Below are 72,089 nucleotides of genomic sequence, written 5' to 3'. Positions count from 1 at the left end.
AACCTGGGGATCAAAACCAGAGAATGATCAGGGCAATACATGAGTACAGAAATATGATACATCAAAATGACAGTTTGCTTTGGTCAAGGGTCAGCTGCAGGAGGCAATACAATATGGCACCAGCCTGCTCATTACATTCCCTACTCCAATAATGATGATGTAGCTTGGGCTTGGACACTTGAGTGTAGATTCTCAAAAATGGAGACAGAAACACTGTCAGATATTGTCAATTTATGAAGGCTGAAGCCAGTTTCTATCACTGCCTCATAGCTGTGGTAATCTGACTGGGTCTTCCCATGTTCCTTGGCCCTGAAACATTTCTTGCCCATTTATAAACACAGTCTGATGATGCCCTAGTCGAAGGACAATGTCTTCCACTCCCAGGCAAGGCAATGTTTCTTATAACTAGGTCTAAAGATATACATGAAATTCACATGGATGGAAAGGAAAGAAATTCCTACACTGCAATTGTGAAAAAAAAAATACCCAGTTGTAATGCACTGGGTATAAATGTCAGTCTGCCAAATGCATGATACCCATGCTTGTAATAACTTTCTGACACGTTAGAGTTGTCTAAGTATACTAAAGACAATCTGAACAGAAAGAAGAATTAGATAAAGAAATAGATCACAGGACTGGCAATGAGGCATAATATGGTGGTGATCAGCTAGGTCATTTTTTTTAAGAGTCAGCTAAGTAGCATGGTGTATAGAATGCCAGGCTTAGAGTCAAGAAGAGCTGGGTTCAAATTCAGTCTTAGATATTTAATAGCTGTGTGACTCCAGGAAAGTCACTTGACCTCTGTTTACCATGGTTTCTTCAACTATATTATAGGGATAATTATGGCACCTATCTCATAAGATTATTGTGAAGACCAAACGAGATAACATTTGTGAAAAGTGCTTAGCACAACGCTTGGCATATAGTAGGTGTTACATAGATGCATGTTTTCTTATTTCCTTTTAATGGTCACTAGGCATGATCACTTTTCCCCCAGCTAATGTTGAACTCCCTTTGTGATATAAAGGTCATCTGAGTCTTCTGAAGACCACTTATACAGAAAGAAGAGCTAGATCATGGATTCAGAAAATAAACTGGCATTGAGGCATAATATGGCAATGACCCGGGACTTCGATTATTCAGACCAAAGCTCTCTCTTTGCCAAAAGCAGAGCAGCTAATAACTTCACATCTTAAAAATAATTTCATCCTTCAAAAGGTTGAGAAATCAACAACTGGAAATTCTATTCTGGATCATATTTTTACTTACAGGGGAACTGGTAGCTAGAGTAGAAATAATGAGGAAATATGGGGAAATTGTGGGGAAATGACTATTTTTTTCCTGGGGTATGTGGTAGAAAGAGTAAAGTTGGTCTTGGTCTGACAAGCACCTTAGATTTTTGGAGAGAGGATTTCCAAAAGCTCAGAGGAAGGATAGAAAGGACCTCATGGGCTAAAAGTCTACAGAGTAAGGCAGACTGGGAGAGATGAGAAACTTTTAAAAGTTGAAGTCTGAAAATACTAAAGAAAACACTTTCAATGAGGAAGACAGAAAGGATTTGTTTGAAGAGGCCAATATGTATGCACAGGGAGCTTAGCATCCAACTTAGATTTTTAAAAAAGATATGACACAAGACGGATGCCAGGACAGGTAGCTACAATGCATTAAAAAAAAAGAGTAGCATAAAACTATAAGAATAATGTCAGAAGTGTCAAAACTTAGAGTAAGCTGAAACTGTTGAGAAAATCTAAGAATAGCAAAAAGGTTGTTGTTTTAAATCTACACTGTGGAAAAGAAAAGGCTTAAAAAAGATTTGGACAACTGCTTGGGATGGGGATGAGAATGGGATGATGGTAACCAACAAAAGAGAGAAGGCAAAGCTGTTAACTGTTTTTTTTTTGTTTGTTTGTTTGTTTGTTTGTTTGTTTGTTTTAGGTAATTGGGGTTAAGTGACTTGGCCGGGGTCACACAGCTAGTAAGTATCAAGTGTTTAGTCTGAAGCCATATTTGAACTCCTCCTGTCTTCAGGGCTGGTGCCCTATCCATTGCACCACCTAGATGCCCCCCCTCCCAAAGCTGTTAATTGTTACTTGGTTTCTCTACCAAGGAAAATAACCTTTAGACTGGACAGAACCAAAATGGTTAATAGGGAGTTGGTAGCCTTGATAAGAAAGGCGATAATAAGAGAGTACTTGGGTGCCCTTAATTAATTCCTGTCTCCTGGCACATGTGTACTGCATCTTTAGGTAGTGAAAGAACTGGCTGATTTGATTGTTGCATGCCCCTAGGTGAAGTTTGAAAGACTAGGCAGAAAGAGAGGGTAGAGAAAGGCAGATGTCCCCATTGTCAAAAAAAAGGGGGGGTATGGGTGACTTTGCAAACGCTAAGTCAATGAACTTCATTTTAATTCCTGGGGAAAATCTAGTATGGATTAGTAAAGAACTAAGCAATGAACATCTAGAAAAGAAAGCCATGATCACAAAAAGCCAGACTAAACTTATTTCCATTTTTGTCAGGGTTACTAAACTGATAGGGCAGCGAGGTGGCACACCAGATAGAGTGCTGGCCCTGGAGTCAGAAGGCAGTGAGTTCAAATCTGGTCTCAGACACTTGCTAGCTATGTGACTCTGGGAAAGTCACTTCACCCTGTTTGCCTTAGTTTCCTCATTTGTAAAATGAGCTAGAGAAGGAAATGGCAAATTGCTCCAGTGTCTTTGCCAGGAAAACCCCAAATGGGATCATGAAGAGGCAGACATGAGTAAAAACTACCGAACAACAACAACAACTAAATGTATCGATCAGGGGAAGCTATAGATGGGAGGAGTCAAACACACAGCCCATGGGAATCATGTTAAAATGGAGTTGGGAACTATCTAACAAAATGAATAAAAATGTAATAGAACATAGATAATGTTAAATGTGTAGTTTTCTAAATCAACATGTCACAGTCAGGGATCCTTATGTGTGGTTTTGTGGCCCCCTGTTTGCTAGTTTGATGCTCTTACACCCATATCCAATCTCTAGTCAAGGCCTATCTATTTCACCTTTGCAAAGTCTCCTAATCACGCCCTCTTCTCTCCTCTGACACTGCCTCTGCTCTGTTGCAGGCCCACATCACCTCCTGCCTAGATTACTACAATAGGCTGCTGGTGGGTCTGCCTTCCTTAAGTCTCTCCCCATTCCAATCCATCCTCTAGCCAGCCACCAAAGCAATTTTCCTAAGGTGCAGGTCTGATCACATCACCTTCCCCACCGCCACTCAATAAGCTACAGTGGCTTCCTTATTGTCTCCAGGATCAAATACAAAATCCTTTGCTTGGCATTCAAAGCCCTTCATAACCTAGCCCCTCCTACCTTTCCAGTCTTCTTACACCTTACTCAACATGTACGCTTTGTCCAATGACACTCCAGACTGTCCCACAAACAAGGTGCTCCATTTCTTGGCTCTGGGCATTTCCTCTGGCTGTCCCCCCATGCCTGGAATGCTCTCCCTCATCATCTCTGCCTCCTTGCTTCCCTGACCTTCTCTAAGTCTCAGGTGAAGAACCAGGAGAACATTGTACACCGTAACAGCAATATTGTATGAGGATCAACTACGAACAACTTAGCTATTCTCTGTAATACAATGATCCAAGACAATTTCAAAAGATCATGATGATAAATGCTATCCACCTCCAGAGAAGGAACCGATGGAGTCTGAATGCAGATCATAGCACACTATTTTTCACTTTATTTTTGTGCTTTTTTTTCTTTTTTTGGTCTGTGTCTTCTTTTACAAAATATGGAAATATGCTTTGTGTGATTGCACATGTATAACCTATATCTTAAAGTCTCAGGGATGGAAAGATTTGAAACTCAAATTTCTTTTTTAAATGAATGTTAAGAATTGTCTTTACATGTAATTGGGGAAAAATAAAATAATATTTTTTAAAAGTTTCAACTAAAATCCCACTTCTACAGGAAGCCTTTTCTAACACTTCTTAATTCTAGTGCTTTCCTTTCGTTAATTATTTCCTATTTACCTTGTTAATAGCTTGTTTGTTATCTCTTCTGTTAGACTGTAAGTTCCTTGAGGGCAGAAACTATCTTTTGCCTCTTTTTTGTACACCCAGCACTTAGAATAGTGCCTGGCACATAGTAGGTGCTTAATAATTTTTTATTGAGTGATTGATTGACACCAATGCTAGATAATAGTTTGCCTAGATCTTAGCAAGGCATTTGACTTAGCCATTAGCAAGGCCATCTCCAGTGGCATGTCTCAAGGATCTCTTCTTGGCTCCCTGAAGTTAACTTTTTAAAAATCAATGACTTGGATAAAACAATAGCTTGCAGTCTCATCAAATTTGCAAATAACAGAAAGGTAGGAAAGATACCAAATGACTATCAGGGTACAAAAATATCTTCACACATCAGAACATTAGTTTAAATCTAATAAGATGAAATTTAATAGGCACAAATGTGACATTTTGCTGTTGTTGAGTTGTTTCAGTCATGCCCAACTCTCTGTGACTCCATTTGGTGTTTTCTTGCCAAAGATGTTGGAGAAGTTTGCCATTCCCTTCTCCAGCTCATTTTACAGATGAAGAACTGAGGCAAACAGGATTAAGTGACTTGCCCAGGGTCACATAGTTAGAAAGTATCTGAGGCTGAATTTGAATTCAGGTCCTCCTGACTGGCCAGTGCTTTATCCACTGTACCACCTAACTACCTAGGTGACATTTTATACTTAGGTTAAAAAAATGTATTTCACAAGTGCAAGATGGAGGACAGTGGTACATCTGAAGAAGATCTGCAAGTGACCTACAAGGTCAGTATGAGTCAACAGTGTAATATGGCAACTAAAAAAGCTAATGAGATCTGAACCCATACTCAGAGCCGCAAAGCTTCAGAGAGTGACATGATTTGACCCCCTGACCTCTGTCCCAGTCAGACCCCATCCCAAGTATAATGTTTAGTACTAGGAGCCACAGCTTGGAAATTATATTCAAAAAGCTGGGAATCATGCAGAAGAGACACCTGGGACAAAGAAGGGCCTCGTATGCCTTTAGGATCATTTGAAAGAACTGGGGATGATAAATCTGGGGAACAAAAGGGAGCTATGATGGCTGTATCCAAGTATTTGAAGGCTTGTCACAAAGAAGAGAGTTCAGATTTGTTTTGCTTGGTCCCAGAGAGTAAAACCAAGAACAGCATTATAATGTGTGAAAGTTGCTACAGGCAAATTTAGGTTTGAGGTCAGGAAAAAAGGGCACACTATCCATTCCTTTATTCAAAAATTAGAGGTATCCATGAGGGGAATGGTTTGTCTCAGGACACAGTGAGCTCTACCTCATCAGAGGCAAAGGGAGGAAAATAAGCATTTATTAAGTACCTACTATGTGCCAGGCACCGTGGTAAGCACTTTACAAATATTACCTCATTTGATCCTCAGATCGAATCTGGGAGGTAGGTATTATTATCATCCTCATTTTATAGATGAGAAAACTGAGGCAGAAGAAGGTAACTTGCCCAAGGATTAATTATCTGAGTTAGGAATTGAACTGAGGTCTTCCTGACCCTAGGCCCATTGCTTTATCCTCTGTGCCACCTCACTGTCACCAGGCTATGGTCTTCAAGCGTAGGCTAGACAACAACTTGTCAGGTATGTTATAGTAGGTATTTTTTTCATATATAGATTGTATTGTTCAGTCATTTCAGTCATGACTCCATTTGGGATTTTCTTGGTGAAGACATTGCAGTGGTTTGCTATTTGCTTCTCCAGCTCATTTTACAGAATAGGAAACTGAGGTAAACAGGGGGAAGTGATTTGCCCAGGGTCACACAGCTAATAAGTGTCTGAGGCTGGATTTGAAGTCAGGAAGATGAGTCTTCCTGACTCCAGATCCAATGCTCTATCTCTGTGAGTCACCTCACTGCCAGCTATTTAATACAACATCATTGTTGGATTAATGGCTGATGAGGTCCTTTTGCCTCTAGAATTCTGTGATTTGCAGTTCTACAGTCAGACATCCCCATCAGCAACAGATCACAAGAGGAGCATTTCCACTTCTGCTGGCTTTCATCCCCTGACTGGTAATTGGTTGCACAAGAGAAAACTAGTAAATGAAAACAGCCCATGGTGGGCTGCCTGCAGGCAGTCCTGAGGTGGCCTCTTCTGCCTCCTCCTCTCTCCTCCTTTTTCTGACAGCTCAGTCTTGATTATTCAGTGGAAGCTTGTTCCCTTTAGCTTCTGTTTCTCTTTCTCCAGGCAGAGTATCAATCTTGACCCCTGGTGAGGTTGGGGTGATATTTTGCTTAGGCCAATGTGATCTCTCAGGTACTTTGAAATATTTCTAAAATGTAATCTCCCAGAGCCTAAGGGGTTAATTAAGACCCTTCTCTGATATTTCTGAAGATATGCATTCCCTGTCAGAAAGCAAGCAAATCTAGGAATTATAGTAGAGTGGAAGGATTCTGAGTGAAGGGCCTGGGTTTGAATCTCAGCTCTCCTCCTGAATACCTAAATCACTCAACCTTTCTGGGCCTCACTTTCCTCATCTACAAAATAGGAGAGTTTGACTGGATGATTTTCCAGCTCTAAGTCCTTTGATCCTGGGATTTCTAGGAAGAAAACTAAAGAACTTGGGAGAGGGGTACTGGCAGTGTCTTCACCTCTGCTAAGTATTGAAGATGCAAGAGAGAAAAGTAGATTTAGGAAGTAAACAACTGGTTAAGGTCTGTTCCAGAGAAAATATGGTTTGGATTTCAGGTTGTTGTTGTTGTTCAGTCATGAACAGCACCTATTTTTTGAGGTTTCTTGGCAAAGATACTGGAGTGATTTGTCATTTCTTTCTCCTGTTCATTTTATAGATGAGGAAACTGAGGCAAACAGGGTTAAGTGACTTTCCCAGGGTCTCACAGCTAGTAAGTGTTTGATGTCAAATTTGAACTTAGGTCTTCCTGACTCCAGGTCTGGCACTCTATCCATTTCACTACCTAGAATTTCTGGACCAGAGGGTTTAAGATACAGGAATAGCAGTCTCTTAGCCTTGGTTAAACTACGGCTCCCAAGGGTAAAGAAGAAACGATCTGTTCAAGATGGTTATGAATTAAAGGGGATTGGCGGGAGGAGTGGAGAATAGGATGAAGAAAGCTATTTACAGAAAAGAAGCCTCGTAATTCACAGGAAACAATATCCGGGAAGAGGGGCGATGATACTGCTTATAACCTTAGATGTTTATATACAAATGTACAGAATTTGGATAATAAAGTGGACTAGAAATCTCAATGCAAGGGGGTAAACTCCATGTCATAGGGTCTACTTCAATTTATTGGGCTGTGACTCTTGATTGGAACATGTCCGTGAAAAGGAGAATAACTTATTAAACAGGAAAGGATTAGATCACATAAGTGGTAGAAGAGAGGTCCTTTCCTTGGTGACAGGGTCACCAAATACAGGAGGACTGGGAGGAGGCCTGGGGCACACTTAGGCATATGCCTGGGGCAAGGTAAGGGTTGCACCTTCATCCTGTTGGGAGCACAGTGTTTCGAGGAGGCAAAACAGTCCTTTAGATACTGACTTCCCTGGCTTAAAGCCTCCATTCTGGCCCTTAACATCCAGCTTCCATGTCAGGCCCTTCGACATTAGTATTTCTGAGAAATTCTGGTTTCCTCTCCTACCCTGGCCTACTTATTCTCTCTTGGGAATCCGGACTCAGAGCCTACCCAACTTTTCCCATCAAGGGAAATAGAGATGGGAGAAAGAAAGGGCCATCCTCAGGCACAGTTATTAGGCTAATTATCAATACAGGGTACTCCTGACCCTTCAGATTGAATTGCCAGGGCCTCATGTGTAAAAACAAAAAAGATCAGCACCTTTGGTGATCTCTGTAAACATTTTGGGTCCAATTCGTGACACAAAAATCTCAGGCCACCCCAGGAGCTGAAACAATAGACAAGTTTCCATTTTAGTCTAGACCCAGAAAGCCAAGCTTTTTACAGGTCCATTTGATACGGATCCTCATTTCAGAATATTTGGCCTGAATATAATCCACTCCCCTTCATTTTGTTTGGATAGCCTTCATTCCATAATCCATCCATTGTATAGAGCATGGAGAAGGCTTCCTTCTGCTTCCAGAGCTGTGAGAAACATTTCTTGAAATAGGTGTGTGCCCCATTCAAGAATAACAACCAGACACACCTTGACCTAGTCTAGAACTTCTTTCCTTGTATCATGTTTGCTGTTCAGTCATGAGTGACTCTTTTTGACCCTAATTGGGGTTTTCTTGGCTAGGAAACTGGAGTGGTTTGCCATTTCCTTCTCCAGCTCATTTTATAGATGAAGAAACTGAGGCAAACAGGGTTAAGTGACTTGCCAAGAATCCCACAGCTAGTAAGTGTCTGAAGCTGGATTTGAACTCAGGTCTTCCTGTCTTCAGTCTTGGTGCTCTATCCATGGTGCCATCTAGTTGCCTATATTATAAGTATCAGGATGGGGGGCGGAGTCAAGATGGCAGAGTGAAAGCAGTGACTTGCTTGAGCTCTCCCCCAAACCCCTCCAAATACCTGTAAAAAAATATCTCTAAACAAATTCTAAAGCAGCAGAACTCACAAAAAGACAGAGTGAAACAAATTTCCAGCCCAAGACTATCTGGATGGTTGATCAGAAAGGTATATTGTGCCAGGCAGGGAGAGGAGCACAGTTCTGTGTGGGCGTGCAGGCTGCAGCAACCCTGGAGCAGGCCTCAGAGGACTGAATCGCCAGCAGCTGTGGTGGTTTCCAGACTTCTCAACCCACGAACGCCGAAGACAACTTAGAAGGTCAGTGGGAAAAGTCTGTGACTGTGGTGGGACAAGGAGCTAGGACTCAGCCGCCCCAAGGGCAGTGGCTGCCTCCTGAGCTTCCGGCCCACAGACTGAGGGGGAATCCAGTGGCTGATCAGAGGGGGATTGCAGGGATCTCTTTGCCAGGGCTGAGGCAGGAATCTCTTGCTTAGATCTGGGTCACAGTTCTGAGGGGCGGTCCTGGGGCGAGGAGGAGTGCTGGCGTGGTGGAGCTTGTTGTGGTGGTGGAGAGGAAACACCTCGCCCCTTGTCATATCGCCTTGGAAGAACTGAAAATTTACAGGTCCCTAGAAATATCTCTGAAAACAGCTGTACAAACCCCTGACGCTTGGGACAGTACATTCTCCACATTGGAAACAGACTCTTACCTTAACAAAGAGATTAAAGCTCAAGTAATTGGCAGGGATCATGACTAAGCAGCGCAAAAAGAGTCAGACTATATTATCTTACTTTGGTGACAAAGAAGATCAAAACATACAACCAGAAGAAGACAATGAAGCCAAAGCTCCTAAATCCAAAGCCTCCAAGAAGAATATTAATCAGTTCCAGGCCTTGGAAGAGCTCAAAAGGGATTTTGAGAAACAAGTAAGAGAAGTAGAGGAAAAACTGAGAGTTTTGCAAGAAAATCATTAAAAACAAGTCAACAGCTTGCTAAAGGAGGCCCAAAAAAAATACTGAGCCCTTATTTCTTTTTGAAATGAGGGAGATAGGTCTTTTCCTCAAGATGTAGAATTTCTGAGGATTGGGTGGCCTGTGAGTTCCCCTCTAAGTCACAGAGGGCCTGTGAAGTTCCCTCCCCTTAGCACCAGGAAAGAGATCTCAGGACTTAATGGTTATGTCTCCCACATAGCAGTGGGGCTTATCTGAAAGCCATGATCAAAAAAAGAGCCTAGACATCATTTTTCAAGAAATTATCCAGGAAAACTGCCCTGATATTTTAGAACCAGAGGGCAAAATAGAAATTGAAAGAATCCACCGATATCCTCCTGAAAGAGATCCCCAAAGGAAAACTCCTAGGAATATTGTAGTCAAATTCCAGAGTTTCCAGGTCAAGGAAAAAAAATAGTACAAGCAGCCAGAAAGAAATAATTCAAGTATTGTGGAAACACAATCAGGTTAACACAAGATTTAGCTGCTTCTACATTAAGGGACCACAGGGCATGGAATATAATATTCAGGAGGGCAAAGGAGATAGGATTACAACCAAGAATTAACTACCCAGCAAAACTGAGTATAATCCTTCAGGGGGAAAAAATGGTCATTCAGTGAAATAGAGACTTTCTAACATTCTTGATTAAAAGACCAGAGCTGAATAGAAAATTTGATTTTCAAATACAAGACTCAAGTGGAACATGAACAGGAAAGAGAAAATCATAAGAGACTTACTATGGTTGAACTGTTTACATTCCTGCATGGAAAGATGATATTTGTAACTCATGAGACCTTTGTCAATATTAGGGTAGTTGGAGGGGAAAAAATTATATGCATATATATATATAGATAGATAGACAGATACATACATTACATACATACATACATACATACATACATACATAGAGGGCACAGAATGAGTTAAAAATGAAGGGGTCATATCTGGAGAATAAAATTAAGGGATGAGAGAGGATTATACTAGGAGAAAGAGAAAGGGAGAGGTAGAACAGGGTAAATTATCCCACCAAAAAAAAAACAAAACAGAAAAGAAAAGGCTCTTACAGTGGAGGGGAAACAGGGGAAGGCAAGAGGGAATGAGTGAAACTTATTCTCATAGAATTTGACTTAAGGAGGGAATAACATACACACTCAATTGGGTGTGGAAATCTGTCTTACCCTACAGGAAAATGGGGGGGAAAGGGACAAGGGAGTAGGGGGATGATAGAGAGGAGGGTAGATTGGGAAAGGGGGTAATCAGAAGCAAGTACTTCTGAGGAGGGTCAGAGTCAAAAGAAAGAATAGAATAAATGGGGGGGTGGTATAGGATTAAGGGAAATAGAGTTAGTTTTTCATAGCATGTCTACTATGGAAGTGTTTTGCATAACTGCACATATATAACCTATATTGAGTTGCTTGCCTTATCAATGAGGGTGGGTGGGGAGGGAGGAAGGGAGAAAATTTGGAACCCAAAGTTTTAAAAACACATGTTTAAAAAAATGTTTTCACATGCAACTGGGAAATAAGAAATACAGGAAATGGGGTACAGAAATCCATCCTGCCCTACAGGAAAATTGAAGGGGAAGGGGATAAGAGAAGGGGGGGAGAGATAGAAGGGAGGGTAGACTAGGGGAAGGGATATTCATAATGCATGCCATCTTGGGGTGGGGGGAGGGGCAAGATGGGGTGAAAATTTGGAACTCAAAATTTTGTGAAAGTAAATGTTAAAAACTAAAAATAAATAAATTTATTAATAAAAAAGTAAGTATCAGGATGTATGTAGAACAGAGAAGGCAGAGAACTGGTCTCCAAATAAATCATATGATTGTGAAATTAACCTAGACCCAGGTGCTCCAATTCTGGGCAGCCAGATTTTATTGTTGACCAGGCCTAAGACAATGGCTTACGGTGGTTTTTGAAAAACAATTAAAAGGAATTAATACCATTTACCATTTCCTTCGACTGGGTCCTGGTGCAATTTGTGTGTAAGTGGGGTAGAGACAGGGGGATCAGGAAATTATGGCTCTGTGATAGTTATAGCGCCTTGAACATCATCACCATCTGACTACTACCCTCTTCTGACGTGATAAACCAAATTCATAAGGAAGGTGATAGTCACCAAACTGGACCTCTAAAAGCCATATGAGGTAGTCCTGATACAGCAAGTTAATGAATAAAAGCTGACCTTCCAGGCCCCACATAGCTTCTCCTGGCTAAAAACTCACTTTCTAGAGGGACTCTTTCTTGGTCTCCCTGAGATCCCCTTGCATGCCTTCTGAGATTACCTTTCATCTGAACTGTATATATCTTGTATTTACCTAACTATTTACAAGTTCTCTCCCCCATTATAATGTGAACTCCTTCAGGGCGGAGACTACTTTTGCCTTTTTATACCCTCAGTCAGGCACAGTGGCTGGCACACAGTAGGTGCTTAATAAATGTTAAAAAACATAACTGACTGACTGTTCTGTGTGTGTTATCTCCTCCGATTATAATGTGAGTTTTTTGAGAACAAGGGCTGTCTTGCTTTTCTATTTGTATTTCCAGCACTTAGTAGGGTTTGGTACACAGTAAGTAAAACCCTTAATAAATACGTCTTCATTTCATATCATCCAATCATATCATCTAACATCATCAGTCCAATGGGCACACAGAACATGTGAACTGAGCCCTGGCATACCATCCCTGATGCTACGATTTCTGCCATCAGAATGACTTGGTCACTCCACTGCCTATTGTGCAATCTTATTATAATTATTTGGTCCTCTCACCTACCCAGAGAAAACCTTTTATGCAAACTACTGCTTCTTAACTCGGTTTTTATTCCCATAGTTTTAACCCTGCCCCACAAACTAGAGATTCCAAAGTCAATGACTATCCAAGGGGAAGGGGAAGGATTGGAGTGTACCCCGACTGATTTGGAACATACCCTACAAGCAACCAAAACAATATATAAATGGAAGGCTGACCAGCATTACCCCCTCCTCCCCCCTCCCTCTGCCCAAAAACTTAAGGAAGAAGAGACCAGTTCTAGTTAGCTTCCTGGAATCCCCAGACCAACAGCCTTATTGTTCTAGAATCTCCTGAATGAGATATTATTCTTCCCTATCTACCAGTAGATAGATGAGTTATTCTATGGGCACAGTTCAAGATGGAGCTGAGCTGTCAGAGCAAGGAAAATGGGGCAGATCCATAGATGGTGGACCCCAGAACTTACCACTTAACTGATGGAGATCCGAACTAGGTTTGCTGCCGATGCTTAGCGGTCTGGTAGAGAACAGGCCTGGGGAGAGGATATTACATTTATTAGTCACCTGCTATATGCCATTAACTATGCTAGGCCCTAGGGAGACAAAGGAAAAAACTAACGTCTTTGCCCTAAAGGAATTAATATTCTGTTAGCGGAGAATCAACATAAACACAGATAAGTAAATATGAAAAAATTCCAGGGAGAGACAACTAATAACAGGGGAATCAGAAAACACTTCATGTAGGAGATGAGTGATCTAAGGTGGCACAGTGGATAGAGGACTAGGCCTGAAGTTAGGAAGATCTGAATTCACATACAATCTTGGACACTTACTAGCTATGGACAAATCCCTTCACTTCTGCCTGCCTCAGTTTCCTTAACCATAAAATGGGACCAATAATAGCACCTACCTCCCAGGATTGTTGTGAGGATCTAAGGAGATATTTGTAAAGTGCTTAGCACAATGCCTGGCATGTAGTAGTTCCTTAATAAATGCTTATTTCCTTTGGAAATACAGGTGATAACACCTGAGTCAAGCCTTAAAGGGAGCTAGGAGGTCCAGGTGAGGAAGGAGCGTGGCAGTTTTGCAGAGGCACAGTTTTCTAAATGTTCACAAGCAGTGCTTTGAAGAATTTTGCCAGAAACTGAAGCCAAGGTCACTGGCCTGGGGTCTGAGAGATCTGTCTTCTTCCCTTTTTGAGAATAGAGGCCCAATTTGCCTTTTTTCCAAGTCTGAAGAATCTCTCCCATTCTCCCCAGGATTTCAGAGATCATGAGTAATTGCTTGACCATTAAGCCTCAGCTCAAATCTTACCTTCTGCAGGAGGTTTTCCCAATTTCTCAGCTGCTAGTGCCTTCCCTTATGAAATACTTCCCATCTCCTCTGTATCTATCTTGTGTATACCTAGTTATTTACATTCTATCTTCCCAATTAAAATATAATTTCCATAAGAGTAGAGGCTGATTTTTTTTTACCCTTTTTTTGTATCCCCAATGCTTAGCAACATTCCTGGCACATTTATTATTGTTCAGTCATGTCTGACTCTCTGTGGCTCCATTTGGGGTGGATTGGTTTACCATTTCCTACTCTAGTTCATTTTGCAGATGAGAGAACTGAGGCAAACGGGGTTAAATGACTTGCCCAGGGTCACACAGTTAGTAAATATCTGAGACCAGATTTGGACTAAGGAAGATGAGTCTTCCTGACTTCAGGTCTGGTACTCAGTCTAGTGTGCCACCATAGTAGACACTTAATAAATGCATATTTATTATTAACTGACACATGAAAATTCTTTCAGTAGAATGGAATAAGGTTCACCTGGGTCTGGTGACCCGAAGGCAGGGGTGTTATGGAGCTCAAATGAGATGATGAATGTAAAGCACTTTGTAACCTTAAAGTGTATATAAATGTTTGTTGTTGTTGCTGTTGGTGTTGTTGGCAGCGGCCTCCAGTCACAGGACCTCCAGTCTAGCGATGACTTTATTTCTCAAGCCTTCTATTCTACTTCTGCTGAGCTCACACAGTATTTATAGAGCTATATAGGAGCTTGCTGGGAAATGTTTAGCAACTGAGCTCTCAAGGGGGAAAACACCATATGAACGCATGCACACTTTTAAATTTAATCTGCATTATTAACACGTTTCTTAAGTCTAAACAGTCAACAAATCAATAAATTAAGTCCTGGTTTGTAGGATTGCCCATTTCTGAGGCACAAGTGCTGGTAATGAAAATGTAATAATTGGCTCTCTGGAGAGAGCTGGTTCTAGCACACCTGAAGGCATCCAAGGCATCTGGATGCTCTTCTACATCTCACTTATCCCAGGTGTCAATTTCCTATTAACCACTTTTGTTCACACTCTTCAGAACAGAAAACTGAAATCAAATTGAGTACTACATCTTTTCTCCTTCATCTGTTTATCCTCCCAACCACTCTAAATTCAAGTCCTAGCCCTTCTTTGATCTTCTTCTTGCCCCTAACATTGTACAAAGAGCCCCTTTATTGCCCTCAACACTCATCACTAGCCTCAACATGTATGGGCCTTTTACTATTCCTGATACGCATCATTCTGTTCCTCTTTTGCATTCACCACTAGTCGCCTTCCCTTGCTTCTGTTTTCTGTACATGTCTTATTTTAGTCTCTAAATTGGTCTACGTATTCCCTGCACATCCACAAGTCTCTTTAGATGGTTGGCCCTTTTCTTCCTCATCAGAACAATTTGTGTTCATATCATTAGAATTTTGTTCATGAGAGCACTGCATCCTTCTTGGGATGACTTTTGTGGAGACTCTAGACCATAAGATCCTCCCTATATTTTTTTCTGAATTCTTTGAAAACTTAAATCTAGAGTGAAGACAACAATGCTTGTTGTCCCCCTCTTTAGCTATTAGGAGCTTAGACTGGATAACCTCAGTGATTCCTTTAGAGCTCTAAATCTGTGATCTCACAGAGAGAGGTCTTTAGTGGAGGACCACAGCAGTCACTCTTTAGGCCTGTTTAGCTACACATTTTAATAAATTTTTGAAATGGATGCATAGATGGCACCCTTCTCAGATTCACAGTTGACACAAAACAAAGAAGGATAATTGATACCTAGGCTAATAGAATTGAGATCTACAAAGATCTCAACAGGCTAGAATGATGGGATGAATCCAGCAATATGAAATTTATTCAGGATAAATGTGAAAATCCTACCCAAAAAAACCCCTTCAACTGCACAAGTACAGGATTAGGGAGACATTGGTAGACATCATTCAATTGGAAAAAATAGAGACAGTATAGTGCAAGTTCATTAAGAGTCACCAGTAGGATGTATTTAGTTTGGTACACTGTCCTATTTTCATCTCTAAGTTGGTCTATGCATCCCCAGTATATCGACAACAGTCTCTTAAACAGTTCTCCCTTTTCTTCCCCCTACAGGATAGTTTGATAATTCTGTTCATGAGAACACACAATTTTAGGTTGAATTAATGAGGAATGATGTGAAGAATGATAGTTATTCCTATGATACTGTCCTCTGATTAGACAACATCTTGAGTATTGTGTTCAGTCCTGGGAGCCACATTTTAGGAAGGGCATTCTTTAAGCTAGGGTTGTTTTCAGAGGAGGGTGATGAGGATGGTAAGGGTTGCTCTATGAGGATTGATTAAAAGTCCTTGGGACTTTTAATCTGGAGGAGAGAAAACTTATGAAAGCATGATAGCTTTTTCAAACATTGGAACCTCTACCCTCCAATTAGATAGAGCTCTGGACCTGGAGTCAGGAAGACCTGAGTTCAAATCTGGCCTCAGACACTTACTGGCTTTGTGACCCTGGGCAAGTCACTTAACCCTGTTTGCCTCAGTTTCCTCATACATAAAATGAGATGGAGAAGGAAATGGCAAACCACTATTTTTGCCAAGAAAAGCCCAAAAAAAGGGGTCATGAAGAGTTAGACAGAACTGAACAATAACATCTTTTAGGGCGGCTAGGTGGTACAATGGATAGAGTGCCAGGTCTGAAGTTAGAAAGACCCATCTTCATGAGTTCAAATCTGGCCTTAGACACGTACTAGCTGTGTGACGCTGGGCAAGTCACTCAAACATGTTTGCTTCAGTTCCTTATCTGTAAAATGAGCTGGAGAAGCAAATGGCAAACCACTCCAGTATCTTTGCCAAGAAAACCCCAAATGAGGTCTTGAAGAGTCAGACATGACTAGATAACAACAACAACTATGCACCAGGCACTGTGCTAAGCTCTTCACAAATATTATTTCATTTGATCCTCATAAAAACCCTGGAATTCTATTATTATCCCCATTTTACGGTTGAGGAAACTGAGGTGAACAGAGGTTAAGTAACTTACCCAGGGTCACATAGACAGTAAGTGTCTGAGGCTGAATTCGAACTTAGGTCTTTCCACAGGCCCAGCTCTCTAACCACTGCATTGCCTAACTGCTATAACTATAACTAAAATACAGTACATATGAACCATTTTGAAGGACTTAAGGATTTTGATCAAAACTTTCTGACAATTAAATCTGTCAAAAAGTGGATCAGACTCCTTTTGAAGGTAGTGAGCTCCCCATCACTGGATATCTCCACTATATGACCACTTGACAGGGTTATGTGTAGAGAGGATTCCAGTTGAGACAGAAGTTAGATTCCTTTTAAGGTTCTTTCTGCGGCTGAGATTCTGTAATTGAATTCCAAGTTAGAGGTGCTTTAGATTTTCTGCCTCCGAGCTTTTGAAGTGTTGGACCTGAGGTGAGGTCATTAGTTTACTGCTTCTGGCTACTGGAAAGAAAACCAATCATCATTCTATTTGGTACCATACATTCTAGTCAATTGTTGGCTACAGATCATAATAAAAATAAACATTATACTGTATGAAAAATTTTTTTAAAAAAAAGATGTCTTGTGCTGCTGAATCACCCACAGTCCATCTAAGCAAGGAAGTAATGATGAGGTCTTGCATTCAGATTCTGGCCCTGACACCAAATTACACTTCCTCGCCAGAAATAGGGTTATCAGGAAGTTATTTGGATTTTGTACTTTACAAACCTTTCTTTTAAATTTGTGCGAATTGGGGATGGGGTGGGAAAGAGCAGAAACTCTAGAGTTGAGGACATTCAAATCCCATTTTTAATGCTTACTTTTTATGTAACTTTGGGTCATCACTCATCACCGCTTTGCGTCTTGGATTACTTTATAGTTGAATTTGAGACTAAATAACATCTCAGTTCCTGTGCAGCTCTAAAATTCCAATCCTTTGATGAAGGTATATAAAGTGCTGTGGACTTACCAGGCTTTCCTTTTGTCTTTTACTCTTCAGTTTGGGTTCCTCTGAACTCACTGGGTATTGGCTATAGCCTCTTTTGTCTTCACTTCCCTCTCCTCTGAAAATCCCTGTCTATTCCACTAAAATAGAAGAGAGTGTCACCAGCTTTATAGAACCAGAGGAAAGGAAGAGGAAAGGAATCTTTATTAAGCACCTATTATGCATCAGGCATTGTGCTAAGCTCTTTACAAATACTATCTCATTTGATCCTCACAACAACCCTGTGAGGGAGGTGCTATTATGATCCCTGTTTTATAGTTGAAGAAACTGAGGCAGATAGAGGTTAAGAGACTTGCCCAGGGTCACAGAACTAGTGTCTTGGGCCTGATTTGGACTTGGGTCTCACTGACTCCAGGCCCAGTGACCCATTCACCACACCACCTACCTGTCATAAGATTTAGAACATCACTCCATCACCCCTTCTTTGGCTCTTTAATAAGATGGTGCTGGGCCAGGAAGGTGGGACTTGTATTTACTCAAGAACTTCATAGCTCATGTTGTCATTGTCACCACATAGATGAGTTGGGAGGAAAACCATCTCCTTGCCAACTTGGCAAGTTACCAAGCCTACACCTTCCCTTGGTCCTATCCCTTTGATAAAAGTACATTGGCTAGGGAGTCAAGAGGCCTACATTCTAGGCTTAGCCCTGTTACTAACTGTTACATTAGGCAAGTTACTTCATCTTTCTGGGCCTCAGTTTCCAGATCTGCAAAATGTGTCACATGGAGTCTAAGCTTCCCTCCAGATCTAACATTGCTGGGTTTCCTTCTCTCTCTGATGGAGATAAGTCTCTTCCTCTCTGGTCTGTACCCCACAATTGTGCTCTTTCCTATTAATTCACAGAATTCAGATTCTGTGACTGTGTTCATTTAATTCCAAGTTGCAACTGAGGATACAATTTGTGCAGGAGATGTTACACTAAATAAAGTTGTCTATAACATGAAAAGGTATTTTGCCTTAGGATATGGCTTCTTTCTCACTTCTAGTTAAAATATATGTCCCTACTTGTTTGTCTCGTTTATTTATTTTCCTCCCCCCTGAACTCCAATTAATTAAAAGAGAGAGACAGAGAGAGAGCTTAATTCATTGTGAGTAGGCATACATTTCATTCAGAAAGATGCTGAACATGCCCAAAGTGAAAAATGTTCATGTTTTCTAATTCAGGTGGTTTGGTTTCTTTCTCTGAGCACCAATTGACTAAATTCTAACAAAGCTGGCCAATGAAATATAGGGATTTGGTCTTCATGTGGCTAGGCTATTGGCTGTTTAGAAGTGTTTGGCGGGGTGAGGGTCTGGAAGAGAGACCTCTTGAATTCTCTCTCAGTTTAAGGGTTTGACAATGATGACGCAGAGTTGAAGAAGGAGAAGAAAAGAACAATGTATTTTTCTATTCCCTTATAATATGTGTTTAGTCATTTTCAATAGTGCCTGACTCTTCATGACCTCATTTGGGGTTTTCTTGGCAAAGATACTGGAGTGGTTTGCCATTTCCTTCTCCAGCTCATTTGACAAATGAGGAAACTGAGGCAAACAAGGTTAAGTGACTTGCCCAGGGTCACACAGCTAGTAAGTGTCTGAGGCCAGATTTGAGTCTTCCTAACTCCAGGTCTGGCACTCTATCCACTGTGCCACCTGACTGCCACACCTTATAAAAACAAAGTACTTTAAATACATTTTACCTAATTTGGTCATCACAATTATCCTGTAAAACTGGCAGGATAAAGATTATCACCCTGATTTTATGGGTAAGAAGTTGAGGCTGAGATGTGTTGCCCATGGTCACAGAGCTCATTAGTTCTATACTTGGAATTAGACCCCCAGTCTCTTGACTCTCCAACCAGCGTCCATTTTGCTCTTCAAAGGGGATGAAACCCAAAGAAGGTGCAGAGCTCTAGCCAGGAACATGTAAAGAGAAAGCTTTCCCTTCCACTCTCCTCAAGCTGCAATGATGACTTCAGCGGGTTCAGGGACTGAGAATTTCAGCAACAGACACTGATCTTGCTGTAAAATAATAAAAACAACAACAATAATAATCAAACAAGCAAATGAATAAATGAATAACCAAGTAAATACATAGATAGGTAGATAGATTAAAGTTATCTATATATTTGGTTTTTATATCACCTTAATTTCCAGACTTATCTCTTTCCCCTTCCTTCTGCTCCCCAGTCATCTCTTAGAACAAAGATAAAAAAAATGGTAAAAGAAGTGGAACAAATCTAACCAATACATCAACTGAGTGTAGCAGTGTATGGACTATTCTATACCTGTAGTTCCTCACTTCTCTAAAGAGAGAAGTAAATATTGTTATATCTTCTTCAGTGCCAAACTCACTCATTATGGTTATTACACAGCTTTCAATGTAATTTTTTTTGTTCTCTCCCTTTAGATTATTGCAATCATTTTGTATTTTGTTTTCCTGGTTTCCTCGTTGCACTTTGTATCAGTTCATATAAGTCTTCCCATGTTTCTTTGAATTGTTTATATTCATCATTTCTTAGGACACAGTAGTATTCCATTATATTCACGTATCACAATTCATTTAGTCCCCAATTTTAAAAGAATCATAGAAACACAGATTTGGGAGGAACCTTACGGGCAGTATACTGGAGCCAGCTTTTACTAGCTTGTGAGAATTGATCGTTAAAGTCTCAGTGTGAGCATTTGCACCTTGAAATTGGCAAATCCTACAAATCTGGACTTGACATTGTTTTATAGGTTGTTCAGACATAAGAAAGTGTTGCATGAAGCTGATTATGGGATGACTACTTCTGACCTTAAAGACTACAGGCTGACTGCAGCTGACCTTGTCATCAGATGTTACCATCCTTCTCCCCATCCCTCCCTCCACCACTCCCCTTCACCATCCATCTCTGCCTATTTTGTAAAAAACAAAAAAAAAAAACAAAAAACAAAAACAAAAACAAAAAAACCAAACAACTCAGCTCTCCTCTTCCCAGATACCCAAGCTTTCTGTATGGACTTTCTGTTGTTATGGAAAAAAAAAAAACTTTATAAAACCACGGAATGTCCCAACACCCGTCTAACCTGCAGTTTCCAAGAATTGTACTCCTCTCTGTTTGCCTGGTATTCTATGAGCACTTGCTGCTGAGTGGCACCGTGTTTGCAATTCCCTTTGCTTCAATTAAAGATCAATTTTTGCTATATTGGCAGTCTTCTCTTTAATTCAGGTTGACAAAAGTAATGGAGAAAATGATAATAATGCATATTAAATGTAACAATGTGTCCTGTGTATATTATTATTTTTATTTTTTATTTTTTGTTGGGATCTAGGTAGCCCAGTAAATAGAGTACTGGGCTTGGACTAAGGATACCTGTGTTCAAATCTGACCTCAGACACTAACTAGCTGTGTGACCCTGGGCAAGTCACTTAATCCAACCCCATTTGCCTTAAACTACTGGAGAAGGAAATGGCAAATCACTACAATATTTCTGCCAAGAAGAACACCATGGACAGTATTGGTGTTGTGACATAGGTCCTGAAGAGTCTGACACAACTGAGCAGCAGCAGCAGTAACAACAATAATACCACCGCCGCTTTTTGGAGAGCAGGCTGTTAAACATTTCCCAGTACGCCACTGCTTAGAGGCCGTCAAGTCTAACCTATAAAGAAGGAATCCACTCTGCAACATCTCTGAAAAGTGGATTAGCTAGATTTTACCTGAAGACTTCTAGCGAAAGGCAATTTTCTCCATCTTAAGGACGTTTATTCCACTCTTGGACAACTCTAATTGTTAAAGCTAAGTCTGCCTCTCTGGAGCTTACAAACTTTCCTTTCCATTCTTTCTGGGACCAAGCAAAATGAGAGCTCTTTGGACACTTGACACCCCTCTTGTTCCATTCTTCACTTCCTCCCCCCACCCCATTCCCACCTTCTCTTTTCTAGACTAAATGTAGCCAATTCCTTGGACAGATCTTTGTAAACACATGATCTCCACCCAGTCCCCCCACCACTCTGATTGTTTCCTTCAGGATATGCTTCTTCTTGTCAACCTCTTTCCTAAGCTATGGTTCAGCTAAATGCAGTACTCCAACTATGGTCTGATCAAGGCTGTGGGGCTTATCATCTTCCTTGCTTTGGAATTTAACTTAGAGCAACACTAGACTTTTTGGTTACCGTGTCTTACTGTTGACATAAATTGAGTTTGTAGCTAATTAATCAATTAACAAGTATTTATTAAGCATTGACTATGTATCAGGCATTATGCTAGATGGTGGCATTGTTTAGTCATTTCAGTTGTGCCCGACTCTTTGTGACCCCATTTGGGGTTATCTTGGCAAAGATACTGGAGTGGTTTGCCATTTCCTTCTCCGGCGCATTTACAGATGGGGAAACTGAAGCAAACAGAGTTAAGTGACTTTACCAGGGTCACACAGCTAGTAAGTGTCTGAGACCAGATGTGAACTCAGGAAGATGATCTTCCTGATTCCAAGTCTAGTGTTCTTCCCCAGTGCTTCTTAAACTGTGGGTTGCAACCCCATATGGGGTCACATAACTAAATGCGGGGGTCATGAAACTTTGGCAACAGTAAAAGGTTTCTGATGTGCAACAACCAAAAATTAATTCAGAATCAAATGTATGATGAATCTGAGGTGTTTCTGGCAGTACTTGCCCATATTGTATCGTGTGACTTCACTGCAGCCTTGGTTCTGAACACACAACATACACACTTTGCGCTGTGCATGCCATCATGCCACACAGTGCCAACAAACACTGCCAGAAACACCTTGGCTCAGATTTGAGACTATTACATGATATGAATTGCAGTGTTTTTACTGTAGGTACAAAGTTTTCTGCTCTTACAGAAATATAATAGTTTACAGAAAATAAAGACTTTTAATATTTTCCTACTGTCATTCCTCAGCATGTAAGCATCAAATTAGTATGTCTTTGGATTGTGTTGTGTTAGAATGTTTGATTTTTTAAATTGCTGTTATCCCCTTTCACAGAAACATAAGTGTTTAATTGTAGCAAATAAAGACAAAAGACCTTTACTAATATTTCTCCACCATCACCACTGTGTATATATATACTTAAGTGTGAACATCAATTTTTTAAATTAAGCACAAATAAATGTAATTTCATAAACTAAGGCTAATATTTGAGAAATTGTTAGCAATTTTTATTTATATTTTAGGACAAAAATAGTTTTCAGTTAGGGATGAGTGGCTAAATTTAGACAGAAAAGGTAAAAATACTGATGACAATGTGGCAGAATCTTCGCTACTAGGCTGTGGTATACCTAAATTGACAAGAAAAAGAAAACATGTTAAATCATGTGGCTCTCAAAAGGGCAAAGTTGAAACAGATTATTGAAATTGAAAGATGAAGTTATATTTTTGACTAAGCAGAAATCTGATTTTGTTCATTTTTTCGTGATGACTTGTGGTTTTCAAAACTGTTATTTGTCAGATATTTTCGAAAAACTCAATGATTTAAACATGTCACTTCAAGGAAAAAATGTAACATTTATATTAAGAGATAAAATTGAAAGTTTTACTAAAAAAGTTAACATATGGAAGAATGGGGTAGAAAATGGTTTTTTAGAAATGTTTACAGCTACAGATGATTTTATAATTGAAAATAACTTTCCGGAAGATTTATCGATCATCTGAAGTGCCTGGAGACACAGCTTCAGAAATACTTCCCTTCAAATTTTGATTCTGAAAAACTAAATCGGGTTCATAAACAACACTCAATTGAAATAAAAAATGTTAGTCATCTGCCATTAAAAATTCAAGAAGAATTTGCAGAGTTATCAGGCAACACAGGTTTAAAACTTGAGTTTCCAAAAGATTTGTTAAATGAATTTTGGCTTGGGATTAGGACAGAATTTCCAACAGTTTCTGAAACTGGCCGAAACATACTTCTGCCATTTTGTACTATGTATTCACACGAAGCGGTATTCTCAGCAATGACGATTACAAAATCAAAATATCAATCAACTCTGATGAATACTGAAGATGTTCTACATCCTGCAGTATCAAATATTCCATCAAATTTAATTCTTTATGTAAAAATAAACAAGCACATCCATCTCATTAGCATGCAAATTTGTTTCCATCTTTAGTAAATGGTAAAATTATATGTATACCAAAGAATTGTTTTAAAATACATTTCTTTATGATTTATTATCAGTAAATGTTTTGTATACCTATTTTGTATGCCTACGTACCTGGGGTCATGTAAAAATTTCTCGGGCAAAAAGGGGTCATGAATGGGAAAAGTTTAAGAAGCACTGGTCTATCCACTGTGCCACCTAAGTAATGAAAGTGGGTAAAAACCTCTCACTTCCTGACTTCAGGTGAGATATTTTTCGTGATTTCATGACACTTCCTGTTAGAACTTTTTAGTGTTCTGTCTTAGATCCTGATAGTTTAAATAGTGATCAAGTCTTTCATTTTTTTTTTCAATTGTGGTTTCCCTGTCTCTTTTTCCTCAGCAACTATTTAAGAACTCTCTCTTTAATAACCCAACCTCACCTCCACACTTCACCCCTACAACAGATGAGGTAAATTTCCTCTTCCCTTAGAAGACTATCTAGTGGAAACACATTACACTTTCCTTCTCCCCTCCTCAAAAACTTTGTAGCATTATCACCCATTCTCTCCTCCTTTCCGGTCATAGCTATATGATAGCTAACAGATAGATAGAATGTTTATTAAACATTTATTATCTCCCAAGAACTGTACTAAGCCCTCAGAATACAGATATAAGCAAAACCCAAAATAAATAAATAAATAAATAGATAAATAAATGAATGAATGAATGAATAAACCCTCTGGGAACACAGATATAAGCAAAAACAAACAAAAAGCAACAAACCCTGGGAATACAGATATAATAAGAATAATTTTAAAAGGATAGCTTTTACCCTCAAGTATCTTACATTACAATGGAGGGAAGACCACATATAAAATGTAGCTGGAAGGGGCTATAAACCAACTCCATACAATATTCACAACAATCCTTTGGGATTGGTTATACAAGAATTGTTATTATTTTTAAGTCTTATTTATTTTATTCTGAATTTAAAAATGAAACAAGCATTTCCATAACATAGTAGAATAGGAGAAAAAAGATGATTGCATGTGAAACTGCAAATCTATTATGTACAACTTGCTATTGTTTTTAAATAGAAAATCAAGTTATCATGTACCTTTCTTTTTCTTTTTTTCTTCCTTCCCCTCCCCCCACCCATATATTATTACAGTTTTACGGAAGGGGAAAATGAATCTTGGAAAGGTTAAAATAGGATCACAGATATAGAGCTGAAAGACCCCTTAGTGGTTTTTGAGTCCAACCTTCTCTTGTACAAATGAAGAAACTGAGGCCTGTATAAATGAGTTATGTAGGCAGTAAGGGGCAGTGCCAGAATTAGGATCCATTCTCTGACTCTATGCAGCACTTATCTTACTGCACTATGATGGCCACAAATATATTGCTAATAAGTATTGAAATTAGGACTGAAACTCAGGTTGTCCAGCTCTGAATCAACTATGCCAAGCTGCCCCCATGGAATGAAACAGCTATAAAACTCTTTAAAGAGATAAAATGAGGGAAATACATTGTTCACCTTGAGTGTCTCCTTCAAAAAGCTCCAGAGTGCACTAACGTAGTCTGAGTTGTGGAGAGGAGGAAATCCTTCCTTTGCAGCCATCCTGGATTTTCAACAAATATTCACGGCTGCTTCTGCTGCTGCGGCATGGGCTGTAACAGTTCTCTTGTCTCAAGAGAAATCTGGGGCAAACTACTCAGTTTGTGCTCTCTGCCATCTGTGTTTCAAACCTGCTTGGACATAACATCCTGCCCACTAAGTGTGAGTCCAAGACAGAGATTGACAACTCATCATTTAAGTAGCCATGTTTGAAATGCAGAGGACCTTGGCTAATGGTGAGCAGTGATGAGTGACCTCCAAACTATTCTTTGAATTATCTATCCATTTGAGTTCTCTCTAGTCTATACCCCTTCCTAGTATTTTAATCTCCAAGAATATGACTCATACTATAATGACTGTAATAAATTGAAAATAGATTTAATGGAGAAGAATAGCCATGGTGGGGCAAATTGTTTTCAACAGATAGTGTGGTTTCAATTGGCACATGGTATGATGAGGAAAGAGTTTAGGACATACAGAAAGGAGACGGGTTCAAATTCTGTTTCTGGGACTTATTAGCTATATTGACCTTAGATGTTTATTTAACCTCTTTGAACCTTTGTTTCTTAATCTGTTTAAAAAAAAAGGAGGGGCAATAACACTTGTGCTGCACCTGGGGACACCTCCAATTTTCATGTAGGTCACCCTACTCATATACCTAGTCAAAACCATAGATTACAAGCGCTCTCTTATCTCACCCCCTTCCCACTATCATGTGTTTTCTTTTGCTAGTAAAGCAGAGGATACAATTCAAAACAGAAACATTTAATAAAATAGCATAGTAAAAAAAAGTAGCAATAAATAATCAGTAAATATTTATTAAGCATTTACTGTATGGTAGGTACTGTACAAGACATAGGAGATACAAATAAAAAAGGTTATCCAACCTTTGCCCTTTAAGAAAATTATATTCTGATTGAGAGATATAATACATAATAGAGGAATGGAGGTATGGGAAGGAGGTATCAAATTCTAGGCCTGATGACAGTTTGTAGCCCTAAAATATCTAACAGGGTTAAATTGTAATTGGAAAATGCTTAACAAACTAAATAAAAAATACAACACAACATAGATAATGTTAATTCATGGTTTTCAACATTAATATGTGGCCCATGGAGGTCCATTTTTATTTGAGTTTTTTGACACCACTGGAAGATAGTTGCAGGTAATATGAACGAAACTATTCAAGAATAGTTTGTTAAGCCTGGTCCAGTAACAATAGTAGTATTGTTGTGATTATTATTTCCAGAGCAAGAGGAAGAAAAGGAAAGACAGGAAAGACTGAGGGTGGGAGGGGCAGTATATGGTGGACAACTTGGATAGGATGTGAAGCACAGTCTAGGATTGGTTAGATATCAAATACTTACCCCCGTAAACCTGGTGTACACGTTCCTATAAATTCACATATTCTCACTTGGAAAAGTGAACAAACCTGAGGAATGTGTGTGGAGGGACACACATGGAGGGAACACATATGGGGAGCGTACCTCAAGTCTTCGATTTGGTTAAGGCTGCTGTTGTCTTCAGGTGATGTCATCACGTTGCTCCTGCTGGGACTGCTTCCTGCTGGTCTTATGCAGTTTTCACCATGCGTGAAGGTGTGGAATTCAGTCTCCATCAGTCATTGTTCCTTGCTGGTCTCATGTAGCTGCTGCTGCTTGACAGTGTTCTGCTGGTGCCATGGTTGTTACTGGGTAACTGCCAGGCCTGGCCTCACTGGGCATGAAGTTGGAGAACTTTCCATTGCTTCCAGCTTCTAAATTTACTTGGAGTCTTCAGATGACATACCATTTCTTCCCCCCTAAGTGGAGGAGTGGGCTTGCCATCTCTCTTTAGCTTAAATACCACCCAAGTAGCTCAGAGGCTTAACACAGAGCTCTTTTAGAAAGGTGGGGCCTTCATACATGCAGTCATTAAACTGCATTGGGGGTGGGGGATAGGGAAAAGGGGAAATGTGGCTTTTCTCCTTCATAAGGACAGCCTGTTACATCAAAGAACCTTGGTTATAATTGGAACTTCTCCCAAAGGAAAATCCTTTCCCCAGAAACCAAGCTTTTTGGATCACAGGATAGTTAGTCACTAAATAAGGGCAATTGAGGCAGTTAGGTGGCACAGTGGATGGAGTGCCAAGCCTGGAGTCAGGAAGACTCATCTTCCTGAGTTCAAATCCAGCCTCAGACACTTACTAGCTGTGTGACCCTGGGCAAGTCACTCAACCCTCTTTGCCTTAGTCTCTTCATTTGTAAAATGAGCTGGAGAAGGAAATGGCAAACTACTTCAATATGTTTGCCAAGAAAACCCTAAATGGGGTCATGAGGAATCACACACAAATGAACAACAACAACTAGTAAGGGCAGTATCCCTAACTGAAATTTCTTACTGATTCTAAGGTTAGAAAGTCATTGAATCTTCTTTCTTAATGCCCAGTTGCCAAACCCTGCCCATTTAGCCTCATTTTAGGGGTTGCCTTTCCGACAATCCATCAAGAGCTATCTGGGTCTGAGAAGCCCCAGAATGTTAACCTCGAGATTCCCTTGATGTCTCATGCAAATGAAAAGGACAGAGAAAGTCATTGGAACCAGCTAAGTCAGGAAGTAAGATTATTGTCTTCTTTTTGTCTTGCCTCTTTTTTGCCTTTATTACGTACATATGGCTGGCTAAAACCTTTTCTTGACTGTGGTACACACCCAATACTTATAGTACCTACCTCACAGAAGAGTATGAAGCAGACACTTTATAAATAATAAATCACTATCCAAATGTTAAATTATTATTTTTAACCCATTTTCAATGTATTCTAGAGTTCCCACAGATTACTGGGTTTAATACAGAAGTTGTTTGGAAGATAAGTATACCTCATTTGGCCTCAGCTCCCATTCTAGATATGGTAGCAAGATTCAGAATTACCTAAACTCAGTCAAATCACTTTATTAATAGGATAGAACAAGAAACACGCATTTTTTTTTTTTTTTGCTTTTTGGTGAGGCAATCAAGGTTAAGTGATTTGCCCAGGGTCACACAGCTAGTAAGTGTCAAGTGTCTGAAGCTGGATTTGAATTCAAGTCCTCCTGACTCCAAATCTGGAGCTCTACCCACTGCACCATCTAGCTGCTCAAGAAACATGTATTTTAAAAGTGAAGTATTTCATCAGGATTTAGACAATTAGCAAATGAATAGAGAAAACCACCTCATACACATTCTCAAAGAGTTACAACTTAATCCTCACTAACACCCAGTAATCCCACAAAAAATTCAGCTGAGGAGAACCCAGGAAAATGATCCCAAGAAAGATTCCTGCACTAGAATAAGGAGAAATCTCTTGATGAGCTGGCAGTTACTTCAAATCTCTCAGCTTGCTTTTGGGAGCTTTACAGAAAGGCTGCATCAGAGTGGGACATGTTCTGGAATGAAATGATGCTAACAGACTCCATGTGGAATCAGACACCTGGAATCCTTTCCATTCTAATCTCTGTAACCAAGAAGATGCCTATAATGCAGACGTGTTCACTCAGGAGACCAAGTCCCCTGACTTTGGGCTGTTCCAATAAGATTCCCCACCCTTGGTTGATATGGAATACCTTATTCCCTGGGTCTGAGGAACACCAGGATTTCTGAGGTCTTAGATACTGAATCCCTACCCCTTCTCTTTTTCTCCATCTCCCCCCTCCCCTCACACACGCAGGCACACATCTCATAAGATGTCAATCCTGGGAACTTCCAGCAGGCATCCTGGTAGTCTGACATGTCCTTAGCTGGCAGTGATGAAGACCACAGCAGTTACGGCCCCTCGCATCCACTTGTCTGACAGCTTGAATCACCTACTGAGGTTATCCCTGCATTTCTAATTCCAAATTAATTGTAACTCAAGCCCAAGACCTTGGTTGTTTGTTGTTCCAATCATCAGTCTGAGCACAATCCGAGCCAATCCTCACTTCTGTCGAATTCTAGGACCTTAAAATAACAGGTTCAGATAGCAATTCTTTACACCGTTAATTAAAAATAAGGAGCTCTTTATCAGAGAGCTGTCTTTTGGTGTGTCCTCTCAATGGAGGGGCTGCTTGGGTAGTGTGTACATCTTGCTAGTTCAAAAGTCATGTGCCAATGAGCCTAGCACAGTGCCTGACACATAGTAGGCGTTTAAGAAATGTTTATTGAGTTAAATTGAATTGAATGTGGGAGCAGGAGGGCAGCCTTTCTCACTCAAAGGACCTTTGATTTGAAAACCTTCCACTGAGAATTGAGCAGAGCCAAAATGAAAGGAAAATTACCATCTGAACTTTGACCTGCTGTGAGCACACCATCTGCTTTCTGATTGGCCTGTTTCCAAAACTGAAGGCAAAGCCCAAAATTCTTACTTTCACTCTTAAATGGGAATTTTCTTCTGCAGGAAGAATACTTTCACCAGAGCCTTGGTGTTGTTGAGACCTGTGCTTCAGGCAACATAGCATGATTCCGAGGACAGAAGGCATTCCATAGCTCCACTCTTTCTTCCACTATTAAGTTCTGAGATGGGATCTCAGGTGTGTCTTTCTTCCCACTACCACCATTCCTTTCTGGCCTGGGTTCCCTACCATCCCGGCTTAGTGAAAAGGTGAAGGCATAGATCTTTTCCTTTATCTCTTGCCCTGCCACCTGAAATCTGTAAACAATTCTTCCTTTAGGTGTTTCTAACAGTTTTGGGGGGGGCTTTTCCCCATACAATGGTAGAATTGTACATGGTTCCAGGGGTCTTATCTCTCTTGCCTGATTGAACCCCTTCTTTCAAATCTCATTTTCAAAATCATCCGGCCTAATTCTGTCCAGTCCAAATACCAGATCAAGCTTTAGGTTTCTAACCTAAAATGCACATGTTCCTAGGACCTTAGAATCATAGACCTCTGTCTGGAAGTAGCCCCAGTGGTCATCTAGTTCAACCCCTTCATTTTACAGTTGAGGAGACAGAGACCCAGATAAGTTAAGTGACTTGCCCAGGGTCATAGAGGTAAAGTATCAAGTGGTAGGTTTTGAATCTAGCTCCCTTTAATTCTGGACTCAGTATTGTTAAGGACACAAAACAAAGTCAAATATGTAATTATCATGACCAATCTTGGCTCCAGAGGAGAGATAAGAATATGTACCATTCTTCTTTCATTGAAAAAGTGGGAGGGTTATGGGTATGAAATGCTATATACACTGTTAGATATAGTTATTGTGTTCATTGCTATTGCTGGCCTTTTTGAACTATTGTTACAAGGGACTGATCAATGCGGGGAAAGGAAAGAAAAGAGGTATATCTGGAAATGTCTATGATGTAAGACAGTACTGTCAAATTCAAATAGAAATAGATTCTGCAGGTCACATATTGATTTAGAAAACCACAAATTACCATTATCTATATTTCATTGTATTTTTAATTATTTTGTTAAACATTTCCCAGTAACATTTTAATCTGGTTCAGGCTGTACTTGGGAGATTTGGGGCCCCTATATGACTGCAAGTTTGATACCTCTGATATAAAAGACACCTGAAGTTAAAAGTATAGTGGACAGAGTGCTAGACCTGGAGTCAGGAAGACTTGGGTTCAAATTCTGCTTCAGACACTTCCTAGCTCTGAGATCCAGGACAAGTAACTTAATTTCTCTGGGCCTCAATTTCCTCATCTATAAAATGAGGGGGTCAGACTCAGTGACCTCTGAAGTGTCCTCCAGCTGTAAAAGTGTAGTTCTATAAAAAATGAAAGGCATCAACAAAATAACAAAAGAAGCACACTCCTCATTCTCTATCTTCTACTTCAGAAAAACATTTAGCCATCTGATATTCCAAGTTTTTTCCCTTGGGCTTTAAGCTACAAGAATATTATGGTCAAGAGTATGCTGGTAAATGTTGGACAACTGACTCTCTGGAAGAAAAGTGTACACATGACACACTTTAAAGTTTAATATGTATTGATATTTTCTCCATCGCTTTTTTAGGTCTAGACAATCAACAAAACAACAAACCAAGCCCTGATTTGTAGCATTTGTTGATTTCTGAGGAGTAAATGCTCACACAGAAAATTTAACAATCAGTTATTAAGAGCTGGTTCCAGCATACCCCTGAATTATAGTCATCTCTCTCATCCCTTAGGCACTGACTCTGTGCCAGCTACGATACTAGGTAATGGGGTACAGATGCAAAGAGTGAAGCCATCCCTACTCTAAGTAGCTTATATTCTGTTAATGCTTTAGCCGCTAAAACCTTTCTGTCCACTCTCCATCTGTCTGCCTCTGTTTCTATCTCTGTCTCCTTCTCAGTCTCTGTCTCTCTGTAGGTCTGTCTCTCTCACACACGCACACATACTCACACGCTTACCACGATCTATTCTTTCCATCCTTGTCTGCCTGAAGCAATTCCACAGCTAGATTGTAACAGCTGGCCCTGCCCTTTGCTAGACCACCATCATTCCTTTTCATGACATCCACCATCTTGCTCCTCGCATGAAGGTCTCTTGCCAGACTGACTTTTATCTTTTCTGTTCTGATAATGAGCCCCCTGATGCACCTTCCCTGGCTCGCAGTTCTGGATTTGCTGCTTGATATATCCATTTTGATAACCACTAGATAGATTTCATAGAAGTTAATCAGGTGGCACTTGAAAAAAAATTCGAACAAGTTTTGAGGGTCAGCACTTAGCACAGTGCCTGGTGCATAGTAGATGCTTAATCAATGCTTACTGACTGACTGTTTGGAGGAGGGCACTCACAGCCAAGGTTAAGGCTCAAATGTGTTTGTGAGTTTACCAAACATGGAAAGTTGAGGCCATTCCTTTGTCTAACTTGTCCTTTTGCTTTTTGCCCACCAGCTGGCAGATTTTAGGAATTTGTCCCCTCATGGGCCTTTAAGTGATTCTGATTTTCACCCTACTTCAGGTGAAAGCAACTTTTTCCTCCTCTAGCAACTCAACCTCCTCTATTTGCCCATGTGATTCTTGACATTGGCTAGTTCATACTATGTTTATGGTTGTTCTCTTTTTTCTGCTCCCCAAAAAGCTCAAACGTCACTTCATCTATGAAAGAATGGGTGTCAACGCTACTGATACCATTCAGTCTTGGCCCTTGGTGGGAGTGAGGAACAAAGACGCAGGAAATATATACATCTCTCCCCTTCCTCCCATGCCCCTAGTTCTCTGAGATTTATCCTGGGTGTTTGTGGAGAAAGATAGGGACCAGTATATTGGTAGACTCCAAGTTTTACATTAGAAAGAGAGTATTCAGAACCCACAGTAAACAGCAAACAGTTCCCCTACCAAAAAGGCCTGGGTATGGCACTATGAATGGAAATAGGCAGGTAGACCAAGGTCAGCTTATGAAAGAACAAGAATTAGAAATTCTGATTCCAAGCCCCAATTCCATTACTGAGTAGCTGTACAACCTTAAGGGAAACTTCTCTGACTCCTTCCAGTTTTCTCATGTGTGAAAAAAGCTAATAATAATACAAACAGGAATGTTGTGACATTCAAATGGAAAAATATTTATAAAATCACTTCAAAAATATATGGAGTTATACAAATATAAGGTATCATTACTATAAATGGGAATGAGGAAGGCTCAATTTGGTTCTCAACACTGGAGCTGACCTATAGTGGGTATACCAACAAGTTTAATAAAGTCATATATGTAAGAGAAGAGACCTCAGTGCCCCATCAAGTGAAGCCCCCTCAGTCACACAAAGCCTACCTTCAGTGTTTCAGTCTGTAGCCTATATATATATACATATATGTATATGCAACCAGAGTCTAGCTATAAAGATGGATAGTATGTGCTTAATAAAAGTTCATTGATTGATTGGTGTGTCAGTGAGTTAACAAAAAATGTCAAATACCAGTTTGGGTAGTGGTATATTTAAGGAGAAGCCAATGTTCAGGAACTCCTGTAATCCTACAAAGCAGAGAAATCTTTGATAGGGAGGATCTCTGGGAAGGAGGAATAGAGGTGAAATAGGGATGAGAGTGGGAGTGGGGGAAGGAAGAATCACCAGCAAAGCGAAGGGAAAAAGAGAGTGAGACAGAGACAGAGAGACACAGAGACATAGAGAGACAGAGAGAGAGCAGAGAGAGGGAGACAGAGAGACAGAAAGGCTAGAGAAATGGTGCTATTTTACAGGCTAGTCAAGTTCTTGTGGGAGGTTATGTTTAGTTCAGTCAGGTTCCGAGACTTACCTAGACATTTCCTATAATTCGAGAGGCTCAAAATTGCTAGAACACACTCCTTGAGGAGTTCTTAAAAGCTTCCTTGGTGAGAGAGTGGGTCTAGAAAGTATAGTAATTAAGCTTTCCCAGTACATGGCCACCCCTATCACTGTGTGAGTAGCTGAGAACAAAGAAGACAAATCTCTGAAACCCATAGTGATAAATTGAATAGGACTTTCCAAAGTTCCTTATATTTAGCTTATTATTCTTATCATCATCGTTATTTTTTATTTTCCTGAAACGAGAGTGCAGATCTTTAGCTAAAGAGGTCGTGGGATGGGTGGCCAGTCTGACCCTATTTGTTATGTCGCCTATAATTTATCCATCCATGCATTCATCAATCCATTTATTGATTCAAGAAATATTGAGTCTATATTATGTAACAGTAATGCTATACACAATGCAACAGCAGCAATAAAAAGCTCTTCTATGCACATATAATACAACACAACATAAAATACACATATAAAACACACAATAATGGCTCCTTTTACACATTTACGTAACATTTTAAGGTTTATGAAGCAGTCTATTGCATTCTTGTGAGGAAGGTAGTATATTATAATTATCAGTTCCCGCATGAAGAAATTAAGGGTCAGGCACATTAAGTGACCTGTCCAAAGTCAAACAATTAGTAAATGTCAGAGTTGTGAATTAAACCTAGATGTCTTGATTCCAAATCCAGGGCTTTCTTTACCATATCACATTTTCCAGTCCAGTCACTCATGGGAATACAAAAATAAATTAGGCTATCCTAGCCCTCAAGATATTTATATATCTAGAACTCAAATAACAATAAGCCAAGATAGAATCTAATAAATGCCATATGATAGAGGCAGCTAGGTGATACACTAGACAAAGTATTGGATTGGGAATCAGGCCTCAGGAAGGTGTGAGTTCAAATCCTGCCTCAAACACTTGCTGGCTATGTGACTTTGAACAAGTCACTTAACCTTTCAGCCTCAGTTTTCTCATCTGTAAAATGGGTATAATAATAGCACCTATCTCCCGAGATTGTTGTAAGGATCAAATGAGTTAACATATGTAAAGCACTTTGCAAACCTTAAAAGTGTTATAGAATTGCTAGTTGATGATGATGATAATGATGATGATGATGATATGTGCAAATAAAGTCCTATGGGCTCTTCAGAAGCAGAAGAAACTAGTTAAAAGTAGGAGTAATCAGGGAAATTTTCATGGAGGAAGGGGCATTTTTGCTGGCTCTCAATAGGCAAAAATAGGGGAAATTTTTCAGGGGGAGAAATAGCATACATACAGATGGGGAGATGGGAAACATGGGATATATTCATAGAATAATAAATTTTACTGCAACATAGGGTACATGGAGCAGTAGAGGACAAGGCAATAGCTTTGTAGTTAAAGGACTTGGGCTGCTCCTCACTACCTGTATTACTTTGGGAACTTTGCTGACACTCAGTTTCTTCATCTGTAAATGATGGTATTGGATTGGATGGCTCTTAACATCCACCTCAGCTCTAAATAAATTGTCCTATGTTCCCACATAATCTTAAATATGATTAGAAAGAGAGATTCGGGGCATAAGATAGAGGGTCTTGAATTTCAGGTTCATAACATAATTTAGTTGACCTTGAGGAGCCAGGGAAAGTTTTTGAGCAGAGAAATGACACAATCAGAGGTGTGATTCCAAAGTTTTCCATAGTGGCTATGTGCAGAATAGATTAGGGTATGAAGTGATAGAGAAAAGAATCAAGTTCAGAAACTTTCACCTCTCTAAGTGAGAGATAATCAGGGACTAAACTAAGACGATGGCAGTGGAAATAGAAAGGAAGGGAGACATTGAGGAGGAAGACGGCTCAGGACTTGTCAGTTGAACAGTTTTGTGAACCATTGGAGAGCTGACAGTCAAAGATAACAAAGGTTTATAGACTACGTAATTGGGAGTATGTCAGTTTCATTAACAGATATAGAGAAATTAAGGTGAGATACAAAGTAATAAGGGAAGATGTTAAGTTTTGAACATTTTGAATTGCTTTCAGCAAGGGAGCCAGTAAACTCTATGTCAGCATAACAACAAGGTAGAAATGCCCAGCTTGCAGTTGGAAATGCTGGAAACATTTTGTCTGGAGCTCAGGAAAAAGGTCAGGGTTGATGATTTAGATTTGGGAGACATCTACATAAAATCAGCATTTTATCTGAGAAGGGATCTTGGAGAATTGACCAAAAGAGAAGAGAATGGTGAATTTCATCTTCCACTACTCTCCATTCATCATCTCCTGCCTCTCTGTAATTTTGCAAAGCCTTCAAGCCACCACCACCTCCACCACCATCACCATCACCACCACCACCACTACCCAGTAATTCCTCCTGTAATCCTGAACTCCTTTCAAGGCTTAGCTCAAACGCCCTCTCCTACTCAAAGTCTTATTTTTTATGTGTGTGTGTGTGTGTGTGTGAGGCAATCGGGGTTAAGTGACTTGCCCAGGGTCACACAGCTAGTAAGTGTCAAGTGTCTAAGGCCGTATTTGAACTCAGGTCCTCCTGACTCCAAGGCTGGAGCTCTATCCACTGCACCACCTAGCTGCCCCCCAAAGTCTTTTCTTGTGCCTCAACTGCTGGTTCTCTTTTTCCTCTTTGTAATATAGTTGCAGAGAAGGTACCAACTTGCCCTGATAAAGAGAGTTCCTTCATCCAGGGGTTCCATATATCAATGAAAGTATAGGTCCAAGTCCTGATTCCTAGCTTATACTTTCTACTGAATTGTCTGTGTACAAATTGTTTCCTTTCCCTCTCCCCCTCCTAGTAATATGTAAACTCCCTAAGGTCTGGTATTGTTTCATTTTTGACTTTACCCTAACAACAAAGTGGAGCAACTAGGTGGTGCAGTGAATAGAGTGCCAGCCCTGGAGTCAAGAAGATCTGAGTTCAAATCCTGCCTCAGACACTTACTAGCTGTGTGACCCTAAGCAAGTCACTTAACCCCGTTTGCCTCAGTTTCCTCATCTATAAAATGAGCTGGAAAAGAAAATGGCAAACCACTCAAGTATCTTTGCCAAGAAAACTCCAATTAGGGTCATGAAGAGTCAGACATGACTGAAACCACTAAACAATAACGTAAGTACAAAGCACAATGCCAGACACATAGTAGGAACCTAATAGATGTTTGTTGGATTCAAGTGAATTTAGAATAGAAGGTTCCTGATTATGTTTGTAAGCAAATAGGAAGAAGCCAATGGAGAGGGAAGAGTTGAAATTATGAAGCAGGAATAGCAGAAATAATTGATAGAGCAGGGTCTCAGAAGAGAGAGGAGACAGGATCAACAGTCCAGCTGGAGGAGTTATCCTTGACAAAACAAAAGCATGAATGTCATCAGAGATTGATGGGAAGGAGGGAGAAAGTGCATAAGATACAGAGAAATTTTTAGGTGTAAAACAGTGGAATTCAGGGATTTCACAGCAAATAGCTTCTGTCTGGTCTATGAGGCAACATTTCCAGTGCTGGCATAATGAATAGAGTGATGAACATGGAAGCAGTAAGACTTGGGTGTTCTGGCTGTCCCCTATGCCTGGAATGCTCATTCTCCACTGTAGTTACTGACCTCCCTGGCTTCTTTAAGATCCAACTAAAATTCTAGCTTCTACAAGGAAGACTTCCCCGACCCCTCTTAATTCCAGTGCTTTCCTTCTTTTAATTATTTCCTATTCATCCCGTATATAGCTTGCTTTAATATATTTGTTTGCATGTTGTCTCCTCTATTAGACTATAAGCTCCTTGAGCGCAGGGGCCATTTTTTGCCTCTTTTTGTACCCCTAGCACTTAGTACAGTGCCTGGTATATAGTAGGTGCTCAACAAAAGTTTATTGAATGTACTAAATTGAAAAATCCTGAGTAAGTTTTCCTAAACATGTGATGCTGAGCAAGTTGCTTAGCCTCTCTAAGCCTCAGTCTCCCAGTTTGTAAAATGGACATAATAATGGCATCTGCTTTGCATGATTATAAAGCACAAATGAAATCACACATTTAAAGTGCTTTGCAAACCTTAAAATATAATGTAAATGTGAGCTATTATTACTGTTGTCAGATTTTATAAAAAGTAGGAGCACCCTGACCTCTGTCATTTGCTGAGAGTGAAAAGGCCAGAGGTCATTTTGAGATTTTGAAAAAAAGTAGAAAAGGTTTAGAACAGCTGCTATAGCAGCCATTGACCACTTGCTTTGTGACAGAGAGTTGATAAAAGATCATGTAAAATGTACAATGGGTTCAGAGTATGTTTGTCAACTACTATGCCAATGAGCTGAGAGCATAGGAAATATGCAGGGATGAAGATTCATAACTACAGTAGCTTAGCCTGACAGCTATATTGCCTATAGGCACTATAATGGAGGTCAGAGAGGCAGGATAGATCTTTAGGAAGGTCATTCCAGAAGTCCACATGGCCTCCACAGAAGAAGAGGGAATCTAGATGCTAGTTCGAGAAAATAGATAGAACCACCATCGTCCAGCTAGAAGGTCATTGGACAGATGTTATCGACGGAAGATAAGAGGGTAAAAAAAACTTTCAAGGATCAGCATATCAAATTGTCCGGAAAGAAAGGAAAACCATTGCTAAGTTGGTTCAAGAGAGCTAAGGGCCAAAGGGAGAAGCTTGGGTGATCACATAAGGAAGAATGTCATCAAGGGAGGAAGGGGATGGTATTTCTTTCCTACTTCCATAGTCAGAGAGTCTAGAGTGAGGACGGCAAATGTAAGAAGAAAGAATTTATTTGAAGTAAGGAGTTGAAAACCTCTAGGCTCGTGCACCTAGAGCTGAAGTTGGAGAAGCAGATTCTAGGAGGGCTGAGATAACAACCACATTACTGAGCCCAAACTATGAGAACTCAGCTTAGACTTGATTTAATATTAAGCCCTGAGCAGAAAGAACTAGCTGAAGACAATGCAGGGGGGAAGGGTCGTGTGACCAGGCATTGTCTTGGGTCACTTTGCCAGCCCCTGATGAAAACTTTGTTCTCAAATTCAAGTTTTTTTTTTTAAATACAAGGTGTAAACATCTCCATTAACATTATGTTTAAAGATAAATGATTGAACTCTGACTGGTCACATAGCTGAGCTATGTTCTAGGGCTTAGCCTAAAAACAGTGCTGTAATGAGACAGAGAAACGGAGGCATCCAGAGCAGAGATGGACAGAGAGAAGCTGAGTGGCTTCTCACAGACTCAGTTTCCCTGAAGGGAAGTTCTGTTCCATGGAACCATGTGTATTGGAGAACCTGGAGAAAAGAGAAACAGTTCTAGAGAACACCAGTTTTCTGACCCAAGCAAAAGAGTGTCAATTCCAAGCAGGAGCCAGAACCAAGGATAAGCAAGGGCAAAGACGCCTTGTGGGAGAGCACACCCAGATCTTGTCTTTCACTATGAGTTATGTGGACTGTGAAGAACCAGGAAAAAGGGGTAGACTTTATTAACCTCAAGTGCTTTTTCCTCCTGGGTATAGAAGGAGGTTTAGTCAGGGCAGCGCTATAAATCTGAAGCTGACTATATAGGCCCTTGAGAAGGTAGAGGCCCACTGAAGAAGGAAGGTGGGTTTTCTGGACTATTTATGGACTCATGAGTGAATTCTTTGCCTTTTTTTTTTTCCTGTTTGGTTAGGTTAGATAAAGCCTACTTTTTATTCAATGCCTTGTTAGCCTAAATGCTTGCATGGGAGTTAAAGCTTTTTCCCACTGTTGTGGAGGCCTAATCAACCAATCAGTCTACAAACATTTATTAAGTGTTTGCTAAGAGATTCATCTTCTTGAATTCAAATCTGGCCTGAGACACTAGCTAGCTGTGTGACCCTGGGCAAGTTACTTAACCCTGTTTCTCTTAGTTCCTCATCTGTAAATTAAATTGGAGAAGGAAATGGTACACCACTCCAGTATCTTTCCTGAGAAAACCCCAAATGGAATTACAAAGAGTTAGACATGACTGAAAATCACAGCATATGCTAGGCCCTATGTTAGGCTATGGGGTTAGAGTGATACAACGACAAAAATGGAAAAATTCTCTCCCTCAAGGAGCTGATGTTCTACCAGAAGAGACAATATGTACTTATCCAAATTGTTAGTAATCCCAGCAAAAATTCTGGTTGAGGGCATAAGCCAAAAAAGTCTTTGTATGAGATACCCCCAAGATCAGACCTATTGCTCCATTTAAAACTGAACTTTGGTTCCTGAGGTTCAGGCCATGGGTTACAAAGAGAGGCATATGTAGAATACAGGCTGGGTATGACCTAGAGGTGCCGGCTCAGTTTCTCTACACTTTTTGGTTTATGGTTAAGCATATGGGTTACAAATAGACGTCTCAGAAGGAGTTCAGAAGTAAGAGAAAACTTGCTAAGGATGAGTAAGGTCTGGCTCTTCATAGTTGGCATGGAGGGTAAGGATTAATTAATAAGACATCCATAATGTATAACTTCCCCCTTTAATTTATTATTCTTTCATTGCTATAAGCTCTCATTATACTCAGCACAATGCCTGGCACATAGTAGGCACTTAATAAAATGCTTAGTGACTGATTGATTTATTAGTGTAGTGATGAAGCCTTTAAAAACACCTGTCAATGATTCTTGGGGTCCATAAACTTACTTAAATTATTTTGATTATTGTTTTAGTCATTTTTCAGTCATGTCTAACTCTTCATGATTCTATTTGGGGTTTTCTTGTCCAGGGTACTGGAGTGGTTTGTCATTTCCTTCTCTAACTTATTTTACAGATGAGAAAACTGAGGTAAACAGGGTTAAGTGACTTGTCCAGGGTCACACAGCGAGTAAGCATCTGAGGCCAGATTTGAACTCAGGAAGATGAGTCTTCCTGACTGTAGGCCTGGCACTCTATCCACTGTACCACCTGTATTTCAATATAATTGATTTCCTTTGAAATACTGTATATTTTGTTTCATAAATTTAAAAATATTATTCTGAGAAGAGGCCCATAGGCTTCATCAGAATGCAAATGGAGTCCATGATGAAAAAAAAAAGTTAAGAACTAAAACAAAAGTTATTTGCTGTTTCTAGAGGTCAGGAGAAGAGAGAAGGGAAGAAGAATCTGTGTTTTCTTTAGAAGGTAAATCTGGATAATAGAAAATCCAGCCCAGAGGGGCCAGGCGATCACAGTGGAAATAAAACAAACAGTAGGAAGTGCTAGCGAGGCATCTCCTAGGCTATCTTGGTCAGAGAAAACCGGAATCATGCAGGGTGGCAGGTCTGTGGCATCACACAAACCCATCAACGGCCAAATTTCAGCACAGCCAGTTTACCTAGAAGCCGAGGTGCATGTATTTCCATGGAAGGGATCCCCGCTGTTTGAATACATCTGCTTTGATTTGGTTCACAAGCTATATATTCCTCTAGCAGCTGTCCTCCTTCACTGGGCTCCGTTTATTCCCCTATCAGACACCTATTTAGATAGGCTCTACTGATTTCCTGTGCTTGTTTAGCTTTGAGGAGAGGAAAATGGGATTCTCTTAACAGACCCCTTTCTTCAGCAGGTGGTTTGTGGGCCAAGGGAGGGGCTGGGAAACTTGCATCCTAATGAGCAGCTAGTAGTCTTTTCTCATCTTTATTCCTCCTTCTTATTACTCTACTGACAGGTCTGGCTCCCCCGGGGAGAAGTGAGAATGTTGGAAGAATTGAGATTCTCAGCTCCAAGGCCCCAACAGTGATGTCCAATAATCCAACGCCTGTTTCTGGCTCCTCAACCCTCCTTTAGCCATTACAGGACGGGCTGTTGGCAAGGGGAATCATTTGCGTGTGAAAGATTTAAATCAGTTGGAGAATATTTCTTTCCTTTCTCAGAAGGCATGCGTATACACGTGGATGTACCCAGGACCGGGCATTTTAAACTCTGAGACTTCCTATTGGAAATAGAAGTGTTCAGGAGCTCAAAGCTTTTCCAGAAAGTATGAAACTAAGTCAGAGAAACCTCAAGAGAAAGGGGACTTCACTTTAACACTCTCAAGCACATATGGCTTACAGCCTCATCCAATCTCCTGGATCAGGAAATCTCATTATTTTCAATCTATGGTCTGTTTCAGCTGATCTGGAAATTCAGTCTAATTGAGACTTGGTTTATCCCAACCTGAGTCATATTTCTAACTCTGAATTCCAAGGTAATTAGGTAAACAGAATTTAGCTAAACTACAATTAGTTTTATCAAGCTAAACAACAGATGGGAATGCAGGCATACCTCATTTTATTGCACTTCACTTTTGCAGATATTGTGTTCTTTGCAAATTGAAGATTAGTGGTAATCCTGTGTCTACTGAGTCTATTGGCGCCATTTTTCTAACATGTGTTCACATCAGGTCTCTGTCACATTTTGGTAATTCTCCCAATATTTCAAACTTTTTCATTATTATTAAATCTGTTACAGTGATCTTTGATGTTAGTATTGTAATTGTTTTAAGGCACTACTAACTGCGCCCATAGAAGATGGCTAACTTAATCAATACGTGTTATCTGTGTTCTGACTGCTTCACCAACCAGCAATTCCCCACCCCTCTCCTTCTCCTTGGGGTTCCCTACTCTCTGAGACACAACAGTATCGAAATTAGGCCAATTAATAACTTTACAATGGCCCCTATGTGTTCAAATGAAAGGAAGAGCCAATCACTGAGGCAAACATCATTGTTATCTTATTTTAAGAAATTGCCACAGCCACCCCAACTTTCAGCAACCACCACCAGCAACTGCCATCAACATCTAGTCAAGACCCTCCATCAGCAAAAGGATTATGACTTACTGAAGGCCAGATAATGGTTAGCATTTTTAGCAATAAGGTATTTTTTAATTATGTGCTTTTTTAGACATAATAATATTACACACTTAATAGACTACAGTAAAGTATAAACATAACCTTTATATGCACTGTGAAACCAAAAAGTTCTTGTGACTCACTTTATTGTAATATTTACTTTATTGCAGTAGTCTGGAACTGAACCCACAATATCACGGAGGTGTACCTGTATATGAGACTAAACATTTTCCTGTTGTCTGTTTCAACCAGACCATGTAACCTTAACCTCTCTGTACCTCAGTTTTGTTCTCTCTAGATTGGAGAAAGTCATCAACTTGACACAATAACTTAGGGAATGACTAAGAATATCCCCCATAAAAAGGTAGAATAGGTATTTGTAATACCTTTTTTATGTGTGCAATTTCATGCCTTAGAACTCAGGCAGAAACAAAAATATTAAGTAAGAAAAATATATTAGACCTTCAAGGATCTCAAAAATAAGCTAACCTCAGTGGAACACAAGGAGCAAGGATTTTAGGATTTTTTATGTCATCTTGAAACTTGTTCATAAGGTCTCAAGTCCCAAATTGATTGATTCATTTTAATTACAACAGTTTTTATTGATATTTTTTGTTTTTGAATCACATTAATTTCTGAGTCTATCTTTTTTCTTGCCCTAGCCCCGTTGGCCATTCTTTGTAACAAAAAATAAGAGAAAAAAGGCAATCCAGCAAAACTAATCAGCGCATAAACTTAGTCTAACAGTAGTTGCCTTATAAGGAAAGAGATACATTTTCTCATCTTTTTCCAGAACAAGCTGAAATTTCTCACTTCTCTATAGTCTTGTTTTTATCAACTTGCTCTAACTTCTTTGCTCTACCACATCAGGTTATGGAGGCATCCAAATTTGAAAATGTTTTTATTCAGAAGTCCAAGAAAGTTATAGACTTTCAAAGTGCAAGTCATCAGTTACAAATGAAGAAGCTATGACATGACTTTCTTGTCACACTTGGTTAATCATGCCCCAAAACTCAAGTACCGAATCATTGGAATAGCTTGGTATAAAATGGTATATGGAACTGAGTAAAGGCATGGATCAATGCAATCATTATCTAAGCGGCAATTTTGGCTGTAGAAGATGACGTACAGACCTGGGAGTGATGTCCTGGAGGTTTCTTTAAGAGATAATATTAGAGGAGGAAGAGAAATTTAGAGAATAGTGACATAAATTTAAAAAAAGGTTACAACTTTTCCTAATTGCATTTCTAAGAAGAAAAGAACTCTTTCTCTCATTTTCTTCCTCTCTTCTCTTCCTTTCTCCTTTCTTTCCCCCCTGATTTCCTCCTCTCTTCCCCATTTCCTTCCCTCTCCTTTTCTCTCCTCTCCTCTCCTCTCCCCTCCCCTCCTCTCTTCTCTCCTTTGCTATCCACCCCACTCCCTTTCCCTCCTTTCCCTTCCTCTCCTCCTTTCTTCTCTCCTCTCCTTTATTCCCTTCTCCTCCCTTCCCATCTTTTCTCTCCTCTCTCCTCTCTCCTCCTCTCCTCTTCTCTCACATCTATATGTAATCCAAGAATATCTGGAAGTCTGGATTCAAATCTTACCTTTTGCATACTACCTTACAACTGCAGTTAACAAATTAGCCAACAAACTTTCATTAAACACTTGTCATATGTCCACATCTTCTTAGACATTAGGGACACAAAGATCTAGATGAAACAATCCTTGCCCTCAGGGAGTTTAAATTCTATTGGCAAGTCTTCTTAACCTTCTGTACCTCAGTTTCCTTGTCCATAAAATGAGGGAGTTGGACCAGACGAACTAGAAGGTCCCTTCCAGTTCTGAACCTATCACCTTATGATGAATTAATGATTCCTTAAAAGATAATCCCAGAATGGTCATCATGAATCCATCTCAGTGCTTTCATTTCAGCAGTCTTCTCAGACTATAAGTTTCCCCCTGAATTGCTTCCATTTCTCTTCTCTTTAAATAAGTATGGTGGGTGGTGGAGAGCCCTTCCCAGGGGAAAGAGAAACGTGATGTAATTTTCCCATTCCCCATGGAGTTTGTATCATTCAATGACAGGCCAGATTTTATTGTCAAGCTCCAAGCCATCCCCCATGTCATGATGTCTTGGCTGCTAGGTATCATACACAATAAATTGAATGAGCATGCATAGGCTTCAGAGATGCTCCAACCCTTTAATACATGCATCCAGGAGAATGTGAGATGAGGCCAGTTTCTGCAAGGGAGAGAAGGGAAATGCAGAGAAAAAATCAAGCTCTTTTCACATTTGTAAGTTCCTATGCCAGGATGAGTGTACTGAAGAGTGGATCTCATTTCTGTCTCATAGGTTTCCAATCATAATTTAGTGGTTTTGAGTTTCTTAAGCTCTTTCTCACACTCTTGGGCCCCCTTCTCTTGCTTATAGCCAGGAATGAATAGCAGAGAATCCAATTACTGAAAGCTTCATTAAAACAGTTTAAAAATGACTTAAGCAATTAGCCAACAAGTGATCTTTTCAGGTTAACAACTGTGCCCAAGAAATTTATGAGTTATGGAAGCCAGAAGAAATTTTTAATAAACAGATTAATTAATTAATTGGGAGTTAACTATCCTAATGACTGGCTCTGGTTTAGATGATTGCTGCTGTCGTGGTGACTAGTTGTCTATTTGATATCATTGCCAGGGACTATAAAGTAATATGGGCAGGGGCAACAGTATTCACCCAGGCCGTTAAGATAATCTGCTAATAGGGGCAGCTAGGTGGCGCAGTGGATAGAGCACCGGCTCTTAAGTCAGGAGGACCTGAGCTCAAATCTGGCCTCAGACCAAACACTTGATACTTACTAGCTGTGTGACCCTGGGCAAGTCACTTAACCCCAATTGCCTAAAAAAAAAAAAAAAAAGATAATCTGCTAATAGAAATAACACTGAAGTATAGGCCTTAACTAGGCAAGGCCTAACTAGCAAGATCTATTTCATTCATTCAATCAGTCAAAAAGTGTATATTAAGCACCTAATATGTCCCAGGAACTATTCTAGGCCTTGTACTCAAGGAACTTATATTCTATTGGGAGAAAATATGTACACAAATAAGTTAATACAAAACACAATACAATGTATACAATACAAGGTAATATAAAAATTTTTTTTTGAAACACAAAAAACATGCAAAGTAATTCTGGCCTTTGTGAAAGAGGGTGGGAGGGGGATGAAGAGACTGGAGAGCATTGTGGGCAATGAACTAAGGACAAGGAGGGGAGAGGAATAAGGTAAAAAGACTGGGTTAAAATAACTAGGGATTGAAGAAGATTTCCCTGCATTTAAATATTATATAGTTAAGATATCAATCGCATGGATAATAACTTGCAAGTCCTGCACCTATTGTTTGTCAGTCTCCCACTGGAGTACTTCTTTTTTTTTTGAACAGGCAATGGGGTTAAGTGACTTGCCCAGGGTCACACAGCTAGTGAGTGTCTGAGGCTGGATTTGAACTCAGGTCTTCCTGAATCCAGAGCCGGTGCTCTATCCACTGTGCCACCTAGCTGCCCCTGGAGTACTTCTTGTCAAGCTCCAAGGTATGATCAGTATTGTTAATAATTAGCTTTGTAATCATTAGAATTCTTAGATTCATGCACTCTTGGGGATGAAAGGAAACTAGGATCACCTCTCACCAGATGCAGGAATCTTCTCTGTAGAATGCATCTCTGACAGGTGATCTCTGACGCTAGTTTCTGCATGAACAACTCAAGTGATGGGGAATGGCTACCTCACAAAGCATTTTGGACAGCTCTAATTATTAGAAAGTGCTTCGTTAGACTGAGCTGAGACCTGGTCCAGACTATGGCCCCTTGGCCCACTTCTCTACTTTCTTCCCATGTGGCAGTTGCCTCCCTCAATCGGTCAGTTCTTGCTGGAAGTTCTAATTCGGGGAGCACTCATTCTAACTATGCTCATTTCAAACCAAAGATGACTCTACCTTACTTCCACATGGGAAGCCTCCCTTTCCCACTTCCACATCCTGTTCAGCTCCCTTTTATAGATTATTTACCCCATTATAATGTAAACTCCTTGTCAGGGACTGTCTTTCTTTTTGCGTGTATTTGTATCATCAGTGCTTAGTACAATGTAGTGTGACATTAAAAATAACATGAAAACTCCATTTTGCCCCATTTTGTGAAGTTTCAACTTGGTGGAAGTCACCTGATTTTGGGAAAATCACAAAACTCTTGTTACCCAATTAAGGAAAATCACAAGACTGTTTCTCCCCTCTTACCTCAGTGTCTCCCAATTCCCTCCATCAAGAAGAAATCAAATGACTCAGTCCCTATAATCCCATTTTCCCCAATCCCTTCAATTATATAATAACTGTAGTAACCAATGGTCAGGATCCTTGCATGGACTAAGAGTCTAGGACCTGCTTTATTTCCCCAATGACATGCACTATTAAATAAATCACGTCTGGATATAACTGCTCAGTGTTGTTATTCTACTATAACAGTTATGGTGACCACTAAGAGATTGAGGCTGTGAATCTCTGTGTGCCAACTGGACCTTCACCAAAGAGCACTGGAGCTCTGGTAAGATTTCTATGGCCATAGTGCCTTGACAAAGGACTGCCCATCCCTATATCTCCATGTTCTGCTGACCGACATTCAGACAGCTACCTCCTTAGAGGTGAGTGTCCTCTGCTGTGGGTACCATTGATACTAGCTATAGTAAACTGACAGATATCTCCCCACCCCCCCTTAGGGAAGTTCTTATTGGCCTGGAATTGGGGAAGCTTCCCATTCAGAAGGAGATGACTAAGAATAGAGCTCTCAAATTATGCAAAGATTGGTCTAAGATGTAAGAGTATCAATCGGTCCCAAGTCTAACTTGAAGAATGGACTTTTAATTACTGCAAATTAAAGATTTTGAGATTGGTTTTAGAAAACTGTGCACATTGACTTTTTGATTAAACTTTCAGTAGGATAATAAAGAAAAATTTTGCCAGTAAGTGCTTTTATGTGTCAGTCTTGTTATATTGTCTGTATTTTATGTCTTGGTAAATCAATGTTCCTGTGGTTTGATTGGTCAAAGAAAAAGGAGTGTGAATAGTGAAAACTTTTCTGAAGAACTTTCAAAGTCTTCATAATGATATTCTACCTCTGTCTCTGTATTTCTCTCTGTTTCTCTCTCTGTCTCTGTCTCTGTCCCTCTCTCTTTCTCTCCCTCTCACATTGAATTTCTAGTCCTGACCAGGTTGGAGATTGCAGAGTTAAAGACAGATAAAAGGGAAGATAATCTTTTCCCCAGTCAAGAAATTTATGGCATTATAAACTAATTAGAGACTAAATCTGTGCCTGATGTGTAATTTCTCTTCTGAGAATTTCCAAATTGTGGTTTGAATTTCTTTCTTTTTTAATTTGCAGCATGAAATTATTTGAATGCCATCCTAGCATTCTGTCCCTGAATGCATTCGAAGGATGTGTCCCCAATTCTTAGAACTTTGCAAGCTCCAAAGGCAAGAGCATGAGAATGTGAAACTGAAGGTTTCCTAAGGTTGAAACTGCAGAGAATAGTAGATGCCCCAGGGGAAAGGTGAGGTATACACTTTATTCACCCTCTTAAAATAAACAGGAGGGATTGGTATGAACATGAAGGAATTGATTTGGCTCACTGGGTTATTTTAAAGGAACTAAAAGCACTAAATAAATGTTAATAAATATAAATATTCTATATTGGTCTCGAGTGCAATCAGTATAGAATGATTAAATGAATCATTTTCTATGTAAGATAATTTTGATGTCATTTGACTGGTAACAAGTTTTGTTTCATGTTTTAAATACATCACATAGTACGTGTTACTACTGTGTTTCTAAATTTTTTCTTATATTGTGAAATTTGGGAAACCATTGTATCAGAAATGCTGTTAGAAAAGTAACTTCTTTTTTAATATGAATGCTATGAAATTATGAATTGATCTGCTGAAAAAATGTAGTCAAAATGTTTGAAAACTGTTAAATATGTAGTAGGATATATTATGCTTTAATGTGGGTAATAATAATAACTCACTGCTTGGGGGAAAAGTAGCATACACCCTCTAAGTTATCCTTATCTGTGAAGTGCCTTTGGATTTGGCATTTCAGTGAGGTCATAAGATCTTTTTTTTTCTTTTTTCTTTTTTTTTTCCTGGTGAGGCGATTGGGGTTAAGTGACTTGCCCAGGGTCACACAGCTAGTAAGTGTCAAGTGTTTGAGGTTGGATTTGAATTCAGGTCCTCCTGACTCTAAGACCGGAGCTCTATCCACTGTGCCACCTAGCTGCTCTAAGGTCATAAGATCTTACATGTCTAAAATTTGAAGGTACTGAAGTTTGAGAAACTAGGACCAAATCCTAGACAAAATGAAGAAGCTTACAGGCTTGCTTATTGTAAAGAGTAAGTTTTTATCTGATAAATTGGTTGGCTATCACTTATAAAAATTATGAAATTATACCTGTTCATAAATAGTCTATATTGATGTTATATCTTTGAGCCAACTTAGTAACAATAGACCTTAGATTCAAAGATTTCATTTTACCTTAGGGGTTAATAGGCAATATAGATATGTTAGTCTCAAGATATAGTGGCCAGAATTTTTATGGGGTTTTCTGGAGTTTCTTACCTGATAGTCAATTATCAGGTATTCACTGTATGTGTAAAACTCATGTGGTTATTATTAATTTATAAATGAAGGACAAATAAGATGTCCTTATATGTGCTCATTGTTAACTGCTGTTGCAACATGAGAAAAAAAATAGTAATAGCCTAGCCCTAAGCCATAATCAGTGAGGTAAAATCTTATCAGGCTATAATTTGATATTGTTCTAAGTTTTGATTTCAGGTATGATTATCTGAATTGTCATGAAGCCAATAGTCCATCATTCAAGGGGAATAAGACAAAGATGTAAAAGTTTTCTAATTAAAGGCATAGTAAATTGGGGAAAGCAACAGTTTTCTCTAAAAACTAAGACATATATGTAGTGTGTGTATATGTCTGTATACACACACATTACAGATATACACATACATGATTAGCTTCCAAACGTTTCTAATGAGATGTACAAGCTTTGAATATGTTTGGTAATAAGTTCTCAAAATTAGATTAAGGTTTTTACATATAAAATTACATGAATAATTGTAAAGCATTTTAAATCATGTCTTTTTTTCTATTTTGAAGTACCTGTATGATATTATTAATGGACAGAAGGGCTCATTTTCCAAGTCAGGCCCTCTTCCTTCAGTCTGTGGATGACATTGTCCATATTAAGTACAGATTTTGGATAAAGATAGGAAAAGCAAGTGGTATGCAAAAACTGAAATTCTCTGAAGTTTCAGCTGCATTATGGGTTTCTAATTTGATATTCTTCTTAAAGCTCGGCTGTTAATAGGATCAGAACCATAAAAGCTTGAGTTGGTTTTCACAACATGAGCTAGTTATTGGAAAACCAAATTTAGGAGCTTGTACTAAATTATATTAAGCCTTGTTACTGGCAGATTTTATCAGAATTACCTAGGAATTTCTGCAAGTGACTTGGAACCAGAGAACAGATCTACTAGGAGGAGTTCCTTTTCAGAGCTGTCCTGAGAATGAGACCTATTTCAGAATGTCAAAGGGAAGATATTTCTAAAGATCAGACAACCACCTAGGACATCTGGGACTCAAGATGAAATGTAATGATTAAATGGACCTTGTGAATGGGTTACCAGGTTGCAAGGAGACTCAATGTTATTTAATACCAATGGTTGTTTTTGTATTACTTTGGCTTTTTATTTCATGGTGTTTATGTTTGTTGAGTTTTCTTGGTTACTTTGGTGACATGTAAATCTCCCTTCTCAAATTAGTCCATGGTGAGCCTTCTAAGTGGTTTGATCTGTAGTCTGACTTAGTTTAGTTAGAAAGTTTATTTAGCAAAGTTCATCTCCTTAGAGGTTATATGAGCTTTTGACTGGGCTTGGACTCTTTGTGTCTCTCACTCCACCCTTTTGATGCCCCTTAAACTAAACTATCATTTCACCCAGAAATCCTCAATAGATAAAGTGTTTAAATAAGTGATCCTGGGGGCTGAGAACCCCAGGATAAGAGGAAGGAATGTTACATTAAAAATAGAATGAGTAACTCCATTTTGCCCTTATCCATCATTTTGTGAAGTTAAGTTTCAACTTGTTGGAAGTTATCTGATTTCGGGAAAATCACAAGACTCTCTCACCCAATTTGGGAACATCACAAGACTACTTCTCCTGTCTTACCTCAGTGTCTCCCAATCCCCATCACCAACAAGATATCTCAATCCCTACAATCCTAATTTTCCAATCCCTTTAATTATATAATAACTATAGAAACCAATGTTTAGGTCCTCGTGTGGACCAAAAGCCTTGGACCTGATTTGTTTCTCCAACCACATGCATTGTTAAATAAATCATTTTTGAATGTATTTACTTGGTGTCTTTATTCCACCATAACAATAGTAAGTACTTAACTGGTTTTTATCTATCTATCTATCTATCTATCTATCTATCTATCTATCTATCTATCTATCTATCTATCTATCTATAGAGATTATCTAATGCCCCATGAAGTAGATGCTGTCATTATCTCCCATTTTACAAGTAAGGAAACTGAGGTTCAGAGAGTTTAAATCTAGAGCCACACAGATAGAAAATTCCTGAGGCAAAATTTAAACTCAAGTCTTCCTAACTCCAAGTCTAACACTCTATCTACCATGCCCTGAATTTGCCTGGTAGTAAAATGACTGCCTACCTTCTTCTAGACAGGCTACTTCTAATAATGCATAGCCAAAGATTGCCTTGGGTGTGGAATAGCACTTTCCATTTCTGTAGCTATAAAATGAGAGGGCTAAGATCTAAGGTTCATGCCAACTCCAAACCTCTATGATATTTTCCTATGATGAACGTGGCCTAAGATTGCTTCAGCTTTTTTAGAAGCCAAATCACATTCGTGACTCATTCTGAGCTTACAGTCTGCTAAAATCCCACACCTTTTTTCCCCATGACTTGCTATCAAACTCTCCCATCTTATACTTGTGAAGTTGATTTTTTTTGATCCTACTTACATTTTTCTCTACGACATTGCACCTTCTTAGATTTAGTCTCCTATCCTTTCTTGCTGAGTTCCTTTTAGATCCTGATTATGTCATCTAAGTCAATTTTGTATCATCCACAAATATGACAAGCTTTCTACGTCTTCATCTAGGTAATTGATTTAGGATGTGGTGATTTCATTCATTATTCTGAGAAATAATTTATCCAGGACTGAGGATCTGAACCCATTCAAAGCATCTAGGTGCTCTTTTATTGCCTTTCTACCTATCTAGTTAGTTGTACTATTTCTATTTAGAAAAATGTTCTCCTTGACAGAGAAGATAAAAGGAAAAATAAAAGTTGAATAGCTCTGCCTCCTCTCTGTTGACCATTAATATTAAATAATTAAATTAAATAAATTAAATAATTATGAAAATTAGGACTTCCTTGTTCTTCTCCTAGCTCAAAACAAACTTTCAGAAACATTTTTAAATTTTCCTTACTTTTTTTTTTTCAAATATCAGGTCATGTTGAGCATCCACATGCTCCCAGACAGTATTCTTACAGCTTACACACTTCTTTTGTATTTGACCTGAATAAAAAGACTCACACAGTGCTCACGTGTCTATACTGAAGGAGGGCTTGGTTAAAGTCATCACAGACAATGTCTTGACCATCACTGCTGGAAGCTGCCTTTTTTAGTAGTCATGGGATGCTTCTGGGTAGAGTTATCAGCTACCTAGATTTCTAGGGTAAACCTACTTTTTGATCACTGAATCACAGAATCACAGAGTTAGAAAGGACTTCAGAAGTCATCTGGCTCAATCCAACCCTGAGCAGGAATCCTCTCTGCAATGTCCCTAACAAATGGTCATCCAGCTTGCCCTTGAAGATTACACAGAAATGAGGAACTCATTACCTCCCAAGTCATTGCATCCCATTTCTACATAACTCTAACTATTAGGACCTTATTCTCACAAGACTAAATCTGCCGTATTGAAACTTCCATCCATTTGTCCAAGTCCTACCCTAGGGAACCAATCAAAATGAGCTTAATGAAATTCCTTCCACATGACATCCCATCAAATACTTGAGGTTTTCTTTTATCTGAACTAAACAACTTTAAGTCCCTCAACCAATTCTCCTAGTACATAGTTTCAAGTCACATTATAATTTTAGTTGTCCTTCTCTGGACTCACTTCAGCTTGTCAATGTCTTTCATAAAATATGGTACCTAGTACTAAACACAGTACTACCATGTATTCTGACCGGGGCAGAGTATAGCATCCATACTTAGAGAGGACACATATCCTTCACTATCTGTCACGGTGTCTGAATTTCCTTTTATTAGAAAATGTACTTTCAATTTAGACATCATTTCCGGAAAGCCCCTGATTTAGCGATAGTGTTAATATTAGTACTCAATAACAGATAAGTGTAGATTAATGTATCAGGTTATTTCCTCTATTATTTAGCAGAGAAGAGGTGGTTGAGAAAATAGGACATAGAACAAATAAATTTTCACAAGAAGGAAGAGAATTAAAGTTGGAAAGTGTCTGCACCCCAAAACAGTTGGGCAGTATATGGGCATAGTATATACTGGTAGGGGATCCAGAGTGGTAGAAGGGTACAGAAGATAATCTTTACCTATTTCATGCCAAAGACCTAGTTTATAAAACCATGGACTAACTATCAGATGTGATGACTTACAGTATTAGTTTGCTCCTGACTTTCAGGGAGACCCGGGATAAGTCAAAACCTCTTTCTTTACTAAATAATTTACCTTCACTGATATACATTTCCAAACTGTTCAGATAGAGAAATCTGGAGTAATATTTATCCTGTCTGCTGGGAGTGGCTTTGAGGATTTGGTTTATGCCTGTAAATAAAGTGAGGCAATGACTCAGTCATCACTTGGTTGGGAAAATTCCTGACTAAAAGAACTGTCCTTGAAAATAATATTTGCTCACAAATCAGTCTATTCCTATCCTGTGCACCCATCTCTCTTCCTCAAAAAAATCAACCAGATGCTCAGATAATATTATAAATGTCAGTTTCATATTTCCTCTTTCATTCATGTTTAGAAAGGACCAGTGGAGTTTTCCAGTGAGTAATACTAAAGTTATAATCCTTCTGGCAGACACTGTCTAATGACAATTAAAGCTCAGGTAGTCAATCAGCCAGTCAATTAGCATTTATTAAGAATATACTGTATGCTAAGCACAGTGCTAAGCACTAGAGATACAAGGAAAGGTACATTTCAATGGATTTTCTCTTAACTTGCAGCCTCTCCCCCAACCTCAGGTAGGGAAATATATTCACAATGCTCTCAATATGCCAAGAGCATCTTCCCACTTGTAAGTACACAATTCAAAAATTTTACAGATGAAAATTGCAGAAGAAAATTGTATTTTATTTATGTGTTCGTTTTGTTTATAGTAAGGAGCAGAGCAATCAATGATATAGCCCCAGTATAGACTGATTTTTCAGGTCTTGAGGGAGATGGGTCAACATTTGGAAAATTGTTGGGAAAGAGAGAGGAAAAAGGAATGTAGCTAAAAAGAAAAGAATAAAACATCATGGTTCACTAAGTTCTGCCAGGGGTTTGAGGAACTTCATCATCTCTCTTCCCCTCCCACCAGAGGGCAAAGTGTTTAGTTACTGATATAACCACAATGATGCAGCCTTGGGAGATTTCATCACTTCTGCTAATGTCTTTCTTGGCTCAATGCAGTCTGTGCTTCGTCTAAATGCCAGGCATATCTCACCTCCCAAATAGGAACGCATTCTTGTATTGAGTTTCAGTGTCATCTAGATGCTAAAGATGCAAGATTTCTGTGAGGACAGGCAAATCATTGCCCTGACATTTCTAGTTTCCCTCTATTGAACATGTACCTGGACCCAGGTGGACTCACCAACCTCCATCCCCTAGGAGTTGAGAGAAGAGAAGATAATTTTCTTGGGACCTCAAGTACTGTGAATGATTGTAGATGATGTATTTTCTTGAGATTTGGTATACACAGACACACACACACACACACACACATACACACACACACATATATCTTGATACATATATCAGGAAAATCTCATTAATCATAATGCTAAATAAGTTGTTGTTGTTTTCATCATTTATTCAATAAATATTAAGCATCTACTATGTGCCAGGCACTGAGCTAGGCATTGGAGATACAAAGACAAAAATAAAATAGTCTCTTCTAAGGAATTTACATTTCATTGAGAGGTAGAAGAAGGGATAGATGCCATGTACACAGAAAAGTAAATGTAATATAGACACAGTAGACACAAAAATAAGAGTATCTAGGTGACACAGTGGATAAAGTGCTGAGCCTGAAGTCAGGAAGATTCATCTTCCTAAGTTCAAATCTGATCTCAGATACTTATTAGCTGTCTGACCCTTGGCAAGTCACTTAACCCTGTTGGCCTCAGTTTCCTCATGTGTAAAATGAGCTGGAGAAGGGCATGGCAAACCACTCCAGTATCTTTGCCAAGAAAACCCCAAATGCAGGGTCACAAAGAGTCAGACACGACTGAACAACAATAAAAAGACACAAAATAATTGGGGAAGGGGGGCACTTTCAACTGAAGAGATCAAAAGAGACTTCTTATACCTTCCCGATTACTGTAGAGGGCCATACCATCCTCCTAGTCCCTTGGGCTCGCAATGGGATCATTCTCAACTCCCCATAATCTCTCTCTCCCTGCCACTCAATATTCAAACTGTTGCCTTTTTTGTCTTCTTTTGCAACATCTTTTTCTTTTTGCAATGTCTTTTTCTCCTTTGCAGCAGCTCTCAATATGTCCCCTTCTCTCCTCTGACACTGCTACCGCTCTAGTTCAGCCCTTACCACTTCACATCTGGATTATTGTAATCACTTCTTGGTTGGTCTGCCTGCCTCAAGTCTTTCCCTACTCCAATCCATCTTCCTTTTAACCACTAAATGATTTTCCTAAAGTGCAAGTCTCACCATGCCACCCTCCTATTCAATAAACTCCAGTGACTTTCTATTGCATCCAGGACCAAACACAAAGTGCTGTTATGCTTTCAAAGTCTTTTATACCTATCCACCTTCTACCTTTCCAGTCTTCTTCGACTTTACTCCCAGCCACACACATACTCTTTTATCCAGTGACACTGGCCTCCTGACTGTTCCATGAATAAGACACTCCACCTCTTGGCTCTGGGCATTTTCTCTGGCTTCCTTCCTCCTCTCTTCCCCTCTCCCCTTCACCCTCCCCCAGTACCTGGATTGCTCTTCTCCTTCATTTCCACCTAGTTGCTTCCCTGGCTTCCTTAAAGTTCTACCTTCTACAAGAAACCTTTCCTAACCCTTCTTAATTTTAGGGCTATCTCTCTGCTAATTATTTCCCATTTATCCCATTTATAGTTTGTTTTTACTCGTTTGTGTATCGTCTCACCATTAGATTGTGAACTCCTTGTGGGCGGAGACCATTTTTTGCATGTGCCCCCCTCCCCGTTTTTTTGTATCCCCAGCTCTCAGCCACAATGCCTGGCACAAAGTAGTCACTAATAAATGTTTATTGATCGACTGACTAGCAGGTGAGTTATGAGATAGAGTTGGGGAGAGAGTATATTTCAGACATAAGGGATAGCCTGTGCAAAAATGAGGAGACAGGAGATGGACTACTACATTAGACAGACTGTCTTATACAGGGAACAGTAAATAGGGCATTTAGGCTGTAATGTAGAGCAAAATAAAGGAGACTAATGTACAATGGGCCTGGAAAGGTAAGTTTGTGCCAGACTGATGTCATATAATTACTAGTAAAACCGCATGGTCGTTTCTTAGGGGAATTCAAGGTGGGAATGGGGACTGAGCCAAAGCAGAGTATATTGAGCCAGAGTTCCAAAGCAGACCCTCAGGGATTAACAAGGAGGCGGTACTAGGTTGTCTGCCCATGGACATACACAATCTGATGCATTTTTTTAAAAGGAAGAAACAAGCCAAATAAAAACCATTAATCCCAAAGCTGTATCTAAATCCCTAGAGTGAATCATAGTTTTCGTTATGAGAGACCCGAGTACTCTCCGGCAAAGGGTCCTCACCTCATGTACTGTCCTAGATAGCTGTGGAGAAGCACTTCTGTTCTCCCTTTCTAATTGGTTGCTCCTCAAGGTGTTCTCACCTTTGCAGTGTTGTCACCCAGGCCGTGTATCTTATAGGGAAGATAATGGGGAGTCTTGTCTCTCTGTACTATTTCCCCCACGCAAGATGAAAGCAAACTCTTCCCCTGTTGACATTATTCTGCTCCAAAGGTACTTCCTCTTCTCTCTCTTCTTCTATCTTTCCCAATTACCCAGCCGCACTCATTATCATGTATATGTACCTCAGAGCAAACACCTTTTATTTTCACCAGTTACTCACATAAGAAGAGGAAAGGAAGGAGAAAAATATGCTAGCATCACTGCATAGTGACATTAGACTAAGGAACCAGCCACATGACTTTTTTTTCCTCATGGAGAAGAAATCTTTCTTTCCAAAAAGAGTATTTTCACCTTTTAAAAATGTCTTAAAGACTGAAAACAGAAAGGATGCCTGTCATCTTGTGATTGCTGTCCTTTTGCAGTCATTTCAGTCATGTATGACTCTGTGACCCTATATGGGGTTTTCTCAACAAAGATGCTGGAATGGTTTGTCATTTCTTTCTCCAGCTCATTTTACATATGAGGAAACGCAAACAGGGTTAAGTGACTTGCCCAGAGTCATGCAGCCAGTAAGTATCTGAGGAAGGATTTGAACTCAGGTCTTCCAGACTCCAGGCCTGGCACTCAATCCACTGCACCACCTAGCTGACCCCTGCCTGTCGTCTAGGAAGTGACTAAAAAAATTTGTGACATACGGATCTAATAGAATACTATTTTGTGGCAACAAATGACTAAAATGAACTCAAAAAAGCACAGGAAGACTTGTGTAAACTGATGCAGAGTGAAATAAATGGAACCAAGAAGATAATATTCACAGTGACTATAGTAATGTTAATGAAAACAACAGTAAAATGAAATCAAACAGTGTAATTTTAATGATTATTTTTGGCCTCAGAGAAGAAATTAGGAAATGTTTCTCCTTTCTTTCACTGAAAAGTTAGGGGATTATTTATGGGGGCAGAATGTTGTATTTCCTGTCAGATGTGGTGGCTGCATATGTTGGTTTAATTGCTTCTTCATTACAGGGAAAAGCTCACTAGTTGTCGGGTGGGGATTGAAATAGTTGTGATATAAAAACAAGAGGCATAAATATGTCTTTTTTTAAAAAAAACTTTTTAAAAAGTGTGCCTGCCTGTGAGGACACAAGAAATAATACTCAAAAATATGATTTGGTATGTGGAATATGGTATAAGTAGCACCAGAAAGATTTTTTTCCACTTTAGTTCCAATGTAGTACATATTTCTTTCTGAACTCTTAGATATCATGGTGCCAGAGTTAGTAGGGGTAATTAGCGATGTAATAGTGCCTTGTAGTTGGGTGCTGGAAGTTAAGGAGCTATTCTGGACTGCATAGACACTCAGTATAGTACTGCAATAGCCCTGGAGGCCACAGAGGGCAAGGGGGCCCTACCTATGCTACAAAAACAGGATCAGATGTCTAATACTCATCAGAACTAGGAGTAGGTATAGCAGCTGTCTAGATTGCAACATGCAGTGGCACACAACAACAAATAGTTTTTAAATATTACATTTTACAAATGCATTTTTTATGTCAGAAAGTTCAGGTCTCCATGCTACATAGGAATGTAATAAATAAAATAAATATTACTGTGTGTAAAAGAGAAGATGCAAAGCCTTTAAGGTACAGTAACACATTCTTCAAACAAAGGGCATTAATGCCTTGACTCTGATGGTCATAGGGGGCCTTATGGTAAATGAGGAGAGTAGTGCCAAGCTGAGTGTAGAGTGTAGGGGCCAGACATAAACAGGGAACAGGCAAGAACAAAGTTAAGATCTAGAATCAATGAACTGAGTCAATGGAAACAAGAAGATAGGGTAGACTGGACTAGGCAGAGCTGAGAATGACCTAAATGAAATAAGAGAGAGTAAAGACTGAAGAGCAGGAAATCTAGAGCAAAAACATGGTAAAGCTAGAATCACAAGGAAAGTGATCAATCACTACTGAGACAAATTCTCCCCTAATGGGTTTGTATAGTTTTTGCTAATTCCTTTTAATTAGGCCTGGGGATGGGGAGAAGGAGAGGGAATCACCATAGGTAACTTCCAAACAACATAGTCACGTTGGCATTTTAAGACACTGGACATGATCTGCAGTCATGTCCTCTCCAAAAGAGAGGATTATTCTCCAGTGTCCTAAGATACCAACACACTTGAGAATACTGGCCAGAAAAAAAAAAGTCAGTCCTTTTGGAACTGAGTCACAGAGAAACACAGAATCTTTGAGTTCAAGGGAACCTCATATGCTGTTGAATTAATTTAGTATCTAAAGAATGAATCTTTTCGATTACATCCACAAGAAGTAGTGACCCAGCTTGAAGACTTTCATCAGAGGGAAATTCACCAGAACTTCTCAGGCAGCACTTCTACTTTTGGACAGCTCTAAATGTAGGAAGGTCTTCGTTATATGAAGATAAAATCAGTTCTCTGTAATTTCTACCCTTTAGTTAGAGATCTGCCTTATGGGACCAAGCACAGCAAATCTAATAACTCTTAGACATTACAGCCCTTCAAATACTCAAGGGCAACTATTGTGTGTCTCTTAAGTCTACTCTTCTCTAAGCTAAGCATTTCCAATCCTTTAAGCCAATTCTCATGTTGTTTTTTTTCCCCTTGCTTTGTCCCTCAGTGTTCTAAACTGTGGTTAGTATTAACTTTCTGTTTAAGTAAACTTAACACTGTGTTTAGTGTTAAGTTCAGTGGTAAGTGTTCTAAACTGACTGAAAGTACCCAAGTACATCCGCTGTCCCAGTCACAGGAAGGAGCCTGAAGGAGAGAAGCCAGGGCTGAACTGCTCAATTTTGGCAGATAGAAATGATCCATAAAAGAGGTGCCCAGCAGGCTCCTGTCCATGGCAAATATTTAAGTAAAGTAGCTATTGCATTTGGTCGGTCTGAAGGATCCTTTATCTTCAGCTTTATTTTGCATGAGTGGAATGCTATAGCTCATACTCAGAATATGTGCATGGAAAATATCATGGAAGTTGGATTTCATTTGCTGTGTGTTTTGGCCCTCTAAGAAAAAGAAAAATGTAAGGAGAGGTAAGAGAACAAAAATTTTATTAGTCACAGTGATAGATGAATATTTTATTTATAGGGCCATGCCCCCCCAAGGTGCTGTGGGATTCGGAACAGTAATAAATACATGATAAGAATACCAAAATAGCAATTTAATAAAGCCACCCTTGTAAAACTGCAAAGACAAATGGAATACCACTGGGGTGGACAGGGTAGCTTATAAATATGGGCAAAAATAGTTATAGTTAATCATTCCTTTTTCCAGTGCATGGTGAGGAGGGTGGAAAAGAGAAGTGGGAGGACCCGGGAATGTAGCTTTGTGTGTAGGCAGAAAAGTTTTCAGATAATTCACAAATGTAGAGCAAGAGAATGAGAGAGGAATGAAATCAAGGCAAGTATGGAAAAGTATGAAGAAAAAAACTAGCTCATTTCTGACAGATACTTTATCAAAAGCTTTCTCATCAGAAACACACAGGGTTATAATGATTTGCAGCCAAAAGGCAGTAGACCTATAACCATACCTAATCAGCCAAAGACATATTTCTCAAGTCCATTTTCCTGGTCTCCCTCCTTGCAAATAGGTGTTCAGTAGGACAGGAAAAGTTAAATGTCACATTTCAGCTTTTGTAACTCAGTCACCCAAAACTGTCTTGATCACAGGAGGTAAACCATGTCACATGCCAAATTCAGAAATTAAATTGAAGCAAAAGACACAGGTTACATTGAAAGAGTACTTTGCTTCACTCAGTATGTCAGTGGAGTGTCCTCACTGAGTACCACCTTGATAGCAAATCCTCCAATTAGACTTGAACCAGAGCCTAGTTAACCTTGTTGGAGGCCTCTTCTCATCAATGACCATCACTCCTCAAAGCCTGAATACCTAAAACCAAATTCCCTTGGTTTTTTTTATAACCACCCACAGAATGATAGATTTTAACAATCTCCTATTCAGGGATACCTAATATCTCAGGAAATAAGAAAAACTCATAGACTTTCCCATAAGACCAGTTGAAGAAGTAATCCTTTTTGTTATGAACTTAACAAATAGCAAACATGAATATTTCTATATAAGAAGAACAAAAAGAGGATTGCATATGAAATAATGAACTGCTACTACATATGGTTTTTAAAACAAATTTTTTTAAAGCACAGTTTATTTGTGGGGACAGAATTTCTTAAGGCACATGATGCTGTGGGAGCATCCTGGCTATGGAATCACACTGAGTTATTCTTCTTCAAGAAACTCTCTTAGCAAACAAGTTCCTGAATTAGTAAGAGATAACCCCAGACTAACTGCTTCCAGTCAGAATGGCAGATGATGAGAAGGTGTTTCCCTTGCTTCATGCCTATATCCTTGCTCTCTGGAGCTTTCCACTGTGACAGCCAATCCATTAATTGTTGCAAGGTAAGTATAGACTTAGCCCATCCTGTGGGAGCTTATTTCCTTCCTGTCAGGCACCCCCAGCATTCCCAAGTCCAAGAGTATGTTCCCAGTTGTCAACTGCTACTAACTTGGGTGGTTGATATATCATGTCTAACAGCTGGTGCCAACCAAAGTCACTTAACAGTTGTATCTTTTTTGTTGTTTAGTCATTTTCAGTCGTGTCCAATTCTCCGTGACCCCATTTAGGGTTTTCTTGGCAAAGATGCTGGAGAGGTTTGCTATTTCCTTCTCTAGCTCATTTTAGATGAGGATGAGAAATTGAGGCAAACAGGGTTGAGTGACTTGCCCAGGGTCACACAGCTAATAAGTTTCTGAGGCCAGATTTGAAATCAAGAAATTAAGTCATCCTGACTCCAAGCTCAGTGCTCTATCCCCTGTGCCACCTAGCTACCAATGACTGTGTTTACATAGCATGAAATGAAATGTTGATATTTTCAGTTATGCAGTTACCATCACTAGTGTAGATAGCTATATCCACTTTCACTCTCTTCCATGCAGGGATTCTGTTTTATTTCACATTTTCAAATGTTATTTTTTGGTCATTTTAAGTTGCCATTTTCTTGGATGTTCATATTCACGCAAACATGCATGCATGGATATGTGGTCTCCCGAATAAATTTTAAGTTGCTCCAGAGCAGGTATTGTCTTCTATTTCTATTCAATTCTCCATGGCAACTGGTATAGTGAGCAACACAAAAGTATATACTTGGTAAATACTGGTGGGAGGAAGGAAGGAGGGAGGGAAGGAAGAAAGAAAGGAAGGAAGGAAGGAAGAAAAAGGAAGTAGGGAGGGGGGTGGAAAGAGAAAAGGAGGGAGGGAGAAAAAGAGGGAGGGAGGAAGGAAGGAAGTAAGCAAGGAAACATGGAAGGAAGAAAGGGGAGGAAGGAAAGGAGGGAGGCAGAGAGGAAAGAAAAAGAGAAAGGGAGGGAGGGAGGGAGAGAAGGAAGTCAAGTAGAGCAATTATGTCCTTCAAAGGAATTTTAATTATCTTGACTACCTTGTTAGACCCATCCACACTGATAATAGTGATCGAATAATTACCAGATTTCTGCTGTGCTTTGTGGAGGTGTAGCTTTTGGGCACGTGGTGGACAGAATAAATCCATGGCCCAGTGATCCAGGCTCATGATGAGTATGCCAAGCACTGTGGTCCTTACTAAGGGTAAGGAGAGACTAGAGCACAGTATGAGTTCAGGTCAGGCTAACGACAAACGAAGGTATTGAAAACACTCTTCTTCACACTACAGCAGTTTTACATAGGAAAGGGTAGGAGGTAAAGTGAGGATTTGGGGGTCAGCTTGCTGCTTTAGGAAGTTTATCCTCACCTTCTGTGAGAAGCCTCATCTCGGGCAGCCATGCAGTCAGAAGCTGCCAAGCTGCCAATGATCAAGACCCAATGGCGATAACTGACCTCCTTTTCTGCTGCCCTCCTTCCTGAAGGCCATTTTTCAACTACTGAGGAGCCAAGGATGGTATATGGTTGTCTCAGGGGGATAGTTATTTACTTATCCAGACAATCTCCCCTACTCTTAAGGCCAGACAGGAAGTCCAACCAGCCTCTTGTAATAAGCCCAGCTACCAGGAAAATTATGAATTCAGTCCAATTCAACAAACCTTAAGTGCATGTTAGGTGCCAGAGGGACACAAAGACAAAGATTTTAAAAGTTCCTATCCTCAAGGAGTTTATTTTCTGCTGAAAGTAGATCAGCTACTTTCCCTTTCTTTAGTCCTTCTCCCACAACTCTCAGCCCAGGGGGCTCCATATCAAGCCAGCATTACTGCTAGTTCAACTCTGTCCGTAATCCCCCATGGGTTTCTTCCTTGTCCAAAAAAAAAAATTAATATTTTACTTTTTCCCAATTACATATAAAAACAACTTTAACCTTTTTTTCATATTTTGAGTTCCAAATTTTCTCCCTCCTCCCCCCCAGTGAGAAGGCAATTTGACATAAGTTATACATGTGTAGTCATGCAAAACACATTTCCATATAAGTCATTCCTTGTCCATTTTAACCAAATTTTCCTTTCTACTCCAGTACTAATAGCATTCCTTTAAGCCTAACACATATATTGGTACTCTGTCCTACATATAACCCAGTCCTCTCAGGGATCAAAATCTTATCCTTAAATCCTTGGCACTGTGGTTGCATGTCCTGTCAATGGGTCCTCTTGAAATCAACCACTTGCCTACCTGTACCTCCCTCCAATTTCTACATGCTAACAAACTGTCTTGGTGCCATGCTATGGCATGCCTGCTGGGGCAATCCCTATTTCCCACTCTTGGACTTTCCTGATGCTAACCCGTGAAAGGCTAGTGCTATATTCACCGATCACTTTAGCCACTTCTCTATACTTCTTCCTGGTGCACATTACTAGAGCTTTTTAAGATCACTTGTCCCATCTGGTAGATTTTTTTTTTGCAGTTTTTTTTCTTTTTAGGCAACTGGGGTTAAGTGACTTGCCCAGGGTCACACGGCTAGTAAGTGTCAAGTGTTTGGTCTGAGGCTGGATTTGAACTCAAGTCCTTCTGACTTCAGGGCTTGTGCACTATTCACTGTGCCACCTGGTTGCCTGCTAGAGTTTTCTTATCTCTTCATTCTGGACTAACCTGTCTGACCACTCACTGGATAATGGTACCCATCTTATGTTGTTGCTACAGTTGTTTCTCCTTTTAAAGAGACCCTTTTTGCATCACCTTCTGTATTCTCTTTCTATAAAATAAGTGTCGCATCTTAAGTGTCCATTTTGAGGAAGTTGTGGTTCAGTCATTTCAGTTGTGTCCAATTTATTGTGACTCCATTTGAGTCTTTCTTGGCAAAGATATTGGAGTGGTTTGCCATTTCCTTCTCCAGCTAATTTTGCAGATGAGGAAACTGAGGCAAATAGGGTTAAGTGACTTGCCCAGGGTCATTGAGCTAGTAAGTTCTGAGGCTGGATTTGGACTCAGGTCTTCCCAACTCCAGGCCCCATGTTCTATCCATTGAACCACTTAACTGCCTATTTTGAGGAAGAATATTAACAAAATGGAGTACAACCAGATCAGAGTGACCAGGGTGGTAAAAGGATTGGAAACTATGCCACACACAAGGATAAATGGCATACAGCTAATCAAGATAAGAGGAAGGCTCTAGAGATGTTTAGCTTAGAGAAGAGAAGACTTAGTGGGGACATGATGGCAGTCTTTAAGTATTTAAAGGGCTGGTATATAGAAGTAAGATTAGACTCGCTCTGCTTGAATGGAGCTAGGTACATTGGAGTGTAAGGTGCAGAGAGGAAGATTTCAGTTTGATGAAAGGAAAAAAAAACTTCCTAAAAATCAGAGGTGTCTAAAAATGGAATGCAGCAGTGAGTTCCCTATCATTGAAGGTCCTCAAATAGATACTAAATGACCACTCATAAAAGACAGTGTAGAAGAGTTTCCTATTTAGGTAGGGGATGGGCTAGATAATCATAAAGGTCTCTTCCAGGTCTGAGATTCCATAAGTTTCTTTGGGTGTTCCATGACTTATGGAAAGACTGCGATAGCAAAAAACTAGGACCAAAATGGGTACCTATCGACTGGGGAATAACTAAACAAATTATGGTACATGTGTATAATGGAATCTAATTGTGATACAAGGAATAAATATGAGAAATTTATAGAAACACGGAAACACCCTGACTTTGCCACTCATTACCTTGGTGACTTTGAGTAAGTAACTTAAGTTCTCTGGACCTCAGTTTCTTCCTCTGGAAACAAAGGTCCATCTTTTTAATGCAGGGGATGATGGGCTTGATGATGTCTAAGGTCACTTCTAGCTCTTGGCCTATGATCCTGTAACTTAGATTTAATGATACGGAGTGACAAAACAGAACTGAGAGAACAACATGTGACTTCCACAACGGAAATGAAAGCTAGACCAAATGGCAGTTGAGGTCAGATTAATTTCAGTAAATAGTCTTAGTTCTAGAAAAGCGAAAGAAAGACCCCCTCCTCTTTTTGATAGAGAAGTGAGGAACTATGGGTGTGGTTCCACACTCTGTCAGAGATTTTTGCTTTTTTGGTCAGTTTTGCTTAACTATTTTTCTTTGTTTCAAGAAAAGGGTCAATGAGGGTCAGGTACTTCGGCAATTGAGTATGATATAAAAAAGCATCTATATATAATTTTAAGAATGGATGGAGTGGAAGTGGAAGAGTGGAGGATAAAGGCTAATTACATAAAAATATAAAAACCAAGAAATGTGCGTGCAAAGAAATGTCAAAGGATGCATGGCATTTAACTAGAGGATTGAAATGGAAAACTGAAAGACAAATACATGTAAAAGAGCTCTAAGATACCAGGAAATGGAAGAATGAAGGGAAAACAAAGATGGCCTTATGGACATCTTAACTACTTTTTTGGGGAAAATGAACACAAAATTCTGGGAAAGAAGAGGCAGCACTTACCTAAGAGAAAGGTGTGTACAGAATACAATGCAACAACATCTGATTTCTCATTTTAGGAAGGCAAGGGACTTTTAGAATCTGGTGGAAAACATTACATATTGTCTTCATCTGGCCTTCAAGGCCTTCCATAACCTGACACCACCTTACCTTTCTAATCTTATCTTATATTACACTCCACCATGTATCCTGCACTCCAACCAAAATGGTTACTTTGTCCCCTGAACATACCCTGTACTTTCTCATCTCTGTGAGATTAATGCATTTATCATGAATTATTATGTATTACAGTTGTCTGTGTGCATGTTTTATCCCCTTATATATGTAAGCTCCATTAGTGCCTAGCATAGTGTTCTGCACATAGTAGGTCCTTAATAAATATTTATACAATTTAATTAAATTGAATAATGAGAAAGCAATTGCTAGGGATACTAGGTGGCTCAGTGGATAAAGTACTGGCCCAGGAGCCAAGAAGAACTGAGTTAAAATCTGGGCTCAGACACTTGCTAGCTGTGTGACCCTGGACAAGTCACTTAACCCTGTTTCTTTCCATTTTCTCATCTGTAAAGTGAATGGAGGAGATGACAAACTATTCCAGGATTTTTGACAAGAAACTCCCAAATGGGGTCAAGAAGAGTCAGATACAATGAAAATGACTAAACAACAACAATCACTAGAACATTATAGAGTCGTAGCAACTCAAAAGAGTTTGACTAAACCAGGCCTGCACAGCATATGGCATTTCAGGCAGCCTGTGAAAAATGGAGAGGATGTAAAAGAAAGTAAAGATGGGGGCAGCTAGGAGGCGCAGTGGATAGAGCACCAGTCCTAGATTCAGGAAGACCTGAGTTCAAAATCGGCCTCGGACACATAACTCTTACTAGCTGTGTGACCCTGGGCAAGTCACTTAACCCCATTGCCTAGCTAAAAAAAAAAGAAAGAAATTAAAGATGTAACAAGTGCTTTGTCCTTGCCCTGCTTACCCCGCCTTCCACTCATCACTATTGTTCCCGTCATGTAACTTGGCAGGTGTGTTACCACTGCGCATTCTCTCCTGTTTGTCATGTGACCCACGGCAACCAAACATTGTCAGTCTGTCTCTAGTTCCCTTTACCTGGAAAACACTAAAAACCTATCTGCAATCTGAAGAAGTTTAGCCTATTTAAATTTTGGCCCTTACCTACTGCCAAGTTGTGCAGGTCTGAACTAAACCAAACAATACAAGACAGGAAATACAATACAGAAATAACCAACACAGAAAAATTTAGCAGATGAAAGATGTCTACTGTCCAGACTCTGATATATACTTTAAATGTACATATATGTATTACATATGTTTATATATACACATACATATGTATGTAAGAATATACATGCTTACCTTGGACAGACATGGAAAATGAGTTGGGCACAGAATGAAAGAAAAGGATAGTGATTACCTTTGGAAATTATGAGGTTATTTTAATGACTCCAAAATATTCCCTGAAACAAAGACCAATCTTTTTCATACTAATTCCCTAATGTCAATGTTATATGACTGCAAGTGATAGAATAGAATACTACAGTGTCTGAATAATGTAAAGTGAGAATCACCTAGAAGACAATGGAAAGGCATTTTGTGGGTGCCAGCAATCTATAACACTTTACAAGCACATTACTGTAAAGGAGAATAAACATAAGGGATGTCATTAAAGAATTGTTTGATAGAAAAAATTGTACTGGTCATTAGGCAAAAGGGAAGGAGCACAGGATCATAGATCTAAAATCAGAAATGACCTAAGAAGCCTCTAAGCCAACCCTTTCATTTTTACTGATGAGGAAATTGAGGCCTTGGAAGGTTAAGTAATGTGTCCAAGGTCATAGAGTTAGTGAGTGCTAAAAGTGGGATTTGACACTAACTGAAGGAGAGTCCTATGCTTTGGGGGTATCCTCTCAAAAGCAAACAATCCCTAGCACAATGGGCAGAACTCTTACTGTAAATTTATTGGAGTATTTATTTACTAACATTTATTAAGCACTTCTTGTGCTCTAGGCACTAGGGTAGGCCTTGGGGACATAGAGACAAACAAATGAAACTGACCCTATTTTCAAGGAGCTTTTGGAGACACCATGTATGTGGTGGGGGTTGGAGTGGGAACTGGCCAATGAGAGCCCTGTTCTGGTGCCATGTACACAATAGGCTTTGCCCAAGCATTTGGGGAGCCTGCTTCTAGAAGGGCAGGATGACATATAACAGAGAAGCTTGATTTAGAGCATGTGCAGATATTCTGAGACTGTCAGCTTACTGTATGGTAAAGAGGAGCCTTTTGGCTGCTAACTGAGAATTAGGAGTGCATACAAAAGGCTCCAGTAGAAAAACTCACACTTTTTTCCCTCCATCTTGTGTTGGCCACAAAGTTTAAGGAAAACTTTCTGAGTTCTGGGGGCCACTGGAAGGATACTCTCCCCCCTACCAGGACTGTCCATGAGCAGATGGTCTCTTAGGCAAGTCTTTGTCTGAGATGGGTCACCTCCTGTTTGTGTCACCTTACCTTTACTGTAGGACCTTGTGGGAATCTCAAAAGGTCAGAAGAGCCACACCAGAGGCCCAACCTTGAGGAACGTAGAGGAACCCAACCTAGAGGCCAAAAGGTCATGTTCCACAGGCAGAGGAAGGCTTCATCCAGTGTCTATACGTACTCTGAAGTGAACTTGGGGTAAGGGGTATGTGAATGTACAGGAACAACCATGTTAAGTTTGAGCTTACATCCCCAAGGACTTCCTTCCATGTCATCACACACTGCCAGAAGCAGGCTCACTAAGCATCCTTGTAGGTTGGTACAAGACAGAGCCTATATTATACGTGTTTCTGAGACTGGGCCCTCATTGGCCAATCTCTACTCCTCCCCTTATTTTTTATAATGAATTCCAAAGGAACAAAACCAAACAAAAATCCCTAAGCCTACAAAGAAGAGTATGTTCAGAAGTGAAAAGTCCCTCACATTACTTCCCACTTAGGCTCTTTCATTTTTGTCAGTATCAGGCATTGCAATAAAAAAGCAAGAAAAACATTCTAATGTTGGCATGACTGGTAGTAGAATAATTTCTCCACTGATTGGGCCTTTATTAGAAACAATTGGTGGAATGTGCTATTAGTCTATGCTAAACACTTTCAGAGAATGAATTTCCTGTGCTTTTCCACATTGGCCTCTACCCTCCCCCTCAGCTTTCCCATCATTAGGCCTTTACCTTTCCCCTTCCTCCCCACCCCACTTCCTGCTTTTCCATGATGCTCAGTGTTTGTAGACAGCTACACTTCTTTTCCTATATTGGTCTGAAGCTACTACAAGACTGATAATTCTGTAACTCAGAGAAGGGAATTAAAGTGCTACCTATGTCTTTATTCAATCCTCAAACAAAAAAAACACTGAGCTGGTTAGTAGAAGTTGAGCGACAAGATGTTCACAATGCTAGCTAGTGTGGTGCCTTAATCTGAATTATACTCCCTGACCTCTGTATAATTAAATTCCTCTATTTTTTGGTTAGTAGGGTTGATTTGGTCTTTGTGGGAGTTTTCTTCCTTTGACTCTACTCACAATAATTCATATGTTCTTGCGGCTTTCTTTTATTGTCTTTTATTTTTCTTCATGTTACTTCTAAATTTGAGGACTTAAGTTATTCCTATTTGCTGTTTGTTGTTTTTGATCAATACGTGTTTTTCTGCTAGGAACAATACCAAAGGAAATTTGATTTTTCTTTTGGTAAGAAAGCACAATATGATTTAGTACTTGAGCTCAATAAGTTGTACTATAGTTCATCCCAAAGGAAAATACCCATGGCATGCTTATCTGATAGCGGGTCTCAGGTGGAAGTCATGGTTTTGGATAATTATTGCTATTGTCTGACAGATGAATGAAATTGACATTCTGAGCTCAAAGAAAAGCACATTCATCCAAATGCCTCTAGATGCCTCCGGAGTTCCCTTCAAATCAGATGAAAGTGTTCTCCCTCTCTTCAAATTCCTCAAGGACTTTGATTAGATCTCTTCTTTGCTCCTAGAAAATTTTGTCTCGTGTCATATGTTTTTGTACACGTCGTTTCCTTCCTATTTGAGTGAAAGCTTGTTGCGGGCAGTGACTATGTCAATTTTTATTTTTTTTAATCTTTAGTTCTCATTGTACTATCTTATATGAAGTAGGGATTTAATAAGTGTTTGTTGAGTTAAACTGAACCACTCTTTTCTCTTGCAAAATCTGAGAAGAGAGAGAGAGAGAGAGAGAGAGAGAGAGAGAGAGAGAGAGAGAGATACACCAAGAGAAGTGCCTTGCCCTATTTCCCTTATTGGTTAGTTCTTTGTCCTGTGTCCAGCTTTTATCTCTTCTAACACAAATGCCTTGAGAGAGTGGCCATTTCCCATCAAGGTTACTGTCAGCAAAACTAGACAACATATCAGCCCATCCTGACATTACATATAATAGTCTATACTTAACGTCAAACCTGTGGTTTCATTTCTGTGGGGATGTCCTATTGTGGGAAACTCCCTCCGTCCATGCAGATCAGCATATTGATTGTAACTTGTTTTAAAGAATTGCCTGAGATACTGAGACGTTGTGATCTGCCCATAGCTATTATATGGGAACCCACAACTCTCTGACTTCAAGGCCAATCCTTTATCCCCTAAGCCGTATTACCTCTCATTCAATCAAAAAATATTGATTAAATACCTACTATGTGCCAGGCACTATGATAGGCATTGGGGATATAACTACAATGAATATCATAATATATTTGAAAAAGAATTTATATTCTAATGAGGGAGAAAACAATTGAGGCAGTCAAATAGGTCAGTGGATAGACTGCTGAGCCTAGAGTCAGGAAGACTTGAGTCCAAATCTGCCCTCAGACACTAACTGTGTGACCCTGGGCAAGTCTCTCAACATCTGTTTGCCTAATATACTGGAGAAGGAAATGGCAAATGACTCCAGTATCTTTGCCAAGAAAACCCCATACGGGGTCACAAAGAGTCAGACAGGACTGAACAATCAGTAGAAAACAGATAAACATGTAAGTATATGTAGAATAAATATAAAGAAAATAAATACAATCAAGCAGAAAGTAATTGAATATAAGACAGTTTGGGATGGAGGGAACTAGCACTTGGGAGGAGCAGAAAGGTCCTAAAGGAAGAGAAGGGTTCTATGAGGTAGAGGTGAGGACAGAACATATTCCACACAGGGGGCTCAATTGTTCTAAGAAGTCAAAACCGGCTGCTCTAACAGCCGATCCAGTGATATTTACAGAAATAGCCAGTGTTAAATAAACCACCTCTTGTAGTTTTACCAAAGCCTTCTAATGAGAGCTTCATCCATGGCTCATGCAGGCAGGACCAAGACATGCATCCAATTTGTTGTTGTTGTTTATCCTTCTTTCTCGAAGAGCACCAATGACATCAGAAGGGTGATGTCTTGACTTGCAAGTAAATTGAATTTAAGTAAGGCAGGGCTATGCAAAGTCACCAGCCACTCTCTCCTCTGGAGCCTTCTGGGTCCAGGGGCAACTAGAGATGGTCCTGGATACAGTGGGAGACCTTGGCCTTTTTAAACTTTCCCAGGTCTCAGTTTGTCTAAGGCAATGTCTATTTAGTGATTAAAGGCTAGGAAAGAATGGAGGCAAAAGATGGCCTAGTTTGCCTTTATAAAAGAGTCATTCTGGGAGGGGAAGGCTCTCAGAGTTTCTGACCAGAACAGAAACAATCGCTATTTATACTCTGAGACATCAAAACCCAAACAATGACCAAGTGAGGCTTGGGCTGGGACTGATTACTGGCGGAACAGTGAAAGCCGGAGTGATTTGGGCTTAAAGGCATAGTCAGGTAGCCCCATTTGAATGACAATAGTTTTTCAGAGCTATATTTCAAGAAATCATAAATGAAAACTTCATGAGACAAAAGAGTTAAATTGTCCCAGTTTTTTTTTAAAGATGGACTAAATAAATAGGGAAGAAAAAAAACCCAACCCCCAAATCCCAAGGTACCTTGTGAAGTATAAGGGGATCAAAATTTATATTCCTTTGGCCAGAACACCCACATGCAAGAGAATGACTCCCCATGCGGACAGAGAGAGAGGAGGAAGAGGAGGAGGAGGAGGAAGGAGCTGCATCCACCCTAATCAGAGGTAAGATGAACTTTTTTTCTCTTTAGTATCTAATTAAATTTCTAATAATATATTGAGCAAGAGCTACTGTGGCATAGATGGAAAGCTGCCCTTGGACCCAGGAAAGACATGAGTCTAGGTCTGGTCTCTGAATCGCTCTGGCTGGTGACCCTTGGCAAGTCTCAATGCTCCAGTCAAATCTCTAAGATGGCTGTAAGTACCAAAGAAGGTGCCAATCTGCAGGAGTAGAGGGCCTTTTCTCACCTTATATCAATGCAATCACACCCTATCTCGATTAACATTTGGCAAGCATTTCTTATTGCACCTCCGTTTACAGCTTCTCCTTTTCTCTCTCTTGCAATCATGTCCAACAGAGTTTGCCTCAGGTGATCTCTAATACATCGTTATCATACAACTAGAACTCGAAAAATAAGTCATCCCAAATAGTATTCTCCACATCATTTCATTGCACGTAGACATGGTCCGTGTACGTTCGAATCATCACCATAGCTGCCAAATGATCATCCCAAGCTTGATTTAGTGTTTGAAAAAATTTGTCATTCAACAAATTCAGTTCCAGTTCCCAATAATAGTAAGTTAGGCTCTTTAGAGAAGTTCACTAAAGGGAATA

Source organism: Vombatus ursinus, unplaced genomic scaffold, assembly GCF_900497805.2.
Source record: "Vombatus ursinus unplaced genomic scaffold, bare-nosed wombat genome assembly UNPS02014798.1, whole genome shotgun sequence".
NCBI lineage: Eukaryota > Metazoa > Chordata > Mammalia > Diprotodontia > Vombatidae > Vombatus > Vombatus ursinus.
Note: the sequence above shows the minus strand (reverse complement) of the source record.